A 72,089-nucleotide genomic window follows, 5' to 3' on the forward strand; every position below is an offset into this window, starting at 1 on the left:
TTTCACCTGACTGCTGCCATCGTGCACGAAGCCGCTGCTCGGCCTGGAGCTTACGAACTGCCGGATGGCTTAAACTTTCGGAAATTCAGTTTTGAAAGCAGGCCAAATAGCGAAGGTATATCCGTTGTCGTTAAACCACGTCACAGCCAGTACGGTAAATTAGAAGATGATGTTATTGATCTTTATGCTGTGATTCCATGGATTGTAAGTGCTCACCCGTTGGAAGGTCGTAGGCCAGTCTTCCACATCGCGGTCATCGGTGACGCTAAAGAAGGGCGAGTCTCGTTGCTGGAGTGTACTGGAGCAGAAGGTGGGCTGCGGGGCTGCAGGCGACATGTCGTCGCTGACGGGGAGTCTTCTGCTTTCTGCAACATACACCAAAATTGTGGTGACGTTTATTGACACCAGCAAACGGTCACGTCTTCTAGTCAGGTTGAGTCGTAGCGATCGCAGCAAACCGGGGCTGAGGTCCAAGCTGTCCGAGCACACTCTTCGTTTACTTCCGAAAGTGCGGCATGGTACATAACCTCATCTGAAGATTGTCCACCAACTGATATTTTACGACAGAACATAGCCACTTGGAAAGGGTCCATCTTCTGGAGTTCAGGTTCTTCGCTACAATGTATATATAGATATATATATATATATTTATATATATATATATTTATGCAGTCATTCAGGCATTACGGAACCAGGGGGTAGATGAGCATTATGTAAGAATACTAGAGGAGGATATCCAGAATGCGTCTACAGCTACCATCATCCTCCATAGGGAGAGCAGTAAACTACCTATAAGGAAGGGTGTCAGACAAGGAGACACAATCTCTCCAATGTTATTCACAGCATGCTTACAAGAAGTATTCAGATCGTTAGATTCAGATCAGGTGGGTGTAAGGGTTAATGGAGAATACCCCAGTAACCTCAGATTTGCTGATGACGTTGCATTGCTAAGTAACTCGGGAGACGAATTGCAAAGCATGCTTTCCGCACTGGGCGAACAGAGTAGAACCGTGGGCCTGAAAATAATATGCAGAAAACTAAAGTAATGATCAATAACCTCGGGACAGCACAGCAGTTTGAGATAGGTGGCGAGGCAGTGGAAGTGGTAAGCGAAAATATCTACTTAGGACAAGTTGTGACCCCAGATCCCAACCATGAGGCAGAGATAATAAGAAGGATCAGAATGGGGTGGGGTGCATATGGCAGACATTCTCAGATAATGAATAGCAGCCTACCATTGTCGCTGAAGAAGAAAGTGTATGACAGCTGCATCTTACTGGTACTCACCTATGGGGCAGAAACTTGGAGGCTCACTAAGAGGGTTCAACTTAAATTGAGAACGACTCAGCGGGCAATGGAGCGGAAAATGATAGGTGTAACATTAAGGGACAAGAAGAGAGTGGAGTGGGTCAGGGAGCAAACTGGTGTAAAGACATATTAGTAGAAATTAAGAAGAAGAAATGGACGTGGGCAGGGCATGTAATGCGAAGGCAAGATAACCGCTGGTCATTAAGGGTAACAGAGTGGATCCCTAGAGAAGGCAAGCGTTGCAGGGGGCGGCAGAAAGTTACATGGGCAGATGAGATCAAGAAGTTGGCGGGGATAAATTGGGCACAGTTGGCACAGGACCCGAGATAATTGAAGAATAATGGGAGAGGCCTTTGCCCTGCAGTAGGCGTAGATAGGCTGGTGATGATGATGATGATGAAGATATATACATATGTGTATAAATATATATATATATATATATATATATATATACATATATATATATATATATATATATATATATATATATATATATATATATATATATATATATATATATATATATATCGTAAGGAAATGAGGGGCTCGTTGAGAAAATACAGAAAGATAGTTCGGCAGTCTACAACGCCAAAGAAGGCATACGGGTGTGTTTAGGCTCTTTTTTTAATTAGGGGTAATGAAGTTAACATTTTTTTTAAATTTACGGAAGAAAGAAAGAAAGAAAAACATGCGCCCAGAGTGGGGACCGAACCCATGCCTTTCGGTTAGATCTCGAATGACTTAGCAATTCAGCAATCTGGGCGACTGTCTTCTCCTTCCCTTTCTGGGCTATTTATATTTAAATGAGTGGATCTGACTTTTGAGGGCGGTAGCCAGCACCCCTCTGACTTCACGGGGAGAAGGGGGCATTATTTTCAACCCCCAGGGCTTGCCTCGAACGTCAACCGCTAGTCATGAGCGGATAACTGGCGGGAAGCCCTCTTATGCTACCTAGGCATCAAGGCTGCCAGAACCGAGACCCTCGCTAGGCTTTCGCAGAATAATATAGTAAGGAAATGAGGGGATCGTTGAGGAAATACATAAAGATAGGTCGGCAGTCTACAATGCCAAAGGAGGCATAGAGGTGTGGTTAGGCTCTTTTTTTTACTACGGGTAATAAACTTAACATTTTTTTTAATATAGGGAAGAAAGAAAGAAAGGAAAACACGCGAACAGAGTGGGGACCGAGGCCACGCCTTTTGATTAGATCTCGAAAGCTTTACCATTTCGGCAATCTGGGAAACTGGGAGACTGTATTATGTTTACTAGAAGAGTACCGGACGCTTGAGGGTGGTAGCCAGCGCCACTCTTACTACATGGGGGGAAGGGGACGTTCATTTCAAGCCCCAGTCACCCAGATTTCCGAATTGATGAGGCAATCGAGACCTAATCGAAAAGTGTGGGTTCGGTCCCCACTTTAGGGGCGTGTTTTTCTTTCTTTCGTTCTTCCGTATATTTAAAAAAATGTTAACTTCGTTACCCCTAGAAAAAAAAAGAGCCTAACCACAGTCTTATCCCTCCTTTGGCGTTGTAGACTGCCGACCTATCTTTCTGTATTTCCTCAAAGTGCCCCTCATTTCCTTGCTATATATTCTGCGAAAGCTTAGCGAGGGCCTCGGTTCTGGCAGCCTTGATACCAAGGTAGCATAAGAGGGTTTCCCGCCAGTTGACCGCCCATGACAGGCTGTAGACGTTCAAGTCACGCCCTGGGGTTGAAACGGAGGTCCCCTTCTCCCCGTGTAGTCAGAGTGGCGCTGGCTAAAACGCTCAAGCGTCACGTACACTTCCAGTAAATATAAATAGCATAGAATGCGAAGGAGAACAGTCGCCAAGAATGCCGAATTGGTAACGCATTCGAGATCCAATCGAAAGGCGTGGGTTCGGTCCCCACTCTGGGTGCGTGTTTTCCTTTCTTTCTTTCCTTTGTATATTTACAAAAAGTGGTAACTTCATTATCCCTAGTAAAAAAAGAGCCTAACCACACCCATATGCCCCCTATACCACACCCCTATATAAATAATTATATATATATATATATATCTATATATATATTTATATATACCCTATTTTTGAGTCTGGAAATGTACTAAAATCTTTGGAAAATTACTTTGAAGTGTGATTAATGTTACTTCTGAATATTTTGTATACCTGTCTGTTTTTTCCGTTTTTTTTTTCTCTACACCTGTACGACTGTGTGATTGGTCATATCATTATCGTTGTACCACCTCCCACTCCTGCTTGGGCCATTTCTATGGCCTGCAGTATTTCATAAATAAATAAATAAATAAATATATATTTATATATATATATAAATATATTCACGAAGCCACAGATGACGCAATCGCCTTCAAGGAAAATATGTTTATTGGAGCGAATTTGCGCTCCACTAAGAACCGAAAGAATGCCCAGGTGGCAAAGACGCGCTCAACAAAGTGGCGCTCGCCGAATGCCGTCCGGTCATTTACGCTCTGCAGTCTACAGAATGCTCTGCGGTCATTTATATCTCGGCGCGAGGGCTTCTCCAATAGTGGAATTGCATCAAGAGCACTGTAGATCAGAAGAATATGTATTGTAGGCCAATGACGTTAGTCCGCGACACCTTCTCTATCAAAGGAGATAACACGTGTGGCATAAAGAATAGAGCATGCGCTTCACTTAGCCGACGGATAAATAACTAAGATAACATAGCCTCGCGCAGGCGGTTTGCAAAAAAAAAAACCCAAAACATGGTTGCTGTCATTACCACCCTTTAAGAGGGCATAGGCCCTAGGCCAGAATAATGACAGTTTGGACATACAAGAAAAAAGTTTGTCATCGTGCATATTAAGGCTTCAAGCGAACCAAGACGACGACTTCGGGTTGCGTACGCTGTCAGGATGTTCGGAAACCACCACCTAGGATCACCTCGTGGTTCAGTTGGCCATGTGGCGTGGGAGTGGTGCCGGGGAACAGAGGGGAAAGGGACCGTAATCAAGACCGGCGAGGCTACAGGATAACAGGAAAGCGTTGCATGGCACTCGAGTCAGGGCTGGAAAGAAAGAAAGTGAGGGACTGAGGAGGGGCCCGTTTGCTGCTCGTTGCTTCACTGCGAATCGACTGGTTAGGAGAAATGGGTGGGAGAGCCCAGAGTCAATTAGGGAGGCCTTGTACAGGTGTTCACACACACACGTACACGTGCAAAGAAAAAAAAGGGGAAGGGTGGAAAAGATGGATTGAGACAGGAGAGGGGACTTTTTTTGCGGCAGGGGAGGTGCGCGGCAACCGCAGCGGGGAGGAATGCAGGGATAAAAGAGGTTCGAAGAAAGCCCCTAATGGCACGCGTTTTCACATCAAGTGAAAATGCAGGAACGTTTCTCTGCGTAAAACGTGACAGCCGCCCACGAGGAGGACAAGGTCATGCAGAAAGGCAAGGTCATGCAATGAAAGGACAATACAATGCATAGTATCACTAATTTAGGCTAGATCACAGAAATACGGAAAAAATAAGTGGACATAATGCTAAACGACACATACAAAAAGGGCCGGTATACAGTGCCCTATGAAGATCTCGACGAGCTTTCATGCATGATCGTATTCCACATAGCTATTGATCAGCGAAAAAGGACACAAAATATTAATACTGATAATAATATTCAAAAATAAAATAGAACTAAGCAAAGGGTACAATGAGGAAATCTGTGTACATTCGTGCCTGTACAGTACGGCAACAATACCCAAGCAGTACACTGACACCGTGCAAAGTAAATTACGTACACAGTACACAGTACACTGTACAAGGATTTGCAAAAAGAGAGGGAAAAGGGGGGTACAAACGCTCCCTGTTCAAACCAAAGTTTCTCAGTGGCTCGCTGCATCAGCCTTCTCCGGTGCCTGATTGGGCACGCAAGACAATAGACGGGTGTTTTCATTTATGCCGCTCAAGACGGTGTTAAACTTGTAAATAAGGTACGATTCATGGGCTTCACGGTCATGATGCGTTTGAAAATTGGACTGAATCACCGTGGCTGTGAAAGCGTGGAAGGGGTGGCCTAGAATATTTACATGTTTAGATAGGGGAAGGTGTGGTAGGGACTTTATGTGTGCTCGGTGGTTATTGATTCTCATCCTAAACAGATTCTCAGTTTGTCCAACGTACTGGGCGTGGCAAATGGTGCATTGAACAAGGTAAACAATGTTTGCGCTGTCAGAGTCAAAGTTTCCTCTTTTCTGGAAAGTCAATGAAGACGCGGTGCTGGGTGGCGACAGAGGCTTTAGTCATCATGAAGCAGTTTGCACACAGGCCTAAAACATGGTGCGCTGTCTGTGAAACTGGCAGTGTTGACCTGTAATGATGTTACAATATCTCTGAAGTTCCTCGCACGTCGGTACACGACGCGTTGAGGCTCAGGGAAAACACTTCGCAACCTTTCGCTTTGAAGTAAAATGTTGTGGCTCTTTCTGAGTATGCAGCTAACAATGGAGGACGAAGCCGCATATGTTAGAATAAGGTTGGGGGTCGTATGCAAAGATTTGACTTTTGGGTTAGTTATCAGGTGGTGGCGGTCATGTTTTTCAGACTTCCTAATGGCATCACTAACGACAGACGGAGCGTATTGTTGTCGTGTTAGATCATTAGTCAGTTGTTGACAGTTAGAGGCAAAATCAGCCTGGTCAGAGCATATTCTTCGAAAGCGCAGATACGGACTGTATGGTATGCTGAGTTTACAGTGTTTTACGTGGTTTATTTTGAGTTGCAAAGATTGATGTCTCTCTGTTGGCTTCCTGTACGTGGTGGTCACAAGCTTGTTGCCCGATATTCACGCTGTAACATTGACAAAATTAATGGCGGATGCGGAACATGAGTGGGAGAATGAAATGTTCTCGTGGGCATGGTTGAAAGCTGTCATAAAGTTTAGAAGTGCCTATTCCCCATGGCGCCTAATCAAAAAAATATCGTCAATGAACCTTCGATAGAAAAGAGGGTGAAGCTGTGCGTTGCTTAGAAATTCACACAATAATGTGCCCATTAAAATGTTAGCGTAGTTGGGTCCTATTTTTGTCCTCATCGAGGTCCCGTCGATTTGCAAGTAGTGCTTATTGTCGAACTCAAAGTTGTTCAGCTCCAAGACAAGCTTTAGAAGCACGCCGAGAGTTTCAACATCAATTGAATTGTCTTGGGAAGAAACACTTTAGGCATCGATGACAGATCGGATGCCGTCCGAGTGTGGGATATTTGTATAAAGCGAGGCGAAGTCGAGAGTGACTAGCAGGCTATCTTCTGGTATAACTAAATTCATAATATCAGCCAGAAAATGGGTTGCATCCTTTACATACGAAGATAGTGTGTGACGAATGTCTTTGATCAGGCTATCGATAAAACTAGAGATAATTTCTGCGGCCGTCCCTATACCCGAGATGATTGGTCTGCCTGGGTTTTCTGCTTTATGTATTTTAGGCAACATATAAAACGGTCCTGGAACTGGACCTAAAACTTGAAGTGAGGCTGCAGTTTTTTTCTGGAATTTTTTTGTTGTTGACGAGTGCCATCAGTGTCCGGCTAACCTTGTTCTTAAAGTGTGGAGTCAGATCTGTGTCGGTTGGTTTATAGAACGAAGTATTGCTGACCTGTCTTTCTGTCTCAGTGATGTAGTCCTGCTTATTCATAATAACAACTGCGCCTCCTTTGTCGGCGGGTTTGATTGTGATGTCGGAGCGCTCGCTTAAACCTTTTAATGCCTTTTCCTCTTTCTGTGAGAGATTATTGTCTTGCAGTGACCGATTTTTACATTGACAGAGAATGTCACATTGTACCACATTGATGTAGATGTCTAAGCAATTGTCTCTTTGTGGGGGTGGCGTCCAATGGCGTAGTGATGGCCGCCTAGTGTCCATAGTGTGGTCTTCTGATTTGCTATAGTAATATTCGCTCAGCCTAAGCGTTCCGTAAAAGTTCTCGAGATCCTTATAGAGTTGGAATTCGTCTAGTCTGCCGTTTGCAGGGCAAAAACTCGAACCTCTTGATAGCACGCGTTCATTGTCATCAGTGAGGGGGGTGTTGGAAAGGTTTACGATGTGGCACTCTTTGATCTGTGAGGTGTTTAGGTTAGGGATATTTGCTGGCCTTGCATGGGAAGGAAAAAAAGACGTGTCTACTTTTTAAACAGGGAAAGTTATGCCGTCACGAATCAGCTTTTTCTGTTTTGTTAACATTACTTGGTGCTCTTTGTTTCCTGGAAACACTTTTAGAAAGTTAATTTCATGGGGTGTCAAGTCTACCTGGTCAGTGAGTTTTCGTTCCTCACTAAGGATGTGCTCTAGATGTGAGTTATTGTGGTCAATAACAATATTCAAAAGTTGCTTGGATGCTTCATTTAGGCATAGCGCCCACCTAGCCTTTAGCTATTGGGACACGTCGGAGGTGGCTGCTTTAACGTCAATGCGCAGTCCTTGCGAAACTACGTCACATTTGTGATACAAAGTGAGAGTACTAACATGACACTGACACTGCACTCGCTTTCGACAACTTTCCTAGCCTTCAAAAAAAATTTAACATGGTTGGTCGGTCCTGACCCGAAGAGTCACCTTATGCTAATCAGTTCCTTGCGTTTCGCTTCACGACGGCCGAGAAGGTCCTCCGCAAGTTGTAGTGCGGCTTCGATGGAGCCTGGGCTGAAGCCTGGGATGCTGCTGCTGGGTCCGACGGCGCCTTGGCTGAAGCTTGGGTGCTGCCGCTGGTTCCGATGGAGCCTCGGCTGAAGCCTGGGATGCTACCGCTGCGCCCGATGGGGATTGGGCTGAAGCTTAGGATCCTGTCGCTGAAGAGGACGGTGCTGGTGGAGGGGAGGCTGGGGCCAGTTCAGCCGTCGTCTGGGCCGCAGAGTGCTGCTGCCACGTGTCGTTTGCGCGTGCGTATCCTCGACGTAGGGTCTGGTGCAGGTGGCTCGCCAGGATAGCCATACCCTAATAACTTGGGTGGAGCCCGTCAGCGGCTAGCACCCGAGCCCGCGGGAGCCACTGGACCCCGTGGTCGAGGAAGAAGAGGCCCCTCGTCTGCTAGCAATGATGGCGAAGAAGGCTGTTGAACCGAGCAGCCTCCCTGTTACAGTTGCTGACGAAACAACGGTTCGGAACAACCCGGCGGCGGTTGATGGAGCGGGGCAGGATTAGGGTGGCATACACCCTCTTGATGCTGGGGAAGTCCCAGGCGATGACGTCCAAAAGGGTGCGATACTATGCGAACGCCTCTCCCGCTGAGGACTGGGCCATATCGTTGGTGCCGACATGTAGGACGATTGCGGTAGTTGTCTTCGGGACAAAGTCCAGCAGGGAGCAGGCGTCGTCGATTTTAGGACCGGATTGCGAGATGAACGCAGGCGTTCCATTCCGCCCTGGTCGAAGTGGTGATGCAGGTGCTTGCAGTGCGAGTCTCCAAGGATATTTGAAGTGGGTAGATACTTTGAAAATTGGCAATTTAGGTCTTTCGCGTTGACTGTGTCTCTAGCCTTGTTGTAAAGTTAGGAGAAAAGCTTCCTGGCTATAAGGTTAACATAGGATACAAAAGTCAAAGTGAAAAACACAACAATATTTATTCTAAAGTTTCAACCAGGGACCGGTCTTTTTCACGGTCTTTGAAAAAGACCGGTGCAGATCAGTTGGGTTTATCTTTGGGTTTGGTTTATCTTTCATGCACGCATTTCCCTCCGCTACGGTTCCACACCCCTCCCGTTAAACAAATCCCCTCCTTCGTCGCAACCCCCCTTTTCCACCCTTCCCCCTTTTTTTGCGCGTGTACGTTTGAGTGTGAACACCTGCACAAGGCATCCGCAATTGACTCTCGGCTCTCCCACCATTTTCCGAACCAGTCAATTCGCAGTCAAGAAACGAGCAGAAAACGAGCACCTCCTTTGTCCCTCACTTTCTTGCTTTCCACCTCTGACTTCAGTGCCATGCAACGCTTTCCTGTTATCATGTAGTCTCGCCTGTCTTGATTACGCTCCCTTTCCCCTCTGTTCCCCGGCAGCACTCCCACGCCGCTAGAGCCTACGTTTTGCTTTATACATCTTCTTGCCCCGCCTACAATTGAAATGTATATAAACCCAACTGATGTGCACCATCTGTAGTATCTTTGAAAAAGACCGGTCCCCGGTCGAAGCGTTAGAATAAATATCGTTATGTTTTTCACTTTGACTTCTCTATCGTATAGTTAACCTTATAGCCAGGTACCTTTTCTCTTAACTATATATATATATATATATATATATATATATAAAGTTAAGATTGTATATATATATATATATATATGTATATATATATATATATATATATATATATATATATATATATATATATATATATATATATATATATATATATATATATATATATATATATAGTAAGAAAATGAGGGGCTCGTTGGGGAAATACAGAAAGATAGGTTGGCAGTCTACAACGCCAAAGGAGGCATAGCGGTGTGGTTAGGCTCTTTTTTTACTACTTGTAATGAAGTTACTATTTTTGTAAATATACAGAAGAAAGAGAGAAAAACACGAGCCCAGAGTGGGGACCGAATCCACGCCTTCGATTAGATCTCGAATGCCTTACCATTTCCGCTATCTGGCGTCTCTGTTGTCCTTCAATTTGTGGGCTATTTATATTTAGTGGAAGTGTACCTGACGCTTGAGAGTGGTAGCCAGAGCGATGTGGATACACGGGGAGAAGGGGACCTTCTTTTCAACCCATGGGGCGTGGACCGAACGTCTATTGAATGCTTATGCTCGGTTTTGGCAGCCTTGATGCCTAGGTAGCATTAGAGGGCTTCCCGCCAGTTACCCGCTCATCACTGGCTGTACATGTTCGAGTCACGCCCCGGGGGTTGAAAAGAAGGTCTACTTCTCCCCGTGTAATTAGATTGGCGCTGGCTACCACCCTCAAGTTTTACGCGCAGTTCCAGTAAATATAAATAGCCCAGAAATTAAGGAGAACACAGTCGCCCAGATAGCCGCATTGGTAAGGCATTCGAGATCCAATCGAAAGGCGTTGGTTCTGTCCCCACTCTGGGCGCGTGTTTTTCTTTCTTTCTTTCTTCTGTATATTTAAAAAGAATGTTAACTTCATTACCCGTAGTAAAAAAAGAGCCTAACGACACCCCTATTCCTCCTTTGGCGTTGTAGACTGCCAACCTATCTTTCTGTATTTCCTCAACGAGCCCCTCATTTCCTTACTATATTATTCTGCGAAAGCCTAGAGAGGGTCTCGGTTTTGGCAGCCTTGATGCCTAGGTAGCATAAGAGGGCTTCCCGCCAGTTACCCGCTCATCACACGCTGTAGATGTTCGAGTCACTCCCCGGGGGTTGAAAAGAAGGTGCCATTCTCCCCGTGTAGTAAGAGTGGCGCTGGCTACCACCCTCAAGCGTCACGTACACTTCCAGTAAATATAAATAGCCCAGAAAGGGAAGAACACAGTCGCCCAGATATCCGAATTGGTAAGGCATTCGAGATCCAATCGAAAGGCGAGGGTTCGGTTCCAACTCTGGGCGCGCGTTTTTCTTTCTTTCTTTTGTATATTTCAAAAAATGTTAACTTCATTACCCGTAGTAAAAAAAGAGCCTAACCACACCCCTATGTCTCCTTTGCGAATGTAGACTCCCAACCTATCTTTCTGTATTTATATATATATATATATATATATATATATATATATATATATATATATATATATATATATATATATAATTGGAAAGGAGATAGTCGGTGTTTTGGAAGAAAGTTGGACTTCTTTATTCACGAACGAGTCGTCGACGCAGACGGGGTTACCCGAAACGACCAGCTTTTCAAGAGACTGACCCTGACCGAGCGTGTCCTCTTCCTCAGGCGGCATCCTCCGCAGCGTATCCACGGACGGGGATTTGCCCGTTGTGGCTGATGCTCATCACAGTTCTCATGGGCGCAACATGGCGAAAAGTGGAGCCATCCTGGTGACCTACCGGGAACACAAAACGAGCGAGTAATAGTATGGCTTTAGCTTCTGGACGTGAACCGTCTCGCGACCAGGACGTCTGCGGTCCATAGTGAATGTTACGGGTTCAACAACATAGTTAACAGGTAACGTTTGTTTCAGTACTCGGCAAGAGTCTTCGACGAAAAACCCGGAGATGGGCACGGTACTGAAAGCTTGACCAGTGATCCTTTCGTAAATGTTGGAGCTGTATTGGAGTCATCGTGATGCGCCTTTTGGCGTCGCTGCTCTTCCAATAAAAATCGTCGGGCTAGCTGGCCACATTCCTCGGCTTGTCCAGCGATGTCAGACGGTGGTGCATACTCGGAGCGTCTGGTCGGTACGGAAGTACTGTATCCAGCATGCAGGAGTGCTCAGGACCATAGAGTGGAAAGAACGGCGAGAATGCTGTGGTCGCCTGTGTGGCCGCATCATAAGCATGCTTCGCATAAGGAAGAACATGGTCCCAGTTATAGTGGTTCGTGGAGGCGTACATGGCGATAATATCGCCAAGTCTGCGGGTACATCTTTGGGACAGGCTATTGTACTGCGGGTGGTAGGACGTGCTCTTTCCAAGGACCACGTGGTCCCCTTCACCCCGAGAAGTCATAGTGGCGCCGGCTACCACCCCCAAGCACAGAAAAAAAATTACATTGACATAAATACCCCTGAAAGCGGGAAGGAAGTTCGCCCCGCCGGTACCGTAGTGGTTATCGCACCAGACCGGTATTCTGGAGGTCGTGGGTTCGGACCCACCTGGCGGGAATTTTTTCTCAACTTTCTTTCTTTCCAACTTCTTTATCTTTTTCAATGACCTACCACAATCTACCCTTTGCTTTCCGAGGTTTTCTTGACTGCCAATTCTTATTTCTTTGTTATTTCTACGAGCCAATCATTTCCTTTTCTAATTCGCTACATGCAAAGCGAGGGCCCCTGTTCTGGCAGTCTTGGTGCCATAGGGAGCCTAAGAGGGTTAAAGGCTGGTTGACCACTCTCGACATGTCGTAGACGCTCGAGTCACGGCGCGGGGAATAAAAAGAAGTTCCCCTTCACCCCGAGAGGTTATAGTGGCACTGGCTACCACCCCCAAGCACATGGAAAAATTACATTGACATAAATACCCCAGAAAGCGGAGGGGGAGATCGCCCCGCCGGTAGCGTAGTGGTTATTGCACCAGACCAGTATTCTGGAAACACACCACAATCTACCCTTTGCTTTCCGAGGTTTTCTTGACTGCCAATTCTTATTTCTTTGTTATTTCTACGAGCCCATCATTTCCTTTTCTGATCCGCTACATGCATAGCGAGGGCCTCTTTCGGGCAGTCTTGGTGCCATAGAGAGCCTAAGAGGGTTAAAGGCTGGTTGACCACTCTCGACATGTCGTAGACGCTCGAGTCACGGCGCGGCGAATAAGAAGAAGTTCCCCTTCACCCCGAGAAGTCATAGTGGCACTGGCTACCACCCCCAAGCACATGGAAAAATTACATTGACATAAATACCCCAGAAAGCGGAGGGGGAGATCGCCCCGCCGGTAGCGTAGTGGTTATTGCCCCAGACCTGTATTCTGGAGGTCGTGGGTTCGGATCGCACCTGGAGGTCATTTTTTCTCCGCTTCCTTTCTTTCTTTCCAAATTCTTTATATGTTTTAATGACCTACCACAATCTCCACTTTGCTTTCCGATGTTTTCTTAACTGCCAACCCTTATTTCGGTGTTATTTCTACGAGCCCCACATATTCTATTCTGATTCGCTACATACATAGCGAGGCCCTCTGTTCTGGCAGTCTTGGTGCCATAGGGAGCTTAAGAGAGTTCAACGCTGGTTGACCACTCTCTACATGTCGTAGACACTCGAGTCATGGCGCGGGGATTAAAAAGAAGGGCCCCTTAACCCTGAGAAGTCATAGTGGTGCTGGCTACCACCCCCAAGCACAGAAAAAATATACATAGACATAAATACCCCAGAAAGTGGGGGGGGGGGACAGCCCCGCAAGTAGCGTAGTGGATATCGCACCAGACCGGTATTCTGGAGGTCTTGGGTTCGGATCCCACCTGGCGGGCATTTTATCTCCGCTTTCTTTCTTTCTTTCCAAATTCTTTATCTGTTTCAATGACCTACCACAACAACTCCTTTGCTTTCTGAGGTTTTCATTACTGCCAACCCTTATTTCTGCGTTACTTCTAGGAGCCCCTCATTTCCTATTATGATTCGCTACATGCATAGCGAGGGCCTCTGTTCTGGCAGTCTTGGTGCCATAGGGAGCTTAAGAGCGTTCAATCCTGGTTGACCACTCTCGACACGTCGTAGATAGATACTCGAGTCGCGGCGCGGGGTTAAAAAGAAAGTACCCTTCACCTCGAGAAGTCCTAGTGGCGCTGGCTACCACCCCTAAGCACAGGAAAGAATTACATTGACATAAATACCCCCGAAAGCGCGGGGAAATCGCCCCGCCGGTAGCGTAGTGGTTATCGCACCAGACCTGTATTCTGGAGGTCGTGGGTTCGGATCAAACCTGGTGGGCATTCCTCTCCGCTTTCTTTCTTTCCAAATACTTTATCTGTTTCAATGACCTACCACAATCTCCCCTTTTGCTTTCCGAGGTTTTCATGACTGCTAACCCTTATTTGTGTGTTATTGCTACCATCCCCTCATTTGCTATTCTCATTCTATCTCTCTCTCTCTCTCTCTCTCTCTCTCTATATATATATATATATATATATATATATATTCTGAGTGCCCCAGGAAAAGTGGGCATTGTACTTAAGCAAACCCGTGAGTGGAATGGCAGTTGCAGCGAAGCTCTTGACGAAGCAGCGAAAATAGGGACAGAGCCCTACAAAGCTGCGAACGTCTTCTACAGATCATAGAATAGGGAAGTCTTTTAATGCCAGTATTTTGTCTGGACCAGGTTGATCTCCTGTAGCGTCGACGTGGTTCCAAAGGATCTTCATTGGACGGCAGCGAAGTGGCATTTTGACAAATTCAGCTGAGTGCAGCTCTACGAAAAACTTGTAGGACGTCAGAGAGGCCATGTGGGTGGGTCTCAAACGTCGGAGAAAAAACGATATCCTCGACCACATAGCATAGACATGTCGTCCATTTTAAGCTATGGAGAAGCCAGTCCATCATTATTTGGAATGTGGCTGGCGCATTGCAGAGACCTCACGGCATGACCATAAATTGGTACATTTCGTGTGGTGTTACAAAAGCGATCTTTTAGCGGTCCATGGCGTCAACCGCAATTTGCCAGTATCCGGATCTGAGGCCAATGGACGAGAAATAGGACACTCCATGCAGGCAATGAAGGGCGTCGTCAATGCGAGGAAGTGGGTAAATGTCCTTTTTATTAATTTTCTTCAAATGCCTGTAATCGGCACGAATCGATATGAGCCGCCTTTCTTATTAACCAACAGACTGGCGACGCCCACGGACTCGTAGATGGCTCAATAACATCTTTCCTCATCGTCTTCTCTACTTCCTGCTGAAGGACGGTACGTTCGGCATGGAGCAAACAATATGGACGTCGGCGAATAGCGGTCGCATCACCAGTGTCAATGCGATGTGCCACAAGAGATGCCTGGCCCATAGGACGGTTGTCCAAGTCAAAGATGTCCAGATAGGACGCGAAAAACATTGGAGTTTATGGGCTTGCGGAGGTGGAAGGTCCGATGGTATCATCTTCATAAAATCACGTATAGTCGGCGAAATGTCTCATGGACTGTCCGTTTGTCCGCCAGAGGCGTCAGTGGTCGCAGCGAAAGCTCGCCTGCGGCCAAGGGGATGTGTGTAGCGAGCGACATTCCCCGGTGAAAAACTTGGGTGGAGAAACCGAATTTCAAAAAATGGGAGTGCTATTTCGTTTGTCGCGACTGTCACAACTGTATAAGGAAGGGTCTCGTAATGTTCGTAAAGTACATCGGTGACGGGCGAGACAAGGTAATCACCATCTGGGACTGGCGGGTGCGACGATAAAGGCACGTACGTCATGGTAATCGGTGTTAATCGAGCATGCTAGGCGCAGCAAGGCTGGTAAATAGGTTTGGCGTCATCAAGGGCCATTAAGGGCAGCTCAAGCCGTAAAACCCCAGCGACGCATTCAACGTGGCCGCTGTGGTCTGTGAGAAAGGACAGTCCGAATATCATGTCATTAGGGCATGTGTCCAAGATGGTGTACAATACCGGGATGTCACGTCCGGCAATTACGACACCGGTGGTGAACATTCCGGCTACGGTGGTCGTTCCGCCGCTGGCGACTCATACGGTGCAGCATACAGCAGGCGTCATAACTGTGCGCAGAGTGCGGCAAAAGTTCGAACGGATTGCCGAAATATTGTCGCCTGTGTCGACTGAAGCGCTACGATGAACACCGTCAACATGAACGTCTATCAAATTGGGTTTCGTAATCTTAGTCAACAGGGAATTTTCAGGGCAGAACATTAATAAAGCATCACCTCCGTGAGCTGCTCCGGCTAGTTTTCCGAAATGGAGGTTGACAAAGTAGGCGGCGGGGTTTGGTGTGGGGCTGCTGAGAACGTGACTGGCGACGTTGAGGTGATGACGAGCGGCCAATGTGGTTTCATCGTGTGTTGTCAGTTGTAAAGGGCTGCTGATGACCGGGAAGAAACTTTCGGGGGTGGTAGTCGGAGCCGCGGTTGTCGAAGATCTGCGGGCGGGGAGAGTACGACCAGCTTCTATGGCAGTAACGGGCAACATGGCCAACGCGATGGTGATCGGATGTTCTCCATTTGCCAGGGCTGCGCCGTCGGAACCGGCGTGGAACATCGTAGCGCGGCGGGACAACACTACGAGTGGAGGTTGCGTGGACCCCGTCGCAGGTATCGTAGCGTCCCAACGCACAAACCGAGTGAAGGGCCAGACAAGCGATTTCATCTCTAACGACAGCTTGAGTAAGGGAAATGGTGGGGGCGCTCCGGTAGTGCGTGTAAGGAGAAGCAGCGACTGGGGTCATAGCCTCGATCTCCCAGCGCACGAGTTTGGTCAGGCTCTTAGTGTGAGCCTCCATCTTTTGCGTCAGCGGTGTGCGCGTCACATCTTGACAAGACGAGGTTACCGTCGTGTGAGGCTATCGAGCAAACTGGTAGGCAACTCTACAACATTTTGCCTCCTCAAAGCATCGGCATTCGCTAAGAATGGCGTCAACGGGAGTGCAATCCTTACACATCAGCAAATAGAAGCCGTCATCTGCAATGCCTTTGAGTACGTGGCCACCTTATTGGCTTCCAACATTTGCGAATCAACCTTTGAACGGGGGCAAATACATCTTGTATGTACGTTATGTAGGATTCGGTTGTCGACTGGCAGAATTCTAATGGTTGTCGAATAGGATAGTATGATATATCTTATACATGCTGCTGTACTGTGCAAATAGCGAGAGCTATTGTTAAAATTCTGCCATAAAAATTGGTGTGTAGTACGGGTTTCATAGCAAATAACTCGAATCTAGAGATTGTAAAAAACTACCTTTTCCAGATTTTTTCTGCCATTTTTCAGATGCATCACTCTAAATTACAAAAGAACCAGGATACTTGATTAGATATTCCTTTAAAGAATCGGTTAATAGAGAGAGTGGGAAAGATTTGCACCAGAAGGGAAGGGGATTTGAAAGAAAAACTCAGTTTCCCGCCTTATAGTAAATACTGGGATAACTTCATATCACTAAACCGAAATGCACTCAACGCTTGTTTCAACGACTTGCACTTACGTTGTAATGCGTTTGGGCAACAGAAAAGTAAAAAATAAACTCAGATCACGAATAAATAATGTCTTATCCGCTCCAGAGGGAGCTTCGTGCTTGAGGAGGTAAGTTTGAGTAGTCAGCAAGAGAAATTAGACCCTGAGTACCGGAATGCGTGCCTCTAAGTACAAAACGCGGGTCGAAACAAACCGGGGCAGGTTAAGGCATAATCGGAGGATACACATCTCCACAGTTATAACGATCACAGTTCGTAAATAGGACTATTGCAAAACAAGACGCAGCCAAACTTCATGACTGGCGGGATGTATGTACGTATGTAAAAGAGATACGTAGACCAGCAAACGTTCATACAACTGCTAAATGTCCACTGCGGCCGTGATGAACGCTATATCATTAGCATAACCATAGGTTGTAACACGTTCGAGTGGAGGAATGTCGCTCATAAGGATTTCGTAAAGTGTAGGCGAATACACCGATCCTTGGGGCACACATCTATTTTGTAAAAGGTCAAAATAGCCTACCGTTTGTACAAATGAATTCTTTGTCACAAAGACGTCCTCATCTAAGCTAAAAGGTATGCAGAGAGGTTTATGCGGGCCAGTTTTTTCGTAAGATGCTCTACTGGACACTGTCATAACCTTTAGCTGTATCAAAGCTCACCAATAGCGGCACCATTTTTTCGCTTTGGGTTTATCAAACTTTTGCCCTCAAGTAACCATGAGCGTTGCAAATATGACATCTTAGCCTAACCCCAATCTGAGCATGACTAAGTACTTTCCTTTCCTGCATTAGAGAAGCTATCCGTTTAGAAACTTTTCGCTCTATTAATTTTATCATGTTAGAAATAAGAGCAGTCAGCTTCAGTTGTTTAAATAAAAACACTGACCTGGCTTTTTTTTTAGCAAACTTATCTTGGACACCTTCCAGTTTTGTGGAATCCAACAAAATTTGAGGGATGAATTTATTAATTCAATAGAACCGGTTCTAATACCTCTGCCAAAAATTTAATATCCCACACAGTCACGCCGTCAAGCATCGGCGCAGCAGATCGTGTGACGGACAAGGACCCCGCCAGCTGAAAAGATTAGACTGGCGCAAAATAATCTGTTGCTCTAGGATTTTGTAGGTGATCGTTGCTCCAACGAGAAGGAAAGTGAACCGCAAATACTGTATCGGAACGGTCAAAAAACTGGGCCGCTTCAGCAGAAGTCAAGACCTGTCATGACTGTAACTCCGTTAGAGAAACCACCCGATCGCTGGCCATGAATTAAAAAAGCGCGGCTTTATTTTTAGAATTCCAAAGAGAGTCATCGAGTTTGTTAATGTAACCGCTCTCAGCTTTGGCAACTGTACCCTATAACACTGCTGCCATGTACTTGTTGTTTATCGAATTTATTGGACACTGATCGTGCAAGAGAGACCTGATAGATGCATTTCTATGGCGATAATCTCGGCTAGAATCACTACTCCATCAGTTGAAGACCTTTGTCGGCACGGAACAGTTGACTGTGAATTCAGCGATTATTAAATGCTGCTTGCAAGGACTCAATTGTTCGCCGACCATCAACAACGTTATCAGTGGTGTGCAATGATGTAAAGTAATCCCAAAATACCCCCTGATCGGTTCGAGAAATAATATTTTTTTTTCTTTTATCCATTCCCCCCCTCCCCGAACCTCTCTCGTGATGAAGCTACTACCTTCCGGCGACTACAGACTAACTCCTACCACATAACAGCCTTCTACATGCCTTGTATCCCACCCTATCATCTCCCACATGCAAATCCTGCCCCCATCCAGGCAGGCTGTACCACATTATAAGGGAGTGCCGGCAATCCCCTTCCTTCACCCCTACCCCAACCCCACCTGTGAGCAGTGGGTGGAGCTGCTTACCAGCCCCGACCTTCAACACCAGCGAAGATTGGTGGAGAGGGCACGGATGGCCAGCATAGCCCAAGGAATCCCGGACTAAGGAAGCCCCCCACTGGGCGGGTGCCCTAACATCACCACCTGGTCTTCAATGAAGTTTATTCATCATCATCATCAGTCCTCAACTAAAATTGCGGGGATACCTACCGCGAACTCAAAAGGAAAATAATCACTGCTTGAACCGCAGGGTAGTTACCATAGGATGCAACTTGTACAATCCCTGAGGGGAACGTTAAGCCTAAGGCTGATCGAGATGCCGCTCAAAAAAATGCAACTGCCGAAGAATAATGACAGCAAAGGCCATCCTCCGCCACCCAGTGCCACAGCTCTGAACCACAAGAATGCGTTTTGAAGCCCCAAGAAACGTGGTGAGCACTGAAGTGACTGGCAACAATACCTCTTGATTTACTGCAGAGGTAACTGTCAAGTTTATATTCTCCATGGAAGCTTATGGAGAAATGCACCTTGATGACGGAGATAGGAGTACTCCCAGGGAGAACCGAGTCTACCGCGACTACTTCGCTACTGGGTGACATCAGTTCCTACGAGGGTAATTCTCTGTGATAAAGTTTTGAAGTAACTATGGTTAGTAAACAACCCCCTCTACTATTGCGGTTAACCTAAAGATCGGATAGTTTCTGAAAGCTAAAGTGGTTTCGGTATTAAGCCATAATTCTTGAAGGAGGCGAACATAAGCACTATAATTTGCAAGTAGATGCTTGAGATCTACAAAAGAATTAAGGGAGCAGCAGTTCTAATAAACACCCTTCAGAGATGCTATACTGATCCGTGTACTGTTTGACGCAACAATTGCCCCGAATATATTAGTGCCATTAGTTGCGGTCGTAGTAGACACCATTTGTCTTGCAGGTTTGCAACGTACTCCCAAAGCTTCATCTATAAGGGAGATGAGCCTGTTCTGTTTTGTGGTGAGAAACCTCTACTATTTCTTCAGTGTCTAGATGTCTCCTAAAATTGATTCTTCTTTTAATTTTAGAAGCCCTATATGCGAGGCCAAGTTTATTTTGGAATGGTAAATAAAAAATATCACAGAATTCAAATATTGCGTTGTAGATTTTGTGCATCTCATTTTATTTGTGCAGCAGCCCGGGCTAGTTTTCTGTCGCTAAATTCTCTGTCTAAAATTGAAAGTTTGCAACAGGGGTTCCACGATCCTGGTGTACGGCTTGGCTGCGTGTTGGCAAAGCTAAAATTTCATCCAGCACATTTGAAACACTAATCCTGAGTCCCGACTTTTCTTACATTACAATGTTGATGTCAATATAACAAGACGCAGAAATACATAAAAAACCACAATTTAAATTAGGTCTCAGTTCCGGTCTTGGGTATTACCGGGCCAGGTGAGGAACCTGTGAGCGTTTGTGAGCCTGACCCGACACATGCTGAACATCTAATTACGCGTTTTATTAAGAATGTTCGTAGAATTCTTTTTCTAGAAGAAAGCAGTGGCCGAAACATTCATCGCTCTTTCCAGTAAAAAACGAGCAATAAATAAAAACTACTAAGCTGCGAATGGCTTTCGAAGCCTCATGCCGATCTCTGACATATTTTTACGGAGATGTAGCACACAGCAAAAAAACTATGGTAGATGGTAGCGATTTCTTTGCAGTATGTGCACAATGTCGGCCATCGCAGACTCCGAACAGCTAGCTCTTATGCTCTTTTTCTCAGCAGGTTGGTCCCACACTCTCGTCTTCTTCATAGAGGGTACCCCTAGTAGAAACGTAACATCCCAGACGATGACGTAGTAACTCTACAAGTGCGATGATGATGTCAGAAGGGAGGAAGAGTAGAGAAGTCTTCGCCGCCACAGGTGAGAATGACGGTCGTGGTGAGTACCGACTCTGGAACAGCTAAATTCGCCGACGACGTGAACATCGAAAGGTGTTGCAGACGTGCCGGATATTTGGAAAGGAGAACAATCTTAGGTTTTTGTCGCAGCTGGCCACATCGGCTGATTTCGACTGGCCATAGAGTGGAGTCACGGGGCTGGGGAATAGGTGCGTCCGTGGCTCAGCGGGGCTGGATGGGGGGGGGGGGGTTAATCGAGAGCAGTTGAGCGATGTTAAGATGCCAGGATGGGGAGGAACTCCACAACATCCACCAAAATGTTCCGTTGCTCCAGGATAGAGATGAGCGAAATGATCCGATGTGGTGAAGCGATCAATTTACTTTATGTATATAGTGGACATGAAAGCGCTCACGCAAGGTGTGTGCCAGAAACTTCGCTGACGTCTTCATTGTCTTGTGTCATGTTGCTGTGAGGTATTCCTCACCTGATTCCGATAACAAAATCAATGATGGGTTTACATTGAGTGGTGGACCCGCCGCGGTGGCTCAGTGGCTAAGGCGTTGCGCTGCTGAGCACAAGGTTGCGGGTTTGATTCCCGGCCGCGGCGGCCGCTTTTCTGGTGGAGGCGAAAAGCAAAAACGCCCGTGTGTACGAGATTTCGGCGCACGTTAAAGATGCCCAGGTGGTCAAAATTAATCCGGAGCCCTCCACTACGGCGCGCCTCATCGCCTGCGCTGCGTCGGCGCGTTAACCGTGCAATCAGATACATTGAGTGGTGGGTTATAGGTGGGGAAACCATACAGGAGGAATGAACCGCCTAAACGGCGGATATCCGCGCTGTAAAATGTGCGTATCAGTGACACTCCACTGGGTTGTTACTTTATGCAAACACCAGCACGACTCTCAAATCAAAACGTATTTTTCAAAACCTACTTCGATGAGCGCCTTTACACAGTAGTGCAAAAGAATTTTTGGGATACCTGCACTCTGGCGGTTTAAAAAACGAACAACAATGTATTCGAAAACCATCGCAAAGTTATCTGCAAGGCGACTTTGTACGAGACAAGCAACGTGATCACAAACAAGGGTTTATTGCAACTCCTCGCTGACTGCCCCCCTTAAAAAGATGCACCTCTTCCCGAATGCCAACAAATTTTTTACAGCTGTTCTTTAACAACGTTCTGAATTATTTTCCTGATGCCCTCCTTTGACCCATTTTTATTGAATAGTTCAAGCCAAAAGCTAATATCTGATGGCGCGTATAGTGCTATAAGGATTACACACAGTCCAACCCGGCCATAGCGAACAGCAATATGCACCGCAATTAGTTCGATATGTCCAATAGTTTGATATAGCCGAAACCGCTTATAACAAGTTTATTGTTTTGAGTTCACAATACTCGGGAATCCATTTGACATCCCCGCATGCAGAAACTAACAAAATAAAGTTTGTCATTGCCCTACACAAAACAATCGATTTAGTGCAAATAATAAACCTACTTTCCACCTTCATGCCCTAACTGAATACTTACAACAAAAGCTGTTATTTTGGTTTTCCCTTTTATTTTGGCAGCTTGAACTAGCCGAGCAGTGCTTCCACGAAACATTGCTGGCACCAATTCCAGTGCGTGCCTTTCAATATCGAACAAATATTGGCGAAAGACTTTCACTGCCGAAAGCACTTTATCAAGCGTCGGACGGCTTCCACTCCCGACATCCTCAGGCTCCTCGGTGCTTTTCATCAGCATTATGACGGTGCTGCTGACGGTGCCCGCGTCCGAGGGGCAACGTCGTCGTCGACACTCAGGAAATCTTCGAGGGCACTCCTTTCGGCACAGCATCGAGAACATTGGCGAGCTGCCATCTTGGTCCTGACTGACTTACTAGGCGGGTTCCGTCGTGCGTTCCGCGCGTCGGAAACAGTTAAAGAAGGTGTCTGGCGTCTTGTAACTCCATACGAGGTGCAATGTCTCAGTCGCGGCCTTTGCAGCGTGGTCGTGGCCAAGCAAGATCTCAATCGCCGCTCCGAGACTACGCATTTTGGCTGCCAGTCTAGGAAGCCCGATTTCGATATATCAGATGTGAGGTTCGTTACAAGGAAGACGTTTCGCGTATATTTTTGAAACTGATCTATTTTTGATTGATATATAGCATAATTCTATCTATCCGAGATTGTTATAGACGGGTTTGACCATAGATGTTGATTCTTTTGTTATGTTCACAGTTTTCGCCATAAAGTCACTACTTTTGCCGTCAAACTTGAAACAAGCTGATCTCGAAAGTCGCTTTGTGTGCCCTTCGAAACGGAAGCAATTCTATCGTGGCGAGCTGTCGGCGTTTATGCTAAGTCGCAGCTTGTGTTCAGCAAACTCTGCTAAACTGTTGTGAGCCCGCCATATTGACAACTGAGGGTGGTGTTAGCGAAGGCCATCTCTCTTTTTTAAAAAAAATCTTGCAAAGGCAGCAAAGCACCTGAATTTTCTAACTAATTCAGGGCCGTTGGGATTACTTTTGAACAAAGCAGGTACTCTTCCAACCATATGCCAAGCACTCTAGCCGAAACGTTGCATCCAGTTATTGGGCTGTAATAAAACGAAAGGTGTTTTGCTGTCCTCCGGTACGTTGCTATTTCCATCAACTCACACGTGCTCCCATGCAGCAACCTGTATTAATCAAACCCAGTATCTACAATGGTGCCCGGTAGAAGCTTGGCATTTCGCTAAGTTTACTTGGACACATAAATCAACTCAATAAAGTACGAACATACCCAACCGCTCGTGGAAAAAAATGCCACAGACTAGACGCTGAACCTTTCTGAAAGAAGGGCAGTGCACCTAGATACGTGGAACTGGAGCATATGCGCTCGTCGAGGTCTTGTAAAAAGCGCTTGCTATGCCTCTTGTTCGCTCATTGTTAAAAATGATGGGATAATTGTTAAACTCTCTAACTAGAACGATGGCGAACATAATAATGGCATATATACTAAGAATGCTATCATGGGTATGGGGTCTTCGTCACGTTACCGAGTTTCCAGAATGAAGTTCTACATTCCTCTCGGAGAGAACTAGAAAAAAAATTGTTTTCACACTGAAAACCTTTTAATAGTAACAGCCTACTGGCATGCGTCTGTTGACGTCAGGCAATAAAGATTTCGTGGTAATCATCCTGGAGTATTTTTCTCTAAACTCTTCTGAAGCTCTCCTAAAATATTTTCTTCATGTGGACACGCAGCCTCCAAAGCTAAAATTCAGAATACTCGTCCCTACGTTTTGAGCGCAACCTTAAAAGTGTAAAAAGTCACAAAACCGAATTTTCAAAGTATATTCTTCGGAAAAACGCTCAAGCTTCGGTTGTTCTTGCGCACTTGTCACAGATACATGGGAGTGGCATCGCACTGGATAACACTCGTTTAAGGACTTTATGAATAACAACGTGTTATTTTGCTAAAATTTGGAAAAATCAAATGGTGGCGATTTTTCAACTATAGTCTAGCAGACGTATACATTTGGGTGACTTCTGACATTATTCCTATATTTTTTTAAGGATCACTCAAGACGGTGACGATACTGGTTATTTCAAAGAGGGTTGTATGTATGAAGGCGTAGAATGAATGTTTTTCTTTGAAATCAGCAATTTTGTGAAAAATGTTGGAATCGTTCTCCTGCAAACAATCCAAAGTTGCCACATATATAACAAAAATGTTCAAAAAAATTTGATATCGATTCCGGTAGGGGAGCAACAAAAAAAATGCAAGCAGATAAGCGAGTAACTTTAGCCGATGGTTAAGTAAAATTCTGATGCTTGATATATAATACGCGGGAAACAGAACATGAAAGTCAAATATTCAAAAGAAATATAAAATATTTTTGAGGAACGGACCCTGGTCCAGAAACAATCCACGCCTGCTCGTCGAAATTACCACGCCTAATGTAAATACTTCGAAGCGTGTAAGGTTATTGCGTATTACTTAGGAATAGCCGTGCTGTCTCTTGTTTATTGTTCGCTACAACGCAGCTGGGACATCAGTTCACACGCAAATGTGGTTGATCCCTCTTTCATAAACACGAATGGGAAAGGGGCCTTCACAGGAGCAGTTGAATGTTGAAGGGATTCGCTTATTGTGCGAAGGATTCGCGAACCTGACCCCGCCAACAAAGTGACACCGGCACGCAAGAAACAAAAAAAACGGGAGGATGCCTCAATTCACGCGCGTCCCCCGTACACAGAGGCGCCGGTATCGAGGCGCCAACTGTCGGCGTTTATTTGCGTCACGATGCGCTACGGCTCCTCCAGACGGCACCATAAATGAATGTGTCATACCATCGCCTCCTGTATTTGTAAAAATACAGGAGGCGATGGTCATAGCGAGGACATAAGGCGCTTCCGTAGCATTTGCTCACGTGTCGGTTTGTAGCGCAGTGGGAAGGGCGCCACGTACATCCCGTCGCGGCCACAGATTGAAACCGGCCCCCGCCACCTCAATGGCACATTTTATGCCGACGTCACTCCCGTGACGAATATCACGTCACCAAACGTTTTGTGTAGCCGGGCATAAAACACTTTTGTGTCAAAAGGTGCGAATTAAGGCGAACAGTTAGACCGATGGTGAAATAAATTTGGGAAGCTACAAGCCAAAAAGAGCCGGGGCACGCAATCTTTCCAAGTTTTACCCACGCAAGAAACAGAAAAGATAGCTTTAGCACCATAGACACTCCGAGAGGAACTGTTGGTGTTCGGCTTCTTCCGGTAAGTTTAAAATCTGTGCCAATGATGCTAGCATAGGCGATCCGAAATCTCGGTGAGGGCACTGTAGTTGGTAAGATAAACTTTTAATGTCAGGCACTTAAGCTGGCAAGTGGGAAAGCTTGAACTGTGCTTATGTGGTGGAGTGAGAACTATCGGTAACAGATAAGTATCGTGACTGGAAACTCTTCCGAAGTGTGATGACGCTAAGGTAGGCAAGTCAACACTCCGATAAGTCCTGCGAATGCTGTCAATTACAAACTACCGATGCGGGCAAGTTCGCTTTTGCACTTGCTTGACTGGAAACTTTCCGTGAATGGCGTTGCAGCTCGCCGTAACTCCCCGTAAGCTTTCACAAGGGGCGTGAGCACAACATTCATTCAGCGCACTTGAGGCTGACGAGTAGAACCTCGTTGAGTGGCATTGACCTTCAGAAGGAGTAACTCTGGGGGGATACGAGGACACTGCCACAGCAGCCTCAATAAGCGCCGTTGTTAAGCGTCGCCTAGGCGAATGAATAGCACATTGTGGTCGGTGGAACCCATGTTTGAGGACAGAAATCCTCCGTGAGCGCTGCCAGCATACCCAAGTGGAAACGTTCCGCCAACGGCGCTCACGAATGGGGCTACAAATTTGGTGAGGGCCACTCAGCATCGGAACGGAAACACTACAATAAGCATGCTAACCTATTGCGGACAAGTAGTTGAAACTCCCGTTGACTCACCTTCAATGCAAGCATATGGCGGCAAATCTTATGTATGCCCCCTGTCCTGAAGCCTTGCTGGGAAGATTACAATAAAAACAGTTAATTCTAATGTTGGATAATAAACCTGAAACCTACGGCATGTTTCTTTCTATATACTACAAATAAATAAGACATTCTTTCACTTGTTGACTAATGATGCTTATTAACCCTGCTAATAGATATTTGGCTCTTATGCGAGATATCTAGTGAGATATCATCGACCAATTCAGTCTTGCAAATCTGTGACGAGTTGAGGTCTTTAAACCACTTGGAAATTGTAGAAACCCGCGATCCGCCATCACGAGCTTGTGTCCACTCAGGGAAAGGCACCATGCACATATAGATGTTCCCCGTTCTGAGGTTAACCCTTTGAACGAGGGGGATCACGGGAATCCAGCTGGACGAAAAGTGAGCCGCTCAGAGCGTTGGTCATGATCGCTGCATCCGCTTTTATTAGATGATACATAGAAATAGCGAACTAAAAGAGAAACGCTAGCATTCGGCTTCTGGCGTGGCTTGTACAATTGTGGCGAGTTGCCGGGGACTTAGGTGGCGTGTATTCCGCATCTTATTAGACGTAACACAACAACAGATGCCTGCAGTTTCTTCAAGACAAAAAATTTTGGAGGCAAATTTTTTTGCAGAAATTTGCTGCTACTCCGTGCTCCGCTAAGAACTCAAAGAATTTAAAAGCACCAAAGGAGCATTCAGTAAAGTGTCTTGCACCGGCAAGTGTGACACAATTCGACAGCCGCGAAGCTTGCTAGGCAAACATTTTTCTGTGTCAATCATTCTGAAACAGTCGAAAAGAATGCAACACACTGCCCTGTGAAGATGAATTATCTAGTTCGGTGATTACAGGACAAACAGTTCTTCCTATCAAATAAGACACCTCGTGCGGCATACAAAATGATGACAAAAAAAAACGATCTTCGCTTTCAAAACAGCTTACACAGCCGACTGGAGCCAGGCGCTGGACCCCAAACCATACGAAAATAAAACGAAGGCATTCTTTGCTCGAGCATTTTTAAGAAGGAAGCAGGTTTCTTGATCGGATACCTCTTTGCATGTCTGTTTCATATAAAATAATAAAGACGAGTATGTAAGAGGAGTAATAATTCTTCGCCAATGTCTTGTAAAAATGTATTACAGCTTTGATAGGATAACAATTTCTGTCAGCGTTCTTCGTAATTCTAGGTAAGAACTAAGTGATAAAGTGAGCAATATTTTCGCTTCTAATAGTTTTATTTTGAGTTTTTTATCCTCAAGTGATTCTCTGGCCAAATCGTTGACGCTCTTCTTTTGTAAGTGTATTTATAAATTTGGCTACTCGCGTGTTCAACTTCCAAGTATCTATGAAAATTAATAATATTTTACACCAGATAACCGCTTCTTTCATCTTGGGATTCTCCATTTTTGCTTATCTTCTCCACTCTCTGTCGCTGCCCGCGCAAAAGAACCCTCAAGATGTCTAGGGCAAATCTAGTAGCGAGACGTAAAACACTACTTACAATTTCCTGGGAAAAGCACGCACTTATGAGGTCAAGCACTGCTGCAAAAAATAAACATTCTTAAGGGCATGTGGGTGCATTACACAGAAGTCATTCCGGTGATTAGGTGCAAAACGCAAATGCCGGTAGAATGCATTACCATACACAATTTTTGCTTCTGTCTCTCAACCTCGGGGCCAGCCACCCAATTGGCACCGATTACAGCTTCCTTCCATACCTGCGCTTAGCTGCTTTGATAAGCTGACAACGTATTTAAACGTAACAGCAATTGAGTACACTTTCGTGAGCATATCATTAGTAGGGAGGTGTCTATAAATACAAAACATGGTTAGAGGAACCTATCTGAAAAGTATTAAGGAAGATAAAAATGAGTAAACTAAATATAGTTTGAAACTTCAGTTTTAATATGGGGTAAAGATGATGGCCGTTACATAAATATCATTTTTCATTTGTAAAACGCGTCATTGCTATTTATTTAGCTAAAAACGGCATTAAAGCGATTAAAAGTATGATTTGGTCAAAAAAGATTACATTTCACAATCGCACTTGTCGCAAAGCAAGTGAGAACGCTACATTTAAATTATGGTGCTACATGCCCCATTCATTATAGAAAAACGCGCCACATGAATATTTTAGTTACTCCCCTAGGTTTAAATAGCTTTTACGCAGTGTCCATTTGTTTTAAATATACGTTATTCATATTTATAGACAATATTTTGTTCCCACAATAAACAAAGGTTTACCGCCAAGTTAAGCTAGTAGGTTTTGAGGGGGAGGAAAGAGGACGGAAAAGGGCCCCAAACTGTCTGACATGTGGTGCCGACAGGCCCGTGAGGGGCTTAGGGAAGGGGACATAAAGGAGGGGATGGCGGGAAGTGCTAGAAGAAAATTTAATTACCATAAGAGGGAGTTTCTGATTAGGGGAGAGCAGCAACTGCGTAGCGAGTGCGCGCAGAAAGAACGCAGTCCAAAAGGGGTGCAATAAAGGCGAAGAAAAGAGCAACGGCGGATAGAGATAGAGGTCAGTGACAGGGGAGTGCGGAAAAGGTGCCCATAGGAGTATTTCGGATTCGGTGGTCATGGCATGCGAAAGGAGGCATGATGCCCAAAGGATTTTGGCTGACTAAACAAGCCCACCAAAAACAAAGAATAAAAACGTTGGAGCAGCTCGGGAGGTGCGACAGAGGAAGAGGGAAGGGGGCGCTCTAGAGGTGCGCGGTCTGGCCGGTCTTTCAGAGGAAGGAGGAGAGGTGACGGAATGCTTCTCTTATTAGTATACGTTGACAGCGGGGGAAGAGGATGTCGTCCGCTTTGCTGCATACAATCCCGAGGTGATGGAAGGTTCCGTGAAACTGTTCCCTCACGGAGTTGTATGAAGCGAAGGTGGCGATCCAGCTACCAGCCAATTCAAATGCGCCGCAGTGTCTACAGGACGGGTTGTTGGTGATGTTATAAAGCTGCAGCCACCCGTTCGTTAGGGTGCATCCTGTGCGTAGCCTGCTCAGCAGAGTATTCCTGTTTGCCCAACTTTCTGCACGGACGCGTGCGGGTGCGTTGCCCGAAGCGACCCGCATGTGTGGGTGGTGTTTTCGCAAAGTCCACAAGTTTACCGTACATTCGCAGAAGTTTACAAAAGCAGCTAACCAGCTCCCATAGAAAACGCTTGAGCGCCACACTTCAAAATGCGTTTGTGCTGCCTTGAGCCAACGTGAAAAATGTTTAGTTTTCTCACTGGAACGAATCTAGATACTTTCTGACGTTTTATATTAGAAACCTGCAGACCCGATGCAAGCTTCTCTTGGTAAACCATGCTGATTTCACCGAAACTGTTCAGCAACGAACCAAAATAACGCTGAGGAGTCTACGAAACAACCAACAGAATGACGAGAATAGCCTGCTGTTGTCTAAGCGATTTACGCGGGCTTCGCCTTGCGGCTGTTTATGTGCCCGTGTTTCTATTTTCGGAACCATCTAAAAACTCCGGATACACTGGCGATCCCAGAAGCACATTCTAGTTCGCTTGCGACAGGGCCAAACACTGCCCCTTTCAAAAAAGGTATCCTACACAGCATATGCAAGAAAGAAGAAACACAACCTTTGAGACAAGACAGGACATCTGGAGGCCTCCAACAATGTCAACTAAAGACAGCAGTAAACAAAACACACAGCGAAATTTGTGGCTTTATATTCAAAATATCAAAGTTCTTGCACGGTTACGTAGATGTTAAAAATAGGGTGCATAATATTTTCGGAGATTCGACGAAAAATTAGCAAAAACCATTGGCTTTTCAGACACTACTGCCAAGTAAGGATACTTAAACAACTTGTGTTCCTCTGGTGTAAGCTTGCAGCCGCATAAACTGCAAGCTTATGCGGCTTTCCGTGCTCGCAACAACTATTTTGAAAATATTCATTTTTCCTGATGCATGAGAAGCATGACCGAACTGATGCATTCGGTTGTTGATTGCTGAGAGGAGTGATATAAGAAAGTTTTAAAGGTCACTTTGTGTGTACTTTGCACCAAATGGAACAGGTAATTGAAAAACAAAAACAGCGCTGAGCGTGTTACCAAGGAATGCGACACACAAATATGATGATGTGTGCTTCGTATTCTTTCGTCTTACACTGCGTACTGTTTTTCAGTACTATGAAGCCATAATACCGATGAAAATCATTGAGCAAGGTGATTCCCCATTTTCCTAATTTGAAGTGACACTGCATGCATTTCACGTCAGTGGCTTTTACTTTCTCCCTGTGAGGGCCTGTATATGATAGCTTAATGTCGAAATCAATAAAAGTAAGTAACGAAATGAATAAAAAGTACTAAAGAGAATTATGTTTCTAATATGTAAGCTAATAGGTGCAGTAACGGTCGAGTTCACAAATTGAGCTTTTAAAATTCAAGCACAGGTGTTAGACGGTCTATCCGTTTTTAAAAGTGGAGTGAGTAAAATCATTGCCACTTTTGGAGGAGAGTGGAAGGTTTGATTGGCAAAAATGTATTTGAATATTGCAATGTATACGATATTGAACCCCTGAAAACACAAGACGAGCCAGCAGAACATGTCTCCAGGAATGTCACTCGTTAAGTCGTCAACCATCTACTAAGCGAAAGGTGTACTGCAGTCGTTAATGCTCAAGTTTAGCGTTGCTACTCATATCATAACGTGTACCTAGAACTGTATATTCATACTTATAGGAAGGAGTTAGTCATGAGTTTGCTCATGCCCCTTGAGTGTTAGATACTTCAATAGGAATATGGCAACATTGAGGCGTTATACGATCATCATGGGATTGTGCCACCGGCAGCGCCACTTTATGACGCCCTCGAATACTTTTTTGTAAAAAAGCTAGTTTTTATGGGTTCCCATCAAACGCAAAGTAAGAGGGTGCTGCCTGTCTAGTGTTTAATATTTTTTGAAATAATGAACTACTTGTTTCAGGCAGCACCAGCCAATGTAAAAAAGTAAAAGAGACAACACAGATAGGTTTATAATTAAATTTCTGGCTCTACTCTTAACTGTACAGTTTCGCCAGAGCTAATACCTCTATTGGTCAAACGTCAATGCCGTGAAAATTTACATCTTTAACTTATAAGAATAATTACTACAGCATACATTGTAGCGCCATCATCTTCGTCAGCGCCACCATCATCATCAACAGATTGGGCTGCTGGCACCTAGAAGAGATTCGCTCACCTCGAGAACGGCACCCTCGTTCTACGCGCCTCGTTCCGTCCATGGCACAGCCAACGCAACCGCAATAAACGTGGGATCGGCCGCACCGCCTCATCGGCCGCCTGCAATTTGATCACCCCGACAAGCGGCTTCGCCGTGAAATCGTACTGCTACTTCCCCAGCTACAATGAGGGAAACGACACGGGACGACACGAACGCCCATCGTCCTCCCAAAGCTACCCTGGCTGATTCCGTTTGGATCAATTCGTCATCACAACGCCGCGTAGGTCGTCATCCTGGAGAGCCATTTTTATCTCCACGACATCCAGTCCCAGGAAACCAGGTAACTCATCACTTTAGAGAAGTTACCTGCTGACCTCTCTGAGCACATGCAGCTGCCGGCCCCATGCCTAGTGCAGACGACAATGTGAAGGCCGCTGTCCCAAACCACTACAGTATGGGAACCCAGCTTACGCCAGCGATGGCTGCACCAACGCCATTGTCTACACCACCACGCCTTCCAACGGCCCCTGTCGATTCCAGTTCGTCGGAATGTCCAGCCTCGCCTGTCCAGGAAACACGAGTCCCAGCTACGACTTCCAGCAAGACAGAGTCGACCATTTGTTTCGTTAAATCGACAGTACATCCTGACGCCTAACAACATGTTGGCGCATCTGCTGCACAGACCCGTGCAATCATCGACTCCCCTGCTAATCCTAACTTGGAACCTGCACCACCTCTGCAGGGCAGGTGTAAGGGTGATCTTCGAGACCACTCAACTCCTGTTGTACGACAGCCCTATTCCTCGCCTCAAGATGTACAGCAGCCTCAAACAGCCAACGACAGCCCGAAATTCACGGAAGTCCAAATTACCGTGGAAGCTGACCAGACTGCCTCCGACAATTGTGACATCCTGCCTACGATGACAATACTGGAACAAGGATTGCGGGACAAGCCTCCCAACAAACTTGGCCGAAAGTAGCATTACGTGTCTCCGTGCCATAGCAAGACGCCTCACAAACTGGCCACCAGACCTCGACCGACCCCCTTCTGCGAGAGAACTTTCAGTCGACACTATAACGTCTGCTCAACAGTGCCACTACGAGCAAGGCACGCAAAACTGGCAAGCAAGACGGGAATGAGACTTCACGGCAGAGCAACCACAGCTTATAATCGGAAGGCTCCGCGATGCCGCCTCCCGTTTCGTGTGCGCAAGCGGCATACACATCGATGCAGCCACCGTCCTGCCCATAAAGCCCACTCGCGCAGGTACTTCAACTCCCTTACACAGCATACTGGTTGCTCCTGCGCAAGATGTGCATGCTAACCACACCGCCTACAGAAGATCCAGTTGCACCACTTCCACCAACGCGTCCGCTGCCGCACTCCTAGCCTCTACCACCAGAGATTGCCACTTCACTGGACGCTACCTCGCCGATGACCAGGACCATGCCATTTATTCAGCTCTGGCTACTAGATCACTGACTGCCCACGGACTTTCTCTGGCCACGGACAAACATCACATGTGCCTGTGAACTGCAATAAGTGCTTCTTCTGCTGCCGCCCGCCGCTTTACCGTACAGTGCTGCACAAAACAATACCAAGCTCAGTTTTCTCTATCGCGCTCCGCGCTAGGGGGAGCCCTCTAGCGCCACCATCATCATCTTCGTCAGCACCACCATCATTATCAGCAGATTGGGCAGCTGGCACCTAGAAGAGATTCGGCTCACCTCGTAAACGGCACCCTCGTTCTGCGTGCCTCGTTCCGTCCATGGCACAGCCAACGCAAACGCAATAAACTTGGGCTCGGCCGAACCACCTCATCGGCCGCCTACAACGTAAAAGTTGCTTAAGACGACGCAGACTGTTCTGTACTTAGATTCGAGATCGCCGCATAAATGTCGTGACCGCGCATATTGTTGCAAAGCTACTGAAGTCACAAAAAGAAAAGTTTTGCCAGAATACCATAAAAACGCCACCTCAAAAATTACATGGCTTGGGGATGCAGCAAATTTATACAAGAACCAAAAAACAGAGTTTATACAAATATGGTGCCTTGTAGATAAGCTTGTTCAAGTTCACACCAAGAGAAGTCTACGATATTTGTGGTGGCTGGGGGAAACATTACCGTTGCAAATGTCTGGGTGCATTGCAGCCACGTTCAATGCTTTGGTCTTGCACAAGCTTTGTGCTATAAAATTTCCTCGGTCAATACAACTAAGATTTTACGAACACCATTCGTATTGAGTGCTTAAAAAGTATTTCAAAAGGCATGAGCCAGATGTTTTCAACATTTAAAGGTAGGTCACATACATGTAGTATTGAAGCGTGTATGTGTCCCAGAGGGGCTGACTATTATGACATGATAAACACAGCCCCCAAAGCATAAAGCGACCCCCTGCTGACAGCGCACGTGGCAACGTGCAAAGAGGGTGCCAAAAATTTCTTTAAGATCCCCTGACATTGGGAAAGGCGATACACCTAAGTACCGTTTTCCTGTGTTCCGTAGCTGACACCGGACGAAACTCTACCCGGCCCCTAATTACCTCGCACCGTTTTTTACCTGCAGTGTCTTCGAAAACCCAGCTTGTGAGGTTCATGATTACGAAGGACATACCCTTCGAGCGTAGAGAAAATTGTTCTAAAGGAATGAGCAGCTCCAGTTCCTGAAAGCAGCGCTTGTTAACTATCATTTATCCTACCGGACACCAACGTAGCATCGGATGCTTTCCAAAACGTATCAGTAATCTTTTCTGCACTGGCACAGGGAAACCAGGAAACCGGTATTTTGGTTCTCTAGTACTAACAATCACAAAAAAGATAATCCTGGTGTGAAGAAAATATATGGTGGTTATATATTTATACACAAGCATCGGTCAAGTTATGAAGACCCCAACGTCGATATTACAAGTGACCCCCCAAGTTAATGAAGAATTTGAAAAGGCCATTGTTGATATGTTAGATTGCCTTTGTTAAAATTTGTAGTAAGACTTTTTCTGTGAAGAATATTCTAAAAATACACCTGCTGCTGGAATACACGGTGTTATGTTCTCCAGCCGGTATACTTCACAAGAACGACCGCAACAAATAAACAAAAGTCTATTGTGGTGTTTGCAAGGACGTAAGCACTGGCAGCACCACCGTACGAAAGCCGTTTATTCTACTTCACACATTGAATATATACATAAAGAACAGACGCGCCCCCTGGGGGTGAAAGAACATAAAAGTAAACCGAAATTGAAAATAACATACTGCCTCCCTTAGTGATTAGTTGTTAGTAAGTGTTAGAAACCCCTTGCATGCACTGTACATATTTACACTCTACATACACACTGTTCTATACACACAGACAACTAATGCGTCTGATAGTCTTTGAGCCAAGCCGGTGGCCGGCGCTCTCGAGACGGCCGATGGGGACGCTGCACCGGCTGCACGGCCGGAAATGCTAGTGGGCTCGTAGAGCTCTGTACCACGCCAGGAGACCGCGGTTGCGGCCCAGGAGAAGGCGGCTGCTGCACGGCTGGCTCCGGAACAGGCAGCTGCGGATCAGGAGCAGGCGACTGCGGTACGGCAGGCTGCAATACGCCAGTGGGCAGCGGCTGCGACCCGGGAGAGGGCGGCGGCGGCAGGGCAGGCTGCGGCACTCGAACCGGAAGCTGCGGCGAAGGTAGCTCCGAACGTTGGTATGGTGGACTCGTGCCCCTCTCGGGAACCCGGGACAGCTTGGAGGCGTTCCATGTGCGGCCATCTGCAAGTCGGAAAGAGGCAGGTCCCGTCTTCTCCAACACTTCAGTTGGCGAGGAAAAGGAGCGATCTCCCTTGAAGAGAACGGACGGCTTCTTGAATCGAACGAAATCGCGCACAGCTATCTTCGGCTCCTCAGCAGCTCTCCTCCGGTTCGTGTACTCCTTGCTGCTTTGTTGAAGCCGGACCCTTTGGCGCAGTCGCGCCAGTTCCTTTGCTGGGTCCTTTGCAAACGCGGGTGCCGGAAACACCGCAACATCCAATCTGGTTCAGGGCATTCGCCCATGCAGCACAACTGCTGGGGCAACCCCAGTGGTAGCCTGTGGAGTACAGCGGTAAATAGCGAGGTAGTCCGTGACTTCTTGTCGGATAGGCCGCCTTTCGAGGAGTGAAACTTGGATGAAGTTCTTCAAAGTTCGATTGAACCTCTCGACTTGCCCATTCACCTGGGGGTAGTATACAGACGAATGCGACAGCTTGATGGCTCGGTTTTGAAGGAAGGTGACAAATTCACGCGAAGTGAACTGCGGCCCATTGTCGCAAACAATTTCCTCCGGGTATCCTTCACGGGCAAAAACACTGGTTAAGAAGTCTTTCACAGTGCTTGTGGCTACTTCGCTGCAAAAATATATCTCTGGCCATTTGGAATGGTAATCGACCAACGTTATAGCAAATCGGCTATTGTGAGGTGCATGTTCCAATGGGCCAACAATGTCTAGGCCCAGTGTCTGCCACGGCCTTTCAGGCCAGTCAACAGGCCGCAATGGCGCTGGCGATGTTTTGGCGGACTTATCTGCCTCCAGGCAGATGTGGCAGTTTTTCACAGCAGATTCAGCTTGCTTGTCCATTCGTGGCCACCAGAACAGCTCACGAAGTCGCGCCGTTGTGCGCGTGATGACCGGATGTGTCTCGTGGGCGACGGCAATGAACTGAGCCGTGAGCGAGCAAGGAACAACGAGGCGCTCTGCGCGCAGTAGAAGGGCATCAACAACAGAAAGTTCTTCGCGCACAGAGTAGAAAGGTTTTGCCTCCTCTGGTACGGATTTTTGTGGTGGCCAAGAAGCGAGCACGAATGACTTGACCGTTTGCAGACAGCCATCGTTGAGGACGGCTTGCTTGAATTCTTCCTTCGTCACGCAAGCCGGCTCGACCAACGACACAATTTCTTCTTCCTTGGCCAGCTCTGCCACCTTCGTGGGAGCTGGCAGCCGAGAAAGAGCATCTGCCACCGTGTTGGTGGACCCCTTGCGGAACTCGACAGCGAAATTGTAACATAGTGGTCGTGCACTCCAGCGTGCAATTCGGAGTGGCCTTCTTCCACGTCTTTGCGACGACAGCAACGATACCAACGCCTGATGGTCCGTTCGAATCTTGAAACGGCGACCCCAAAGGTAAGTGTGCCATCGTTCGCACGCCCAAATGCATGCCAATGCTTCGCGTTCTCCCACCGAGTACACTATTTCCGCTGATGACAAGGTACGAGACGCGAAAGCAACTGTGCGGAGCGCGTGGCCATTTTGCGGCTGCACGACGGCTCCGAGCCCACAGTCGGAAGCGTCGGTCGACACGATGACTGGAAGTGTGGGATCGAACATGTGCAGAACTGTACTTGAAGAGAGCATTTTCTTGACCCTCCGAAAACTGCTGTCTGCTTCGGCTGACCATATGAATTGCTCATTCTTGCGAAGCAGGACGCGCATAACTCGACCACCTGGGCCAAGCGTGCAACGAACTTGGAATAGTATTCTACAAGACCCAGGAATGAACGGAGGGCGGCAACATCTGTTGGCACTGGAGTGTTAACTACCGAGTCGACTTTCTTTGTTTGCGGAGAGATGCCTTGCGCTGTGACCTTATGACCTAAGAAAGAAAGTGCTAGAACGTCGAAGACGCATTTGTCGTTCAATTTCAGGCCTGCGTCCTTGACTTTCTGCAAGACTGTGGTTAGGCTGGAAAGATGTTCTTCTGCAGTTCTACCAAAGACTATCACATCATCAATGTAGAACAACACACTAGGGCAGCCATCAAGAATTATGGCCATCATCTTCTGAAATGCCGCTGGCGCAGAAGCTAACCCAAAACAAACTCTTTTGAACCGAAAAAGCCCTTCATGTGTGATGAAGGCTGTCAAGTCATTGCTGTCAGGGTGCAAAAGAACCTGATGGTAGGCTGAAGCCAAGTCAAGTTTTGAGAAGTGTGTCGCCCCTACCAAAGCATGAAGAAGTTCCTCTGTATCAGGCAACGGGAAGCTGTCTGGTACAATAGCCTTGTTTGGCTCCCGAAGGTCAACACAAATCCTGATGCTGCCATCTTTCTTGTCAACGACAGCAATGGGCGAAACCCATTCAGAAGCATCGATACGTTCGATGATGTCAATTCTCAACAGCCTGTGAAGTTCATTCGAGACTGGTTCCCGAAGTGAATACGGAAGACGGCGAAGCTTCGAAGATACCGGTTGCATGCCTTTCCGAATCTTGACACGATGCGTGAACCGCTTAGCAAGGCCCAACTCAGGGCTGAAAAGTGAACCGAAGTCGTGTGCCAAGGCTGGCGGAAGGTTTGCTTTCCTGGGTTGCTCTACTGACTGCGTTGGAATGTGACAAAATGTCGGGTCATTGACACGCGGCGGCGGGGCAACGGACGTGTGCAGGCACTCGAGAGTGGAGCCCAGAATTCGAAGATTTAAGGCCTTAATGCCGTCAAGGTCAATCAGACAGGTTCCTTGGCGAACGATGTAGAAAAGAAGTGGTGCGGAGCGCCCTTTAAATTGAACGTCTGCCCGGAAACAGCCTAGCACGGAAATTGGACGCTTTGAAAAGTCAAGTAAGGTCACGTGCGGAGCTGGTTGGATCAAACCGCTTTGAAAATGTCGGCGAAATTCTTGCTCTGTCACAATAGAAACAGACGACCCCGAGTCAACAAGGAATGCCAACCTGACATCCGCTACGCGCACTTGTATGTAAATTGCGCTGCGAGCGGGATGCCGCACAGTCAACACATGCTCAGAACTTTCGTCTGACAAAGCATCGTCATCAAATCCAACTTCACGAACCCTGCCTTGCATCTGTCGCTTGCGGTTGCATACTCTCTGAAAGTGGCCCTTGATACCACAAATGAACACTTCTTTCCCTGCGCTGGGCACTTAGACGCTGATTCGCGGTGATTCCGCCAGCCGCAACGGAAACAGTGTGGTGAAACGGACAGGCTATATCTGTCTCGCCGAGGGGGGCGGGGCCCCTGCGGTGCACGTGAACCACTCGCGCTTGGAAAGTTCTGCAGGAAATGCTCTCGTGGCTGTGAATTGAATTTTTCCGAAGAATGCGAATACTGGGGACGACGCCGTACAGAAACAGGCTCGACCGAAGCAGAAAATTCCTTCAGCTCTTCAGCTGCTTGCTCAAACTGAAGGGCGATTTGCACTGCGCTCTCGAACGAAAGGGAGGAACCCTCGAGCAGCAACCGTTCACGTGCGCGATTGGAAGCAACGCCGGCAACAAATCGGTCCCGCAGAGCATCATCTTGTGAAGCGAACGAACAATGCGAACCGAGCTCCCGCAAACCAGCAACAGAGTCATGAAAGGAATCGCCTGCATGCTGGCTGCGGCGGTACAACCGATGACGCTCGACGACGACGTTCCAAGACGTCGAAAACTGCTGCCGTAAGGCGATGAGTGCGGACTCGTACTCGTCAGTAGCGGGTGCGGGAGGCTTCTCTTGTTTCTCTTGTACTGCCCGGTCTGCGGCGCTTGACCCTGCAGGTAAAGTCCGGTAAATACGCTGCCCTTCCGCCCCCAAACAATGCAGAAGAATAGCCTTGCGTCGCTCTGGTAGGAACTCAGCTGCTCCGGACGCTAGAAGGTAGACTGTCAAAGACTGCTCCCACTCCTCCCAGGGAAGTGACGGACGGCCGGGCGCCGGGAGGAACGGCGGCGGCGGAGCAAGGCCGGAGAAACTCATGACGGGGCAGATCCGGACGGCACTCAATGCTGAAGGTAGCTTGCCGTGTTGTTATCCCATCCTCGTCGCCAATGTGGTGTTTGCAAGGACGTAAGCACTGGCAGCACCACCGTACGAAAGCCGTTTATTCTACTTCACACATTGAATATATACATAAAGAACAGACGCGCCCCCTGGGGGTGAAAGAACATAAAAGTAAACCGAAACTGAATATAACATCTATTTCATACCAGTCGTTGCATCACCTGTAATCGAGGTTAATATGCCGCGGTGGACGTAGGAAGCAATTAGGGTTTCCGAGGGCACATCATCAATTCATTACAAATGCAAGGATAGACGGCGGTCCAAGGCTTCCTAAAATGTACCAAAAATGTGTGTTGTCAATGGTTGCAAGGGTGAGATACCAACAACCATATGCCGTGATTTGCACGTGCAGTAAGAAAAATCAGTAAGTTGTCAATTGTTGCGCGGTTGAGTTACTAATAGCTATGTGACCTGTGTTACTGCGCGCTGTTGGGAATTTGTCATCCCACCGCTGAGAAACTGCTACTGCGTACGGGAAGGCGTACCCCAGACGAGCTCCGTCGCCTCCGACATACGTGTGGTAGCATGCTGAAGCGAGCTGCCAGCCAATGTTGCTGCCTCAAAGAAGACCAGAAGCCGAAAGAAAAGTAACCTGTTTACTTCGGGGCGAGAGATGAGCCGCAGCCAAAGAACAATGCCTCGACGGGAGCGTTTATGGTACAGGACTCGAGCAGAGTGACAGCATTGATTCACTGCTCAAGCAGGAATGAACTGCAGCGCTTGGATTGGTCTTATTTATAACCAAAGCGCCAACGGTCAAAACAAGCGTTCCCTTTTTATTTTGCACACGACATGAACGACAGACACAAACACAGCACCTTTTCCAGAGTTCGTGAGCAGTCGGTAGTAGCGTCGCACACTGAGTCCGGGAGAGTGGACAGCGGAGGTCTCCGCAACAGCTTCCGCGTCTTTCGGACAAGCCTCTGCGTGTTGCCTCGGCCGCCATCGAACATTGATCGCGCTGATAGCGAGCCGCCTGTGATCCAGACGTGTAGCGACGCGTCGAATTCGTCGGCTGCAAGCGTGAGCCATCGGCAAGGCGGGCCTGCTTGAAAGGCGCACGTAGTGGAGGCTTAGCCGTACCGCGTGAAATATTGCACGAAGATCGGCGGCGGGTGTATTCGTAACAGCTTCTCCGCCGGGGGTACGAGATCCCAGTGGATAAAGGTCTTCAACCATTGTCCGGAGGGATGCTTCCGGAAAGAAGTTCTCGCCAGATGCTCGACTCCAGGCATGGGCTGTACGACGCCGTGCAGGAGCTTCTCCGTCCGCTCACTGGAAGAGCAGTGTCCAGCCAAGAACATCTCTGGCTTGGTAAGAGAGAGAGAGAGAGAGAGATAATGAACGTTTATTTAAATCAACAGGGGGATTGTGCTCAAGCTTCAAGGAGGCGTCCTCAGTCCAGGATGCCTTGAGTGCGGGCAGCATCGACAGCCCTTGAGCCAGCCAAAGCTTGTCGTCCAGGCTGGTGCTCGCCAAGGCGCTCTCCCAAAGCTCGAGAGTAGAGAGTTTCAGGTTGCGAGGAATTTGTGCAGATTGCTCACACCCGCAAAATCGGCAAAGTGGGGAGTTCTGTCGGTTGTAAAGGCGAAGCCGGATAGGATGGGGGAATATATTCATCTGGAGAGCACGTAAATGACGTTCGTGCTTTCAGGGTAAAGATTTGGGGGGGGGGGGGAACGAATGTCTTACGCAGCAGCCTGTAGTTCTGCGTGATCTCGGCGTAAGAGGTCAAGGGCTGCATGCGCTCGGGTTCGGCAACGGTGCTCTCGGCGCACGCTGGGTGGGTCAATTCTCGAGCGATGGCGTCCGCCACCTCGTTTCTAGGGATACCATGATGTGCCGGAGCCCGTACAATCCTGATTAGCCTCTTCAGGGGCTGCTGCTGAATGATGCGTACAGTTGTTGTGTGATGGCGTCCCCTTGCGAAATTCCGACAAGCCTGCTGCGAGCCGGTGACAGTGACCGCTGCATTAGTTTGTACGGCGGCGCGGGCGATTGTCACTTCCTCTTCTTGTATAGTATACTCGCCGGCAAGCGAGAGGCTGCGACGGTGCTTGTTTTCGACGACTACGGTGGAAACCGCCGCGGACCTACCCGGATAAGACGCCGCGTCCGTATATGCCGTTGTTCAATGATTGCCGTATATCTTGTATAAAGTTTTTGCTCTAGCTTCCGTCCTGTCGACGTGGTACACGGGGTGCATATTACGGGACAGGGGGTTTACTGTGATGTTTTACGGAGTTCGTGCGGTAGGTTTCCCGTGAGTTCAGGCTGGTGTTCGAGTGGAGCCGAAAGCCTGAGGCGTGAGAGGATCGCCCTCCCCGTTTCCGTAATCCCCAGCCTCGCTCTTTGGTTGGTTAGATGAGCCTTAATTAGCTCCTCGGCAGTGTGGTGAATGCCAAGCCGAAGAAATCTTTCGGCGGAGGTGGAGGCCGGAAGTCCGAGTGCTTGTTTATAGGCCTTGCGGAACATGGTGTTGACCTTCTCAACAAAACCACACAGGGAGGCACAACCGCATCGCCAGCAAGTGCGAAGAAACATTTACACTGAAGCTCTACCAGGCTTTTAGAGGCAAGAAAATACGAGAATAATTACCTACACTAGTTATATTTATCCCAGCAGTACCTTCGCCAAGCACACAAATTTGAAAGGTGACATTTCGTGTGATTTTAAATGTCCGACACAAAAAGAAACGTAGTCGTAATGGGCGAAACCTGCTTCAGGGAAAAATGCAAAACTAAGAAAGTCAGGCGTGTAGAGGCCAGTTCTCGCGCCGAGAGCGACGATTTGCACTCTCCTCTTTGCCCTGAGCTTTTTTCCTTTTTTAATCGCACCTTAAGTGCGCCCTTTCTCTGAAAGCTGCTGTGACCGGTCGAGAGGACATCGTCTTTCTTCCGAGACGTATCTAGAGCGCGCGGAGAAAAGTGCTCTACTTTCTACTGTTCGAGCAAGGCGTGCGCTTTTGTTCTTGGCCGCTCCGACGTCCGCTGAGACCCGTCGGAAAGCGTGCGTGCTTCGCTGCCTCTCAGCAGGCCCGCGTAGGAGCTGTTGCCACACTTTTTTGCGACACCGTCGGTAAGTGAACACCGAAAGGAGATTTCGCTCTCCTTTCAGCCTGTCAAGGCCAATCTAGTTACGGGCGGCTCGGTCAAAGAAGACGGCTCATCTCAGGCGACACTAGAATCGCTAATACCTCAGCTGGCCGTGGCTCGACCTCAAGTATCTTAGTGGGAGGTGGAACACTTACTGCTCGACAGTTGTGATGCTATGCTTAGGTGCACCATAAAAACCGCACAGTGTCCAGACTGCTGGCTCTGCCACAGCGTTGCTAAGTTCTGAACTCGCGTTTGGAGAAACACATTTCGTTTCGATGGACTCTTGTTGCCTGCTTTCGCTAACGTCACATTTATGCTTTCCCGCGGAACGTCGTTAGCCTGCGCACTGCGCGGGTTCGGGTCGGTAGCCGTTTTCAAGGCTTCCCGTAAACCTGGGCACACCGAACATGACGATGGCATATCTCCGCTCAGAGTACGGGCCTTACACACACTGCACGTATGCTGCCCTCTGTCCTGAGCCTCTGGAACTGCACAATCGTCGCTATCGTTCAGAGTCTCTTTACTTTTCTCGAAGGTGGAGCTCTACCCTACTTGAGCTCTTCTAGGCGAGCTAAGATTAATCTTTTCTCAGCAGTTTATCGAAATTGTACCCCTTGTCGCGGAACAGCTGATCCGACCGGCCCCGCATGGGGCACCTTGAGTAATGTCGGTGACGGTGTTGGCGACACCGTTGAACCTGAGCCCTCATATATAGGCTAGATCCAACCGTGGCGATGTTTGTAAGGTGAAGGGTAGAAACCTCAAACGGTGGCCGTCGGAGCCCAGGTCAAGCTCCGGTGCTTGGACTCCCTTTCTATTTACCAGGCAGGGAGCTATGGCACCTCTTCAGCTATCAGGGTAAGGCTGACAAAGAAAGTGCCCCCGTCCTCTGCTTCTGTACTATGATATATGGCATTTTCTAAACCCGCCCAAACTTGATCGGCCACCCAAAAGGTGCCGCACCGATGTTTTTTTTCCACCTCTTGCTAACATGAGTCATCCGAAACCGAACAACTATGCCCGATTCTTCGTGATCGAATCGGTAGACCAATCAAAACCTCTTGCTTCACAGTCCGTATTTCGCCATTCAAAGTTTGTTGGGGGTATCGTTGGAGAATCATATAAGGCCAAAAAACAATGAACCGGTGAAATCCTTGTCGAGATCCGTAGCCAGGATCAGGTCTATAAACTTCATGCTCAAACCTGCATCGCCAATCTGCCCATCCGAGTCACGCCCCAAAGCAGCCTAAAGAGCTCTGAGGGGGTGGTCTACGACTATGACCTACCGAATAAACTGAAGCCGACTTGCTGGAGGGCCTTCGTGGCCAAGACGTAACAGCGGTCAGGCGAATAACTATACTAAGAGAGGCTAAACACATACCCACAAAGCACCTCATTCTAACCTTTTACAAGTCAAGCCTTCCGGAATCCATCAATGCAAGTTTCGTGCTATGTGCAGTCCGGCCTTACATCCCGAACCCGCCGCGCTGTTTTAATTGCCAATGGTTCGGGCATGGCACAAATTCCTGTCGCGGCCGACGTACCTGCACGAAATGCACCCAGCATGTCCACCCGTCCGAAAAGTGTGACATGCAACAGCTTCTTTGCTTAAACTGCCAGGGTCCACACGCGGTGTACTCCAGGAAATGCAAAAAATTTGAACTCGGAAAGAAAATCATAAACATCAAGGTCACTGAAAACATCACCATCTCAGAGTCGCAGAAGAGCTTCGCCTTCTTCCATCTGGGCAGGTACGCCGACGCAGCTATCCGGGGGGGGCGGAGCGGCGTCGGTTTTCGGTGGGGACGCAGTCCCGCGCGTCGGAATTGGTCCCGCTCGCGCCGCCCACCGGGTTGCCTCTAGCGGCCCAGCCCACCTCGGCACCGCTCGCTGAGCCAGCAGCGGTTCTGGAGACAACCACGTCTGGTGGGACTGATGCTGTATCTTCTACTTCCGCTCCACCGTCCCAAACCACATGCCAGGGCCCTGACGAGATGGAGATGGGGGAACCAGCGGCAGCTTCCACCCCCACCGCACCATCTGCGCCTTCCGAGGTGTTTCTGAATCCCTCGGCGGTTGCGGGCAAGGAACAGCGCGCCTCAAAGTGTCCACTGTCAAAGGAGCGTGATATCTCAGCCGCTCCGAGGACATCCGAGGATGAAATTGACGTCGGACCATTCTTTTCTTCGGTGCACCGCAAGGAACGCGTCCCGACGCCACAGCCTCCGGACAAGCCAAAAAAGACGATTCACAGCCCCGAAAGAAGACACATAAACAAGACTGTACAGTAGCTCCAGACACTTCATAATGAGAAGAGAAAACATAGTCCAATGGAACTCCAGAGGCCTGCTTAAAAATCTTGACGATGCCTACAAAATACTGCATGATAATCAGCCAAGTGTAATGTGTGTTCAGGAAACACGTTTGTATTTGCAGCACACAAATTTCTTTAATAGTTCAATGGTCTTCAGAAAGGACAGGGATGGCGGCACACACTCTTCTGGCGGTGTGGCCATAGTTTCCCTGAAATCGAAAATCAGAAAAATCAAAAATCTTTTTATTTCCAGAATGAATTCTGGACGGTTTTCTGACTAAAAGCTGTGAATAAGCGTGACAAAGGAGAGGGAACCGTTTCATTTCATAGCAGTCAGAGTAAATAGCGCAATCACACCGGTGTACAGTTCTTGATAGCGGGCCGGCAGAGACACACAGGAAATAAAAAAAAGTAAGAATTTGTAATGAAAACAAAAATAAAAGAAAAATCACTGAGTAAACGTAGTTCAAACAAGAGTTAAAATATGTACACATACATATATACACATACGTGCATATATATGTATACATATATATACATATATATATATATATATATGTATATTAGCAATTAACAGAATTAACAGAACACAATTAACAGAATTAACGACACAATTAACAGAATTAATTAATGGTATTGCTGGTTCATTGGATCAAGGTTTCTCTGTGGACTGTATTTTTCTTCATTTAGCAAAGGCGTTTGACGTTGTTCCTCATTCACTCCTCCTAGAAAAATTGGTGTGGTATAACATAAACCCTGAAATTCTTCGTTGGATACAAGAGTACTTGAACTGACGGAAACAGCGTGTTGTCGTAAATGGTCTGCAGTCTGAAGATGTCGATGTAAGTTCGGGAGTACCGCAGGGTTCTGTTTTGGGCCCACTATTATTTTTAATTTTTATGAATGATATTTGTAATGGTATTTCTTCTACAATAAGATTGTTTGCGGACGACTGTGTATTATATAGAATTAGTAATCACTTAGACGACTGCACTGCGCTTCAACACGATCTGAATAGGCTAGTTGATTGGTGTAAAACTTGGGGAATGCAGATAAATCAACAGAAATTGGTGTACATGGGCTTCACGAGAAAGAAGACGCCTCATGTTTATTCCTATACAGTTAATGGTACATGTCTTCACCAAGCGTTCGAACATAAATATCTTGGTGTGTATCTTACCTCGGACCTGTCTTGGCGCCATCATGTAAATTATGTATGTGCGAAAGCATGTCGCGTTTTGGGCTTCCTACGTCGCAACGCGAAACGTTTTCCAGTGAAGACTAAAGAGTTGTTGTACAAGACCAATGTTCGCCCCATACTCGAGTTTGCTTGTAGGGTATGGGATCCCCGTATAAAATCTGATATCGGGAAACTAGAAAGAGTTCAAAACTTGGCTATTCGTTTTGTTCTTAAAGACTACTCCAGGAATTTCAGTGTGTCTACAGCTAAGCGCAGCCTAGGTTGGGATTCGCTTCAGCATCGTGGGAGAGTACTTCGATTAAAATTTTTTCACAATATATTTTATAACAAAACAGGGATAGACAAAAGTTGTTATTTAATGAGCCCAGACTACGTTTCACTAAGGACAGATCACTCCAGTAAAATAAAAGAAATAAGTTTTAGAACCGAATTTTTTAAGCATTCTTTTTTCCCCAAAACTATTAGCGAATGGAATAAGTTACCCAAAAATGTTGTGACATGCATGTCTAATGATGTATTTTCTTGTTCTTTTTAGTGTATCTTCGTTGAACATGCCGGGTTTTGGCTTGCCATTGTGCTTTAAGTGATATTTCTGTTATGCCTGTATTTTGTACGAATTTCTACTTCTCCCCCCCCCCATTGTAATGCCTTGAAAAGGTGCTGTGGGTACTATGATAAATAAATAAATAAATATATATATAGTCTGAAAAGACAAAAACTCACACAGAGCGTGAGAAAAATAAGGTTAGAAGAGACAGAGACAAACGAGAAAGACGTAGAAAATAGAAATACGTTTAATGACGTTTCAGGGACAGGACTCCTTTTCTTCAGAGTCCTCTCCCTGAAACGTCATTAAACTTATTTCTATTTTCTACGTCTTTCTCGTTTGTCTCTGTCTCTATTAACCTTATATATATATATATATATATATATATATATATATATAGATATATATATATATATATATATATATATATATATATATATATATATATATATATATATATATATATATATATATATATATATATATATATAGCAGAACAGAGAGATACGGGACGAGGGACTCGGTAAAGATACATACCGGTTATGCGGAGATGTGGGTTCGAGTCCCGCTCCCGGAAAAACAGCGGATTTTTTCTCGACTTATATTTTCGCTTATTTATCAATGAATCAAAGAAACGTGACAAGCACACGTCATTCGGCCCTATTAAATATTTCGAAAAAATCCGAATAGCACTGGCAATGACGACTGCAACCTTGATATGTATCTTTACCGAGTCCCTCGTCCCGTATCTCTCTGTTCTGCTACATGCATTACGAGGCACTGGCTCCAGCAGTTCGGATATGCCAATTGCTAACCCCGACCTCCGACCACGTTCTACGTGGCGGCCGCTGGGAAAGAAGACGTTCTACGTCTCCCGCGGTAGTCGAGGGGCGGCGCTAGTTGACCGGCCTCAGAGCTCTTGTAAATATAAACCCCGCTTTAAAAAAAAAAAAAAAAAAAAAAAAAAAAAAAAAAGTCGAGAGAGAAGCCGCTGCAGGGATAGCGTAATTGGTTAACGCACCGCACCGGTTATGCGGAGATGTGGGTTCGAGTCCCGCTCCCGGAAAAACAGCGGATTTTTTCTCGACTTATATTTTCGCTTATTTATCAATGAATCAAAGAAACGTGACAAGCACACGTCATTCGGCCCTATTAAATATTTCGAAAAAATCCGAATAGCACTGGCAATGACGACTGCAACCTTGATATGTATCTTTACCGAGTCCCTCGTCCCGTATCTCTCTGTTCTGCTACATGCATTACGAGGCACTGGCTCCAGCAGTTCGGATATGCCAATTGCTAACCCCGACCTCCGACCACGTTCTACGTGGCGGCCGCTGGGAAAGAAGACGTTCTACGTCTCCCGCGGTAGTCGAGGGGCGGCGCTAGTTGACCGGCCTCAGAGCTCTTGTAAATATAAACCCCGCTTTAAAAAAAAAAAAAAAAAAAAAAAAAAAAAAAAAAAAAAAAAAAAGTCGAGAGAGAAGCCGCTGCAGGGATAGCGTAATTGGTTAACGCACCGCACCGGTTATGCGGAGATGTGGGTTCGAGTCCCGCTCCCGGAAAAACAGCGGATTTTTTCTCGACTTATATTTTCGCTTATTTATCAATGAATCAAAGAAACGTGACAAGCACACGTCATTCGGCCCTATTAAATATTTCGAAAAAATCCGAATAGCACTGGCAATGACGACTGCAACCTTGATATGTATCTTTACCGAGTCCCTCGTCCCGTATCTCTCTGTTCTGCTACATGCATTACGAGGCACTGGCTCCAGCAGTTCGGATATGCCAATTGCTAACCCCGACCTCCGACCACGTTCTACGTGGCGGCCGCTGGGAAAGAAGACGTTCTACGTCTCCCGCGGTAGTCGAGGGGCGGCGCTAGTTGACCGGCCTCAGAGCTCTTGTAAATATAAACCCCGCTTTAAAAAAAAAAAAAAAAAAAAAAAAAAAAAAAAGTCGAGAGAGAAGCCGCTGCAGGGATAGCGTAATTGGTTAACGCACCGCACCGGTTATGCGGAGATGTGGGTTCGAGTCCCGCTCCCGGAAAAACAGCGGATTTTTTCTCGACTTATATTTTCGCTTATTTATCAATGAATCAAAGAAACGTGACAAGCACACGTCATTCGGCCCTATTAAATATTTCGAAAAAATCCGAATAGCACTGGCAATGACGACTGCAACCTTGATATGTATCTTTACCGAGTCCCTCGTCCCGTATCTCTCTGTTCTGCTACATGCATTACGAGGCACTGGCTCCAGCAGTTCGGATATGCCAATTGCTAACCCCGACCTCCGACCACGTTCTACGTGGCGGCCGCTGGGAAAGAAGACGTTCTACGTCTCCCGCGGTAGTCGAGGGGCGGCGCTAGTTGACCGGCCTCAGAGCTCTTGTAAATATAAACCCCGCTTTAAAAAAAAAAAAAAAAAAAAAAAAAAAAAAAAAGTCGAGAGAGAAGCCGCTGCAGGGATAGCGTAATTGGTTAACGCACCGCACCGGTTATGCGGAGATGTGGGTTCGAGTCCCGCTCCCGGAAAAACAGCGGATTTTTTCTCGACTTATATTTTCGCTTATTTATCAATGAATCAAAGAAACGTGACAAGCACACGTCATTCGGCCCTATTAAATATTTCGAAAAAATCCGAATAGCACTGGCAATGACGACTGCAACCTTGATATGTATCTTTACCGAGTCCCTCGTCCCGTATCTCTCTGTTCTGCTACATGCATTACGAGGCACTGGCTCCAGCAGTTCGGATATGCCAATTGCTAACCCCGACCTCCGACCACGTTCTACGTGGCGGCCGCTGGGAAAGAAGACGTTCTACGTCTCCCGCGGTAGTCGAGGGGCGGCGCTAGTTGACCGGCCTCAGAGCTCTTGTAAATATAAACCCCGCTTTAAAAAAAAAAAAAAAAAAAAAAAAAAAAAAAAAAGTCGAGAGAGAAGCCGCTGCAGGGATAGCGTAATTGGTTAACGCACCGCACCGGTTATGCGGAGATGTGGGTTCGAGTCCCGCTCCCGGAAAAACAGCGGATTTTTTCTCGACTTATATTTTCGCTTATTTATCAATGAATCAAAGAAACGTGACAAGCACACGTCATTCGGCCCTATTAAATATTTCGAAAAAATCCGAATAGCACTGGCAATGACGACTGCAACCTTGATATATATATATATATATATATATATATATATATATATATATATATATGTATATATATATATATATATATATATGTATATATATATATATATATACATATATATATCGCATCAGACCGGTATTCTGGAAGTCGTGGGTTCGGATCCCACCAGGCGGGCATTTTTTCTCCACTTTCTTATTGTCCAAATTCTTTATCTTGAGCTATTAAATTCGCCCCTTTGCTTTCCGAGGTCTTCTTGACTGCCAATTCTTATTTCTGTCTTATATATACCCATATATATATATATGCATACATATCCACACCCATGTACAGATATATAAGCGCGCCTGTTGGGCATAATAATATTACACAGCGTTATTTGCAATAGCAACACATCTTAACACAATGTTAGAGAAAATACACAACGAGGTGTGATCATATCATCACAGCATTATATAATACCAGAAAACACAGATGTGCAAAAGTTTTTTTTTTTTTTTGAAATAAAATAGATGCATGTGCACATACAAAAAAATGCGGTACTCATATTTTACAGACCAGCGCCGTAAGCTCACGTTTGCTGTATCCGATTGTGTGATTGTATCTGTTTAATATGCTTGGTACATTATCAGCAAGCGACTGTAATTTATAATTGTTATAGAAATACGGCACAAACCATATGTCCCTGTTTCTGGACATATCTATAGCCTGCCACTCTGTCACTCTGAACACTGTCTTTGAGGCTGTAGGTATTTGAACAATATTATTTCATACGTTGATAGCGGTATGCTGCTTATATATTGCCCCTGATCTTGCACTTTTAAGCTCTGACTTTGAGGTGCTGGTTGACCAGCTGCCCGAACAATACAGCTTAACAGGCGACCTTAATGCGCACAATTCTTTTTGGGGCTCTTCTCGTACGGATGCCCGGGGTCGCCTGATAGAGAAGTTTTTAATATCCTCTGGGGCATGCCTTTTCAACAATATACAGCCTACATACCATAACATAGTACACTATGCACACTCATATCTTGACCTGGCTATTGGTTCCGCAGTTCTCTTTCCTCTTCTCGATTGGGATGTGGGCACTGACCCATATGGTAGTGACCACTTACCCACTTCACTAACATATTGAGAGACGATGGAAAGCGTTACCGGTTTATTCCGACACTGGGACGAAAAGCCCCATAGGTGCTGATGATGATTATGTACAGGTGATGATGATGCCGGGGCCATGAGAGCTAGCACTTATGATAATGTGCTAATTACGGGAAATGTCCCTAACGTATTGAAGAGCACAGAGTCATGGTCAGGGTGTCTCACATAATTACCCCCCCCCCCCGCGTTTGGAGCGGCCGCCTGGCCTAGACTTACTGTTCGGTCCTGCGGTTGAACGGCTTGAGGCGAGACACGTGTACGATTTCAGTACCAAGGCAGCGCCGATCTGACGACTGTTCTACTCTACTGGCATCACACGCTAATTAACAGGCGAAGTCTGTTCCGTGGTGTTGTATAGACTAAGAGAACAATGAAGAAATTTAGCGCAGTGACCGGTACACGAACAAGGGTGCATAACAATACTTCATCTGCCGGCCTAAATTCAACAGAGGGTTGTTTGACGTCGTAGCAAGCTTTGCGTTCTTGTTGTTGACTTTCGGCGCGAGTTCGCGCCGAAATGGCGCGGGTTCGTGGTAGTGGGCCAGCCGTGAAACGTACAGCTCCTGAGGTGACACTTCAGAGGGGACAGGAGCATAGAAGAACGTTGACTCGAAGGTAATAGAGGGAGAGCGGCCAAAGACTAGGAAGAATGGAAAGTACCCAGGCGTATTTTGCGTTGGAGTGTTGTATGCGAAAGTCACAAATGGCACGATTGTATCCCACTTGCGATGATCAGGGCTGATGTAGATCGAGAGCTTGTCCGCGAGGGTTCGATGGAATCTCTCGGTTAATTCATGCGTCTGGGGATGATAGCTTGGCATTGTCTTGTGCACGGTGTTGGAGGCACGAAGCTCTTCGACTACACAGGACAGAAAAGCCGTGCCGCGATCACTGAGGAGGACGCGTGGCGTGCAATGGCGCAAAATAATGTTGTGCAGTATAAATTCATCGACTTCAGCAACCGTTCCAAAGCGAATGGGTGCTGTTTCAGCGTATCGTGTCAGATGGTCGCAACCGTAACTATCCAGCGGTATCCAGATGGCGTTAGAGGTAGTGGTCCGAATATATTGATGCCGATGGTCCCGAAAGGCACCGACGGACAAGGGAGAGGTAGAAGTAGTCAGGCAGGAGGAGTAGTTGAGCGCTTGCGGTGCTGGATAGAGGCGCACGAGTGGACTTATTTGGCAACAGAAGTGAACAGACGAGGCCAAAATAGGAGCCCTCGTATTCGCCCCTACGTTTTTGCGAAACCAAGGTGCCCAGCGGTAGCTGCATCGTGGTAGGCTTCGAGAATAGGGCGCCAGAGTGTACGAGGCACAACAGGGACCCATTTTCTGGCATTCGGATGGTAATTTTGCCGGTAAAGAACGCATGAAATAGTTTTAACTTACTGAGTTGGCGATGCGCACGGTTGTTTGGAGGTTTTAAACGGTCGTAGAGATAGTCAATGATGGGGCCACATTATGCGTCTGCGTGTTGTAGCGATGGCAAATCGACGTGTCCCTCAAGGTTTGAGGAGATAACGGGGGCGAAACAAATTGTGTTATCGGCAGGCTCCTGCGCATAAGAAGATGAAGAGGACAATGGGAAACGAGAGACAGCGTCAGCGTGCATGTGTTCTTTCTTGACGTATACGTGACAAAAAAATCGTACTGCTTGAGGTGGAGAAACCAGCGGCCAAGGAGTCCAGAGGGGTTTTTCATGGTGGACAACCAGCATAGCGCATGGTAGTCGGTCACCACTGTAAAATGACAGCCACGAAGGTAAGGGCGAACTTTCTGAACAGGCTAAACGATTGCAAGGCACTCCTGTTCAGTGATCGTGTAATTTTTCTCTGCAGGTGTCAAAGAACGGCTTGCTTCGGCGACGACCCCCTCCCGAATTTTGTCATCACTTTGGAGGAGAACAGCGCCAATGCCAGGGCCACTAGCATCCGTGTGGATTATGGTGGGCTTTGTTTTGTCAAAGTGGCAGAGCACCGGAACAGACGTAAGATCGGCTTTCAGATTGTCAAAAGCGCGTTGACAGTCATCGGACCAAACGTACTGGGCGCCGGACTGTAGGAGACGGTTTAGTTGGGACGCAATGGTGGCAAAATTCCGGACAAAGCGGCGGAAATACGAAACCAACCCGAAAAGACTACAGAGGTCTTTTTGGTGGCGGGGAAGAGGAAAGCTGACAAGGGCAGCTATTTTCTCAGGATCGGGTCTGGTGTCATCTTCAATAACGACATGGCCAAGCACATTGATGGTTTTGGTAGCAAAGCGGAATTTATTTTAGTTGAGTTGAAGTCAGGCGTTAGAAATGCATGTGAGTACCTCGTCCCGACGCTTAAGATATTCTGTAAACGTCGACGAGAAGACAACGACGTCAGCCAGGTAGCAGAAACAGGTCCTCCATTTCAGTCCTCTGGGCAACAAATCCATCATTCGTTGAAATGTTTGCGGAGTGGGGCACAGCCCGAATGGCAAGACATCAAATTCGCATAGGCGTTCGGGAGTAGCAAACGCTGCATTTTCTTTGTCGGACTCATGCATCAGGATCTGCCAATAGCCAGAACGCAATTCGAGGCTCGAAAAGTAGTGGGTTCCTTGCAGGCAGTCCAGGGCGTCGTCTATGCGTGGCATGGGATCTACATCCTTTCTGGTAATCTTACTGAGGGCACAATAGTCAACGCAAAAGCGTACGGGGCCATCTTTCTTCTCTAGAAGCACGACCGCGGACGACCAAGAACTACATGAAGGCTGGATAACATTGCGTATCAGTATCTCAGCCACATTTTCCTCGATGATTTGCCTTTCTGATGAGGAGACGCTATACTGGCGACGGTGAACAATACACGACCCTTTGGTTTCGATGAGATGCGTGGCCATGGTTGTGTAGGGGAGAACGGTTGAGTAGGAGTCGAACGATGCACGGTGCCTATTTAGAAGCTTCAAGACTGAAAATTTCTGCGACTCTGTCAGGTCCTGGATGACGGTGACTGCAAGAAAATCTTCGACGATGTAGTCACTGAAGCCAGGGATGTAAGGGGACGGGAAGGCGAAAACAGAATGGCTAACTCGACATTAGAGACCGCTGCAATTGTGGAACCTTGCGGAAGAAGAACGTCTTCTGCAGTGGTGTTTTTAACAGGTTTAAGAAATAGGTGTAAGAACAGGTGTAAAACGAACCAGACACGCAGACACAGCAAGTCCACAGGGAAGGAGGCGGCTGCAGGGAACGACCAGGCCATCACTGTCAAGTATAGTGGTAGCAGAAACTGAAAGGATGTGCTCACAACTGGAGGTAACGACGTGATCAGTCGTCAGCACCAAAGACATTGGCTCTGTCAGAAAACAGTTGAATGATAAGCATCTCTGGTGCTAATAGCGAGATTTCGACAACAAATAACAGCGACTTGAATAAAAGAAAGTCCCAGCAAAGAATTAGGTCGTATGGACATGTGGAGAGTACGGCACAGAGGATATGATGACAAATTCCTTCAAAGGAGATAAATACTGTACAATATGCTGAAGGATCGATGCGTGCTTCATTTGCACCACGCGATGAGGGACATTTAAACGGTGTTCTCACCTTGCGTAATCTTTTGGACAGATCAGCATGAATATTTGAGATGCTTGCACCAGCGTCCACCAATGCTTCGATACGGATGCCTTCGACGAATACACCCAAAATGTTCGAGGTATGCTTTGGAGGAGTTTTGATCTTTTCCCTGTAAGCAGTTTTCCCTCCAAAAACTGCATGGCGCACTTTTTTGAGAGAAAAGCGCTGTCGTGCAGGACGGGGCGAAGCGCCGATACTGACAGGCGGAAAGGCTAGGGAGAGCAGTGTCGTTGATCACGTGAATTGGGTTGTAACCCAGTGGAATCGGCTGGAGGAGTAGTCGGGCGGGTCGGAGATTTGTAACCCCGCTGTTAAATATATTGCAGGAGTTGTTGGTGGGGCAACGCTAATTAGGGGATATCGTGGGTGAAGCCAAGGCTCTGTCACTACTAAAACGTTAGGGGTGCTATCTTATCTTAAGACTTAACGAATCTGATCACTTTTGACTATAAGGCTGCGTATGTTTCTGACGGAGAACGGCTCAAATGATTACGTGTCTAAGAAGTTAGCGCACGTGTGAGCCGCGGTGTTTTTAATATCTGCTTGCTATAAATAATGAATCACAACTAAATCAGTGGCATGATCGTACACCCAAGTCTCGTGGGTAATCCCGGTTTCTCGGGCGCCAACTTCTTCGGGAAATATACACTGCGCAAATTTTTCACTTTGTTCCTGAATATCACCTATAGGGTGAGGAGTGAATGGAATTCCCGTATTTTTTGTTTGTGCGCGGCAGAATAATATGTTGCCTGTCTATAAAAGAGCCATGTTTTGCAATAATTGATCAGTGTTTATACGTAATACACTTCCTGAACCTATGCTCCCGTTCCGATTGCTCCTTTTGTAGACCCTTGTTAGGATTTTACAACAGCAGCCAAATATTTGTGCTCCGCTCTTCTCCAGTCTCTGTGTTCGTCCTGTCCACAAAAAGCAGGTGATTTTCCCGCCGGGGTGAGCTTTCTGCTTCGTCACATGTTGTCCTGATCTACTCTTGTCAACCAGTATAATGATGCAACCTTGATTGAGGACACAAGCTTTAGGCGAATATTGCGTTTCGCAGAATAAGTTCGTCATTTTTATTAGTGTTGTTTGCTTTATTACAAGGCACAAGATGCGCCATTTTTTCAAGTGAACTTATACTGAAGCCTCCGCTTCCTCTTTCTGTGTAGGTCACTAGGAGCATTTCTAAAATTAGGAAAGCATCGTTTACTTGTCGTCACCCACTGAAATTTTTATTTTATGAAGATGTGGGCCTTCTAATGCACCAGTTCAACTGAGGGCAAAGAGTGCCAAAAGGAAGCCATTTCGTGAGAGTGAGATGAAAAGAAAAGCATTTAGTAAACGCAGACCTCACGTACAAAACATGGCAACAAAACTGGTGTAAAGGGCCAGGTTGTCAACATTCATGATAAGAAATGATGTGCGAAAATTTGACATCGGAGAGGAACTGAAGCACACGTTTCACTCAAAACATTGTCTCGTCTTCTAAAAAGTACCACGAGTTATGTCGAATATGTCCTGTGTATAGTGGTGCGAAGTGTGCGACGTGTTGTGTGAAGTGCCTTGCATCGAATAAGTATGTGGATTATGGGTAGGCCGTCTCCACACCCGCTGCACATTGATCTTAAGGATCCAGTGAGCAGGTGGCAGTGTATTACATGTATGCGGCCTCTCCGTAACCTTACTAGGGCAGCTTCTCCGTGTCTGTGGTGTGAATTAGTTGTACATCGTCCCAAGCGTTGTTTTATTGCATGTCGCTTGCACTCTGTGTGTTCACTGCAGCGTTTTTGCCATGTTGTAGGCAAGGGTTGTCTTAAGTGTGGCCTGAGGTCTGTATATGGTGCATGGTTATGTCTATAGTTCTTCTGAACACAGTAGCAGCGGTAGCGCGGTCGTCTGTCATCTCGTTGCCAGCGATACGAACGTGTCCTGTGAGTCAGCACAGGATCTGCTCATGCTTTTGTGTAGACAGACTTAATGGTGTCAAAACGAGATTAACTAACGGTTTTTTCTTGGCCGGGCTTTCTGTGTGTACTTTCAGTATCATTTCACCTCGGCTTAGATGTTGTTGTCCTCTAAGTGCGGCAGCCTGGTGTACACAAGCTCTACCTGTGTCACATTCGTCGTTTCCTTGATTCGTTTCACTGAGAGGTGTCTTCAGAAACAACTTAAATGTATGTCCTATATTCTACGTTGACTAAACAGACAGCATATTGGCGATAAGCTTCTTGAGGCGTTTCTTTGGTTCATTCGTTTAAAGCAAGTACGCTGTCGTAGAGTGCTGCTTGTTTCTGTAGCTTTAAACTTTTTTCTCCTATAGAGCGAAGCCAGCAACGCGGTCCGTGATAGGCCGTGATGCGGTCCGCGGTCCTAATGGGCTACATCTATCAACCGAAATTGGTGAATGAAGTGCCTTTCACAAAAGTGCCGCTATATGCATAGATATTCATGTGGACGGTCGTGCTCTTTACGTATGCTACCGGCCCAGAAGATCTCTTCAGGTCTTCCGGAAGGGCTTGTATTAAACCTTCGATTGCCTGCAGAAGTCCAGCGTATGTCGCCTGCAGCGTTTTGCGGCACTGGGTGCGACAGCGCTCAGGACGCAGTGGGACCCTTTCGATGTCAAGCCGGGCTAGAGGTACTTCCTCTTAATACTTTGAAGTGCGCGTGTTATTCTGAGATTTCCTTACGACAGCTCACCATGGCAAACTTCCCTAATTTCATCAAAAGCACCTGCTGAAATTACATGACGTAAATTATTTGAGACTTCGATACGGAAGTTTTTTTTTGCCAAGATGGAGTTATGGGGGTAAAATACAGCAAGTTGAATTGGAATTCCATGTGCAACGCGAACGCGACCTTCGCGGCTTTTGAACAAGACGGGTAACTCTGTGTTCCGGCGTTTGTTGATGAATAATTAGATCTCAGCCAGGATTCCGAAACACACGCCGTTGCCATTAGAATTCGGTGGTGGTGCGTTACAGTAGCGCGAGGTAGATAGTCGCTTGCCGAATGTTTCGTCCCGAATTTTCACACGATAGTAGCACGGAATTCTCGCGTAGGCCAGCTCTATCGCGTAAGACGGCGGGAGGGGTTGTAAATTGGCGAGCCAAGACAGCCAGTAATGGTCAGTCACCCCCTTGTACAGTCTGGCATTGGCGAATGATCAAAGTCTCCTAATTAACCTCACCCGGGCACTCTTTAGCGAATAGTGAAGAGTTTGTGTTCTTTTTAGCACGGACACCCCCCGTGGCCGAGACAATCACGTTTGAGCAGTCGAATTGCTTGTTGACCCCGACTACACACGTCATTTGCGTCTGCGGGCATTTGTGTTTCTGTGTATTCTTCGAAATGAGCGAGTACTGTCGGGACTTCTTTAGATTTGGGAATTAGCAAAAACGCTTTATATAGATCTTTTTCCTCAGGAAATGTTTGGGGTCTTTTTATTACGCGGGTCAGGTTCTTTCCTATGCGTCCAATGTTTTCGACGAAGTGCCGGATGTAGACGGATAATCCGAAGTATCTTGACTTTCTTTTTTTATCTTTCCTAGGCGTAAAATTGCGCAAGCCGCTGTTTCTGCCTTGTCAAAAATTAGCCTGTCGGATGCGCCGACGCGGTCAAAAAACTTCAGTTCTTCATATAGAAAACAGCGTTTCTCCCCTTTCTGCTTTAGTGGTGATGTTTGGATGCCTTCCTTACCGCCTTTAAACGGAATAGGTTCGTCGAATCCTCGTGCGAAGACGACCACGTTTTCTAGGTAGAGTATAGGAGTTTGCTAGATTAGGTAGGCTAGGACAGTGTGCATAAATAGCTGAAATTTTGCTTGCGCCGCGCACAGCCCAAACGCGCAACACCTTCAACTCGTTGAATCCCTCTGGTGTGGTAAAGGCATTCACGTACAGCATCTCGCGTTCATTGGCAATTTGCCAGCAACCTGTTTTAAGGTCCATCGAAGACGAAGGTGTTCTTGAGTGTCGTTGGTTGGTGAGACCAGTAGCAAGCCTTTATCATAATTTTTTCAGCCGCCAATAGTGAACGGAGAATCCTCATGTGCTGTATTTCATCTTCACCAGTACGAGAGGCAGGGCAGTTATTTCTACGGTTGGAAAATTTCCTTGAAGAAGCAATAAGGTTTCCTGCACGTATTATAATTGTGGGCAATGATCTTCGGTGATAATGGGCTACTTCACACGAGGTGTCTGCGGGAATTTTAAGGTAAACAAGAACCCTTGCTTTTATAGTGTAGGTAATGTAATAGTATGTTTCCGCTTTTAAGTACGAATGCACTTCTTAAGCGAGCCAGAAGCGTCCGCCGCCGTCCGCATTCCGCCGCCGTCCGCATAGCAACAGCAGCGGGTGCGCGCGCTCCTCGTCTTCCTTGGCAACGGGGGGAGATGGGCGCCCGCTGCCTGGCCGCTGACATGGCACATACCCACGTGGGGGATTGGTCAGGAATCTCCTCGTATTCCTTGGCAACGGGGGGAGATGGGCGCGCGCTGCCTGGCCGCTGACATGGCACATACCCACATGGGGGATTGGCCAGGAATCGGGCGTGAGAAGGGCTAATGCACCCGCTTAAAGGAGTACTGACACGAAATTTCAAAGCTGAGATCCGCTCTAGCAATCAAGTACAACGACAACACAAATAGGTGTATGTGAATAAATGCATCTTTCTTTCTTTGTAGTTGTGTGTGTGTGTGTGATCTCTCTTTCGCGAACATTACAGAACCGCGGAAATTCAACTCCTGCATTCGCACTTTCACATTCTTCCCCTCGGGGAAATGCGGGGAATTTTTTTGCTGCCACAGCACCTGTTTCGGAAAAGAGTAAAAAAATACGGAGTCTTCAAGGCATCTTCATGGCCGCGTTCACACTTTCCCACGGTTATCCCGCCACATCCTTTCTGGATGTCTTCTAGCAAAACAAAGAATGCTCCCTTGTATACGCACTGATGCTCATCAGTAAATGTGTTTCTGAAGCATGTTTTCTTCGTGTAAAACGGAAAATGCCGGTAGCGAGACAGTGACCACGGTACAGAAACATACTTTGGGCAATCACCACAAAACAACTATCCACACAGTTTATGTTGACCATCGAGTTGGCGCGGCTTGAAAGGGTGGCATATACAAACGCGATTCATACAGCAGCATGTTGTTCAGTACTTAGGCTTGTCGTCCTTCAGGAATTGGCAGAGAAACTTTTAGGCTTGGCCTGAAGACATTATTCGGGGCCCTGTCCGTGAAAAATCTCATCTAAAAATCACATCACCGGAGGAACAACGGAGTATGAGTATTGCAGCATGGGTATGTAGTGAAGTTTATGGTTAGGCGTGGCGTTCAGGTTGTACTTGGCGTGACGAGATGACTTCCTGCTGGGCATATGGGCAAACTTTTCCAAGTTGTCGTAAGCTCTCGTATCATTCTATTTTTACGGGAACAATCTGCTCCACACTGACTACTGAACTCCCGCATCTATGAGTGACGGTACATCAAGTTCGTTCATAAATGGCAGCATGGGCGTAAGCGGGGGGGTGGCAAAGGGTGCACTTACCCCCCACCCCCCCCTCATAAGCTGCACCAGCACTTGGCAAATCACCTCACCCTTGCATTCCCCACTCTTCCACGGCCCATTTCTCTGTTTTTCTCATTCATATTACAACCAGAACTTCGCGAAAATTCATGGCGACCCAAACTAAAAAAATGTGCCCGAGAGTTTTTTTTTTTTGTTTTGATCAGCGTGAACGCCAATACACACCGCGAAAAGAGATGTAAGCCAGCCACCACAGGGTAGCCTGCAGCCTGAAAATTCTCTATTGTTATTTTGCACTGCTTTCTGAAATAGCAGTCTTTTTTGGACATCTCTGGGTTAGATGGCAGTGCTTGGTTATTTACTTACTAAAGGTGCTGAGCTACGTGACGCCAGCGCCAAATGTGCTCGAAAGGTGGACATGTGTACTCTTCACTCCTGCGAAACACTTGCTATTTGGAGTTGGAAGGTGCAATTACTGTGTCCGCGCGGCGTAGCTGCACTTGCAATTTCACGAGTGTAAGTAACACTGTTCTGGTGAATATTTTCACGTGTTTTATCCCTGAGGTCTCCATCCTGATTTGGAAACACAGCGATGACGGCGATGTAGACGAAGAAACACCATCGCCTTCTGATCTCGCGCGCTGCTGACGGGAACTACCCAGGCGGCACAGAAAGTGTGCCCGAAGACCGGCCCGTCTATGGCCGCTTTCTGGCATGTCCGGCCAGCATCCAGGTTCTGACAGCCACTAATCATGCGTTGAACGGCCAACATTGGGCAACCAGCGCTTCGGTATTTTTCCGTCCGCCCGTGTCCGGACGCACAACGGCAGCTAACCGGCGGCCAGATATTCAGTTCTCTTACGGCTGCCGACGTTGAGAAAGAGAACGGCCGAAGTACGGCCTTAGGGCATCCGTTTTTTCTTCGGGAAGCGGTAATCGGCCGAAGCACGACCAGCGACCGGCCACAGAATATGCACATTCTTGCGGCAGTTGGTGTTCGAAAGGAGACCGGCCGGAGCGCGGCTGCCGTGCATTCGTTGTTTCAACGGTGAACCGCGCGTCCGGCGGTAGAATATCCGGCAACCAGTGTTATGAAGGATACCGCCCGACGTACGGCCCCAGAATATACGTTTTTCATTCGGTTAGCTGTCCTCGGCCGAATTACGGCAAGCGAATGGCCACAGAATATTTGGCAACCGGTGTTCAAGAGGAGACCGGCCTACGTAAGGTATCTGGTTATATGTCATTTTTTCGGCAAACGCCATACAGCCGAACAACGGCACGCGCCTGGGCGCCGAGAATTCATGCACAGACAAAGGAGACCGACCGGTTTTTTCCTGGGGGGAGAAAAAGCTGTCAGTGAGCCGAACGACGGGGACGCGTTTTTCATCCGCTCCGTGTTTCTACGTTTAAAATGAACGAAAATCGTTTGTCAAACAGTAATGAGTGTTCTCGGTGAACGGGCAAGGTGCAAGGACTCACTGGAAGTTAGCAGGGAACCTTTTAGGCCGGCGAAATGTCATTTATTGCCAGAAGAAGACTGTGCCACACCGACGGGTGAGCTAAGCCTCGCCAGTCACCGCCACTACCACGCCTCTGCCGCCGGCTTCTTCGACGCATCAGCTCGAGGCTTTTCGCTCCCTCAAGAAATGGAGAGCATTGGAGACATCGACCCGGCAGAGATGTCCGATCCGAGATGGAGATGGTTCACCTAAATAACTGGCCTTCAAGGGCGTCGAGCAAGCGGCCACCACGCAGGAGGTAAACCGCCACCATGTCAAGGACTCCCCACCAAAGAAAGGCAAGTGCGAGCAAAAGCGCAAGGTATTCTGCTTACAATTAAACTGCGACAAGAAATATTGCACTATGTTGTTGGTGATAAACGTAGAAGAGACTCGCTCGTGCATTGGTAGGATCAACTTCATGCCCTGCACTATGTTACTTGATGGGATTTTACAACTGCCGATTTAGAAAAAAAAATTACTTTAAATCGGCGATAAAAACAGTACTTTCGAGGAAGTGCGCGTGGCCTTGCCAGTGCTAAAGAGCGTCGATGATTCTAGAAGGGAGAAGACTGAGGTTATTCACTGACGGCGGCGGGGGCGTTGTGTGTTGTGCTCTCCATCTCCGCGCCGGCACGGTTATAAAAAGAGAAGCCGCGCCTAAGCAAACCAGCTACGTTTGGCAGTCGTCATGTGACAACGGCACCTGTCAGTTTGTGCATCACACCATCGGCGACCCACACCCTGGAGGACTCCAAGGTACTCCCGGGCCTCGAATCAACGTGATCGTCCCGGACGGCCTGGCCTACAACGAAGCCGCGCTTCCCAGGTAGCCGAATCGTCTTCGACAGCGGTGCATCGTCCGGCCCTGTCGGTGAATATGCTGGGACTCTGTCTCTCATAAGCATCCAACTGTTCGTTTTCTTTTTTTGTTAACTGCTACGCTTCGTAATATTCATTTGTTAGCGCTCCTGTTTGTATCATTTTGTCTAATTAGACTGTTTCTTGTATTTGAATTCCATCTAAGTTGTCTGCCATTATATCTAAGTTGTCTGTCATTATCGATCCGTTACCTCGGGCTTGTGTTTGTAACTTGCCTGTCTAAATATAAGTCTTTGTGCTGTTTTTCGTTCAGGGCTCTTGCTCATTCTTGCCGCTCTGGTCGGTGAAAGCCGCACATCAGACGGCCACCCCCTTTGTCACCTGTGCCCTGTGGATTCGGTGGGGTTTGTTGGCTCTCTGGAGTCGACTCCCCATATCTTCCGACAGTGCACCCTAATTTAAGGAACCGGGTGACAGATGGTGTTCCATATCACCTTCTGTGTAGTACATTTCATCCTATGAACTGAATGAATCGGTTTTTGCATAGTTATTACTATTGGCCCTATAGCTTTGTTCAAAAGTACCGTGTAGTTTACCGAACTATAGCGAATGAACCTGATTCCGTATACCTGCAGCTTTTTTCGAATTTAATAATATCCTGGTGTGCTGATTCAGAAAAGTTTTTGGGTGTTAAACAGTGTGTTAACGGCACCTTTACAAGAAAACCTTCATTTCAATTGAATAAGTATATCGTAAATGATGCTGCTCTGTCAACGGCCGAGGAATATAAATACCTAGGAGTTTATTTAGGGAGTGGTTAGAGGTTAAATAGGCAGGTTCACACCATAAAAGCTACGGATGCATATGTTTTTGGCTTTCTGAAACGAAATTTCAGTGAACCTCCATCTAACTGAAAGAACAACCGTATTTCGCAAAGTGGGACCGCTAGCTTAAAGCAAATTATTAACTTTCCTGTAAAGGTGACGCCTTGCGCGATTCATTTTATTTTACATCAATACTGCAGTGTAATTATCTTCCACGTATGATTGCATTAACTGTTGATATTGACAATTTTCAGCGCGTTTGTAGAATTATTTTGTTATTTTGTCTCATATTTAATGCTTAGTGTTACGTATCTCCCTTCTGTAATGCATGCAAATGCAAGCAGGCGTCAAATAAATAAATAAATAAAAAAATGAATAAATAAATGAATAAAAATAAGTAAATAAATACATAAATAAATAAATAAATAAAAATAAAAAATAAATAAATAAACTTCTAGAGGCGCTGGTCTGCCTCCGATAGGTTGAGAACCCTGCGCATTCAACCTTGACCAATAAAATATGTATTGCCCTATTTGTTGCAGTATGCAAGGTTACCTATATGCATGCTACCATTGCTATGTTGTTGGTTTGAAACAAATTATGTAACTAATTTTACGCCTTTCCTTGCGTGAACACAGAGGGATACAACTGCAGCCGCCTGAAGCAGGGCGTCATTCGCAACGCGTCTAGAATTTTTGGAACGTAGTATGACATTAGAAGAAAATTAAGTTCTTTTGTACTACTAAGTGGTCTGGACGTAACTCATGAAAGCAACAATAAAATAGATTGAAAATGAAAGTACCTGTTCGCTCCTTCTTAGGATCAGCCCTGCGCAAGATCATCAGAAAAGTTGATCGAGTAGAAAATGTCTTTGCAAAAAAAATGGGCAAAAAATGGACATACTTTTTTGTGAAGGAGTTATAATAAATGCTCCTGAGTGTTTTGTTGAGAACCAAAACGCTTCGTGAAGGCATTCACACCGGTTTTATATACATCAGAATTGGTCAAGCAACTGTTATAAAATAGTTTATGTAGTCATAGCATGAAAGTGTTCCGGAATATTGCCCTAAAAGAAATTGGCTAAAAGCGGCGCAATTTATCTCTCTGAAATTCAACCCACTAACGTATGCGCCCTGCCCCCCCCCCCCCCCCACTCCACCTCCTCTTTCCCCGTTTATTACAGGTAAGCCGCCCCACAGAGGATATCAGGACCTGGACACTTCATCTATTCAAGCCCTACAAAGAACTGAATATTTTCTGTGTTCGGCAGTAAAAGAGGCACAGCAATTAAAGGAACGACAATTTGTGAGCACTGCTTAATAAACGAATTTTGCTGTCAACTGAGCCTGGTAATTAAGCAAGGCTGCGCTGAAAGCTTAACGGCTGGTGGTTGCGCGCGGGCTTACTTTGATGTGGCTGCATTGGACCCAAAATGCTGGGTTTGTGCTGCTTCTGCACTGCGCGAATGAGTCATCTGCTTGCGCGACATGCAGTGACCGGCATCAGTACAGTTAACGTACTGTGGCTGAACTCCAATGCCCGTAGCACGGCCGTATTTCCGGCAGCTTTAGTCCGGCTGGAGTCCGACAACCGTATCTCGGCTGTCCTCCGGCGGCCGTACTTCGGCCGTACACGGGTGGCTTTGGAATGGCCGGAGCCCTACGGCTGGAATCTGGCCGTATGGCCGTCAGCCGGTCGACTGGCCGACGGACACTGGCCGTTGGACAGCCATGGGAGTACGGCCGTATACGGCCAAAAGGCCCACATTTGGACATGGGCCGAACATGGCTGCCGGAAAACGGCCGGACAGAAAATCACCGGCCAAAGTACACCGGCCTGTTTTAGGCCGAACAGTCCTGTGCTGCCTGGGTAGCTGTTTGAGTGCTTTTACACTAGACCCCTTCAACGCAGCTTTTTGTGTGCTAGTCCTTCATTAAAGTACAAGTCCACAACCGTAACCTCGTATCTGGTGTACCCTACACTGATATAGGTGCAAAGTTCGACCGACTCATATCCAGGACCCGTGCTGCAAGCCCGGTACAGCAACCCTGTGTTGGCATCCCGGTTCATTGGAGTAGCTGCTGCCACGTCGGCCTGTGTCCTGAGTACGGCCCCTTCTCCTGTGACGCACAAACTCGCCAAGTGCTTCAAACAGTGGTCTCTCAGGTAAAATTTTGTCAGTCACGCACAACTGCCATTATCCGTAGTGACGCGTTCGAAGACGTCTAGACTGGCTGGCGCAGATGTACGGCTTTGGGGCCCTCAGGAAAAAAAGACCAGCATTTCCCAAGTGAGAGGGAAGATGGCAAAGTGTGAATGCCCCAGTTTGCCCGAAGTTACCCAAAGTTACCCGATTTGATCCGGAGGGGCGCGCCGTCGCGCGAGCGCCCTCGAGCGTCGGAATGCGGAGCCGACGAGCGAGCGCCCTCACGCGGACGGAACGCGAAGCGAACCGGCGCAGCGGCGCGCCGCACGCAGCTACGCCGAGCAGGAGACCGTTGCTACGCCGAGACCGTTGCTACGCACGCTCTCTCTCCTCCTCCGCGCCGTTGCTAGGGGAGAGGGGGAGCGCGGACGGCGGACGAGTGATTCAGGGAGCGGCGCGCCGCCCGCAGCTACGCCGAGTAGGTGACCGTTGCTACGCCGAGACCGTTGCTACGCACGCTCTCTCTCCTCCTCCGCGCCATTGCTAGGGGAGAGGGGGAGCGCGGACGGCGGACGAGTGATTCAGGGTCGCTTATAAAGTGCATTCGCACTTAAAACTTACGATTGTGTACTACACGCTGCGCGTGCAAGGACCCGGTACGATAACCGAAATGTACTGCAGAAGAACAGAAAGTTGGGCTAGTTGGTATGTGTTCATCTTGGTGGAATACAGAAGCGCTCAAAAAAACAAGGACGAAGGAAGAAGTAGACAATACGGCGCTTACTCGCAACTACTCGTTTATTGAAAAACATACAAATATATACCATCCAGAGTACACGTGGTCGGATTCCCTCCCCCATTATACACACCATTACAAGACTTAACAGCGGTCGAGGCACATGCGGCAGAAAAAAATATAAGATACAACACACGCTAAACGTAAAGTACGCAAACCCTGAAAACAGCGCCACAACCTTAGATAGACCAAAGCATTAGTTCCGCAACATGTGACACAGATAGGAGTATTCCTTGTCGGTCAAATTGAGGGAGGGGCGCTGACACAGCGTTTCCCACACCTTTTAATGTGGAATGATTCAATACCTTCTCTCGTGGTTTTGTCCCGAAATTTTGATAGAAACGAAGCCTAGAAGGCGTGTGTTGTATCTTATATTTTTTCTGCCGCATGTGCCTCGACCGCTGTTAAGTCTTGTAATGGTGTGTATAATGGGGGAGGGAATCCGACCACGTGTACTCTGGATGGTATATATTTGTATGTTTTTCAATAAACGAGTAGTTGCGAGTAAGCGCCGTGTTGTCTACTTCTTCCTTCGTCCTTGTTTTTTTGAGCGCTTCTGTATTCCACCAAGATGAACGATAACCGAGACGCTATATTGTTGTCTTAAGGCAATGTTTGCTAGCAGCGTTAAGAGACGTTTCCTAGCACAAACCTCCAAAACTGTGCGCAGCGCCATCTGTAATATCGAATTCAAAAGCCCGACGAAATGGTCGCGATGTTCGTGAAAGACTAGGCTCGTCTCTTTCGGAGAGCCGAAGCCGATATGTCCGAGCCGAAGAAGCCGCGGTAACTACTGCGCGGTGTAAAACAGCAGCTGTTCCCTGGCCTAATACGAAATCCTCAATGTACTCTGACTGATTTCTTCAAGGAGGCGACAGCCATCGAGCGAACCCCGCAGGAACGATGCCGATGGTACGACCGTTGCACCAGCAGATCTTAAAAGCACCACTTGAGCTGTGATGGCTGCGTCTACAAGTCCGATCGCTGCGGGCGCTCGTCCAATCAAGCGTTCTGGAGGAGTTGCAACGGCCCCAAACAGTCTGGTCCGAAACGGCGTCTGCATTTGTCTCCAACTCCGTCACCACGCTACCCGGAATTCGCCATGCCATACCCTTTGCCCACGCCTTTTACTTATGACGGAAATTATAGCCATACCTCGTTACATAGGCCACCATATGGTGCGCTCTGCCCAGCCACCAGCACGTCCTCCTATTCCAGACACATCGTCCACCTACCGTACCGCAAGGCGCCCTACGGAAAATAACCCAATACGTTTTGCTTGCCGTATCTCGGGTCAGCTTGCTCGTTTCTGTCATCGTCGTGTCCCGCCAGTCGATTGCGTGTACCGTGGTCCCACGTAAGAGAGCAACGCCTGTGGGACGCGCCAATCTTACGAACACACGCCCCCAGCCAGCCGCGAAGTTGTTTTCCTTTGGCGAATACAGCGTTATTCGGCAGACGTCACCTTCACCATGTCGCCGCTCCTTGTAGCTGATGCACCGTCGTCACAGTGCACCGCCCAAGAAAAAGTGATTAACGCAGTTCTGGAGGCGAGAACTGCGGCATCGTCGAACCACTGAAGTCCTCCTGTTTCTGCTACGTATTCGTTAGAAGGTAACATTGAAGGAGTCGTCAGGTATCCCCTTGTAGATATCGGAGCTACCGTATCCGTCATGCAGGTGAAGCTTTGCCAAAAAATTCTAAAGCTAAGTACCCCGGTAGCTGCCCTTAGTCTTCGCACTACCAGTGCTCAACACGTGCCTCATTTGGCTGCGTGTACGGCCAGAGTGGTAATTGAGGACGTTTTTAATTATGTAGATTTTTTGTATTGTCATGTTCACATGATATCATATTGGGCTGTGAGTTTTTTTCGCGTCCCCAGGGCGTTAACGATTGTGCCCTTGCAATAGACGAACTGTTTCTCTTTGTGCAGTGCTATTGCGTGATGTGCCATCTCATATTCCTTCTTAGCTTGTCGCCACACCCTATAAAGATATTCCGCCTTGGTCTGCCGTCTGGTGCCTATGTCACGTGCACCTGTCTCACGACTCAAGGATCCTTTTCACGCCATATAATCTCTTGTTAAGAAGCAAGAACCTCACACTTGTCTCTGGTGTTCTTAAGCACAAGATTGGCTTTCTCACCTTTGCCGTATGCAATACTTCCGCATCGCAGATGGAATCGACAGCCTTTGCATCGACATGCAATGTTTTTGTTTCGCCCATCAACCCTGGTCTTTTCCCTCAGCAGCACTACCACCTCATCATGCTTTTGAACCAGTTTCTTGGCTCCTGCGACCATGAACAAAATTCTTTCGGCCGTTCTTCGCATTTACTTCACCACATTAACACCACAAACCATGCTCCTTTAAATCAGCGACCATACTACGTGTGACCTAGCGATCGCATTGTCAGTGAAGCACACGTCAGGTGCATTGATGTGTTATGCAGCCATCCAGCAGCCCCTGGGCATCTCCAGGTGTCATGCTGAAAAAGGGAGGCAGCTAGATTCGAATTTGCATCGACTACCCACGCTTCAACAAAATTTCCGGCAAAGACGTATATTCCTTAGCCCATATAGACAACACTCTCGACGTTTTGCAAGGTTCCGAGTTTTTTACTTTCTTAGATCTGCGGTCTGGCGACCGGCAGGCTTTCCTCCCGGACGCCGATCGCCCCAGATCGGGTTTTTTACACCTTATGGTTTCTACTAATTAAACGTTATGCCATTCTGTCTCTGCAAAGTTCCAGCTTGATTTCAGCGCATGATGGACAGTGTTTGACGTTGGTTCAAGCGGAAACGTTCTTTACGTTATTTACACAATGTTGCCACGTTTTCTCTCGACGCTGACACGCACCTACGACGTCTGGAACAAGTCATGAAAAGACTCACTTCAGCTGGGCTTCAACCTAGTATAAGAAAATGCCACTTCGCGGCCCGCAAGCTTACCATCCGCAGCCGCGTTATTTTCAGGGAAGGCCTTCTACCGGATCCTGCTGAACTTCCAGCCGTAGCAGTGTTTCCGACGCCACAAACTATGTACGTACTGCGCAGTTTCATTGGTATGTGCTCCTGCTTCCACCATATTTTCGTGGCTTTGCCTCTATTATTTCCCTCTGGATGCGCCTTCCCAGGAGTGGCAATGACAACACTTCATGGTCGCCAGTCTGCGACAAGAGATTTACACGGCTGTGCGGACTACTTCCAACGCCACCTATAGTTCCACACTTGGAGCCCTTAGTACCTACCGACCTCAGCAATGACGACAGCAGTATCGGCCTCGGTGCTGTGCTCGCACACCGTAAACCGGGAACGATTAATACGTTTCTGTGTACGCTTGCGCATTCCTACAAGAGCAACGTCTGACTACTCAGTACAGTGTTTGGTCATCAAAAGGGCTATCAACAAATTATGCCCTAGCTTTACGACCACCGTTTCGATGTCGTTACGGACCGTCATGCCCTTTGTGGGATAACATCACTTAAAGACTCTTCCGGCGGTCTCGGACGCTGGGCTCTTCGCCTCCACGAATTTCATATTAACATCTTTTACAGCTGCGGCCCCAACCACAAGTACGTGGACGCCTTATCGGGTTCTCGTTTACGCTATGATACTGCTTCGATCGATGTGTCGGCCGGCAAACTGAACTCCCCCTCGTTCGAAGATATGGCCAACGAGCAGCGCCGAAACCCCTGGATACCTCCCATTCTGTCATATATTTCCAAAACAGCTACTGCTCCTGTAACACTGGCCGACAGGCCTACCACTTTGAAATCCGGGACAACCTGCTTTACCACCGCAGTTACGTCCGCGGAGGCCGCAAGAGAGTACTTTTCATACCTCAACACTTGCCTTCTATTTTTTGCGCTTTCTTCTATAACGACGCACAATCCGCTCACGCCGGCGTGCTGAAAACGTACCAGCGCCTTCAGCTACGGTACTACTGAAGCGGAATGTACGGCTAAGTCAGCAATTTTCTCCCCTCGTGTGCCGACTGTCAGCACCGCAAGTCGCCACCTCACCATCACGCCGGCCCATTACAGCTCTTACGTTGCCCAGAGCGCTCTTCGGATCTTGTGGGCATTGACGTTTACGGCCCGCTGCTTTGTACCACTGCCGGGAATCGTTGGGTCATTCTCGCCACTGCCTATCTCACACAGTACGCCGACACTGCCACAGTACCGGCTGCTACAGCATGGGACGTGGCTTCGATTATCCGACACTACTTCATCCTTCGCCATGGTGCCCCAAAATTATTCAGCGACCGAGGCTGCGTTTCTCTGTCTGAAGTTGTTGAAGCTCTCATTACTGAATGCCGCATTGCTCATCGAACCTTCATGGCATATCACCCGCACAGAAACGGTCTCACACAGAGATTTGATCATACTCCTGGTGATAGACTCGGCAAGTACGTTTCTTTAGACCATACGAAGTGGGACTCAGTCCTAGCAGTTGTCCCGTATGCCTACAACACCGCGAAGAAGTCTTCGACGTGGCTTTTTGCTGTTTTTTTTTCTGTTCGGACGTGGAGCGACTTGCCTCCCCCGAAAAAGTTCTCCCTTACCGAGCTGACGCCACTGAGTATTAGACTGTGTCTCAAGTATCATCATATGCCGAAGAATTCCGTCACCTTGCCTGGTCATATACATACGTCGATCAATTGACGCAAAAGCATCGCCAGGAAAGAGACCTGCCAGATGAGGCTTTCTTCCCCGGTTCTCTGGTGCGGCTGCGGGTACCATTCACACCGTCTGGACAATGCAGTAAGTTTCGGTCTAACACGGCCCATACAGGGTCCTGGAGCGTACCTCGCCAGTTAACTACATTGTTGAACCAGTACAGGCTTCACCCGATCAACGCCAACGTGGAATGTAGACAGGTAATGGGCAACGCCTGAAGCCTTCTTACGACCACGTCGTTTTATAGTGCCCCTGGAAAGTCAGTACGGTTGCTCTTCAGCTTAGGAGTTATTGTAAAGAAGATATTCATCTAGCGAGGGCCGCAGACAATGCTATGTCGCCCGGTATGAACCAGCTTTCGTACAATGCAACGGATAATATTCCATTTGGGGGCATGCGCTACTGTCAGGACCGTATCATGGTAAAGATCTGGTCACGCCCCATTGCACCAGCTTGTCTCGTGTTCGCGCTGATACTGCCCGCTGGAACTACCGCTTGGTTTGGTGGTCGGTCATCGTCGCACCGCTATCTACCATCCAAATAAAAACCATATATATGTATATATATATATATATATATATATATATATATAGAAATATACACATATCTATATATATATATATATATATAGATATATATATATATATATATATGTATAAATATATACGGAAAGAAATGCCGGCAGTCTACAACGCCAAAGAAGGCATAGGGGAATGGTTAGACTATTTTTTTACCGTTAGTGACGTTACATTATTATTTTTTTATTAATTACGTGAGAAAGAAAGAAAGAAAAACACGCGCCCAGAGTGGGGACCGAACCCACGCCTATATAGCGAATCAGAAAACGGGAAATGAGGGGCTCCGTGAAATAAGGCCGAAAATAAAGGTTGGCTTGGCAGTCAAGAAAACCTCGGAAAGCAAAGGGGAGGTTGTGGTGGGTCATACCAAGAGATGATGAATTTTTTGAGTAGAAAAGAAAGTGTTGAAAAAATGACCACCCGGCGGGCATTTTTTCACCACTTTCTTTTCTACTGAAAAAATTCTTCATCTCTTTCTATGACCCACAACGTCTGTCCCTTTGCTCTCCGAGGTTTTTTTGACTGCCAACCCTTGTATATATATATATATATATATATATATACAAGGAACGCTATAAAAGAACAGGATGTTTACTTCGAAAACATAACTTTACATCGATGCTTCGGACAGGGACCGTCCTTTGTCCAGAGTAATATCTTAAAGAATGGAAGGGATTTCTATACAGTTCATGCACTTGAGGTTCCACGGGCCGTGACATAAGTTTGATAGCAGGCGAGGAGGAAGATAGAAAAGCGCATAGAAACATAAGAGAAAAAGCCAGCAATAAGGAAGCACAAACGCCGAAAGCATAAATAAATGAGAGAGGGGGATGCGGGGATGGAAGGAGGCGAGTAAGTAGAAGTAAAATGAGAGAGAAAGGACGTGGTGGGGATAAGCAAACCAAAAAAACAGAGAGGACCCGACAGACAGAAGCTTAGGAGC

The 72,089-nt window shown here is 47.1% G+C and overlaps 1 protein-coding gene across 1 annotated transcript; it reads right to left on the bottom strand.

Annotated features, from left to right (window-relative positions):
• Positions 1 to 7,879: 7,879 nt before the first annotated feature.
• LOC144160724 (uncharacterized) lies at positions 7,880 to 39,113 on the bottom strand. The gene is made up of 3 exons (XM_077691917.1): positions 38,502 to 39,113; positions 34,883 to 35,160; positions 7,880 to 8,117 (listed from the first exon to the last, which is right to left on the bottom strand). The coding sequence occupies exons 1-3, from the start codon at positions 39,111 to 39,113 to the stop codon at positions 7,880 to 7,882; spliced, it is 1,128 nt and encodes a 375-aa protein (XP_077548043.1).
• Positions 39,114 to 72,089: the final 32,976 nt, after the last annotated feature.

This window comes from Haemaphysalis longicornis, unplaced genomic scaffold (genome assembly GCF_048455015.1).
Source record: "Haemaphysalis longicornis isolate Haplotype H1 unplaced genomic scaffold, Haemaphysalis longicornis Haplotype H1 scaffold_11, whole genome shotgun sequence".
Taxonomy (NCBI): domain Eukaryota; kingdom Metazoa; phylum Arthropoda; class Arachnida; order Ixodida; family Ixodidae; genus Haemaphysalis; species Haemaphysalis longicornis.

Bases quoted from the DNA above. Each gene is read 5' to 3' on its own strand.
- LOC144160724 (XM_077691917.1), bottom strand. From the start codon at position 39,113: ATGAGTTTCTCCGGCCTTGCTCCGCCGCCGCCGTTCCTCCCGGCGCCC. The intron at 35,161-38,501 runs GTACGGCGTCGT...TCCGACTTGCAG, and splicing joins CTTCGGTCGAGCCTGTTTCT to ATGGCCGCACATGGAACGCC. The intron at 8,118-34,882 runs GTACAGAGCTCT...CCCCTCCACCAG, and splicing joins AACCGCGGTCTCCTGGCGTG to CACCGTCCTCTTCAGCGACA.